The 72,089-nt window shown below is 37.9% G+C and overlaps 1 protein-coding gene, 1 long non-coding RNA gene and 1 pseudogene across 2 annotated transcripts; 1 reads left to right on the forward strand and 2 right to left on the reverse strand.

The window, feature by feature from the left end:
- Positions 1 to 26,762: 26,762 nt before the first annotated feature.
- On the reverse strand, positions 26,763 to 44,631 carry LOC139706093 (zinc finger protein 420-like). The gene is made up of 4 exons (XM_071613765.1): positions 44,593 to 44,631; positions 43,184 to 43,253; positions 32,804 to 32,930; positions 26,763 to 27,973 (listed from the first exon to the last, which is right to left on the reverse strand). Exons 2-4 carry the CDS (start codon positions 43,184 to 43,186, stop codon positions 26,868 to 26,870), a joined length of 1,236 nt encoding a protein of 411 aa, XP_071469866.1. The 5' UTR covers positions 43,187 to 43,253; positions 44,593 to 44,631; the 3' UTR covers positions 26,763 to 26,867.
- A 4,048-nt stretch (positions 44,632 to 48,679) lies between these two features.
- LOC139706095 (B-cell CLL/lymphoma 7 protein family member A pseudogene) lies at positions 48,680 to 49,490 on the forward strand (annotated as a pseudogene).
- Positions 49,491 to 51,258: 1,768 nt separating this feature from the next.
- Positions 51,259 to 52,567, reverse strand: LOC114082448 (uncharacterized). The gene is made up of 3 exons (XR_003580978.2): positions 52,417 to 52,567; positions 51,871 to 51,967; positions 51,259 to 51,480 (listed from the first exon to the last, which is right to left on the reverse strand). It is a non-coding gene; the product is annotated as an uncharacterized lncRNA (long non-coding RNA).
- Positions 52,568 to 72,089: the final 19,522 nt, after the last annotated feature.

The raw sequence follows: 72,089 nt of genomic DNA on the forward strand, positions 1-72,089 counted from the left end.
AGGTGGAAGTCTCTATGATTCTGTGCCAGCCAATGAGATATCAGTGGAAGTCATTGGGCCTCTAGCTCTTTGGTTTTTTTCTTCCCTGTCCCCTGATAGCTGTATCAAAAGGATGGCAGAATGAAAAACGGAAAGGGTTCTGGGGCACGATGGCATGACTGGATAGCCATAGAAGCTCAGACTACCAACCACTGGACTTTTTGATTTTCAAGTAAAAGGAAATTTTTTCAGTATTTGATGGGTATATTTTTCTAGTAGTGGAAAGACAGATGCATTGATTTTCCTCCTTGTTCTACTTTCTATTCATTGTCCTCAGGTTCAGGAACAATGTAGTTCAAGAGAACCAGCCATCTGTCACTAATTCTATTTCAGGTCTCGGGGGATGGGATGGAAGTACAACACAAAACCTCTACAGTTGGGCTTGGGACATGGCTCAAGCGGTAGCGCGCTCACCTGGCATGCCTGCTGCCCGGGTTTGATCCTCAGCACCACATACAAAGATGTTGTGCCCGCCGATAACTAATAAAAATAAATATTAAAATTCAAAAAAAAAAAAAAAAAACCCTCTACAGTACCTAATCTGAGCCCTTGGGGCAGAATTAGGCCTGAGTCATCTCCAGGATCCCTCACCTGCCCTGGAATGTTCATAGAGCGTGAGTATCTTTCCTCTTGATGCCAACACTCAAGTTCAAAATCTCAGGGCTCCCATGGCTATCCTGAGAACTGTCTCCACAACAGGCTGACACTGGTCCCCATCTCAATTCCTGCACTGATGGGCCATTGGAAAAGTGACTTTTAGCAAGCCTTATTGTTCCCAATTTTGAAGTGGGTCTGCTCCAAAAAATACTTGAATCTAAATGAGCACAGAAGGAAGAAGCCCGGGTACAAGGGCTGACGATGAACCCTGCCTTCAGATAAATTTAAGATTTGACAAAATTTCCAATTAAAGTGAGGTGGCAGGTAAAGTATAGACCTTTACATAATAAAACAATAGCCTGGCAGCAAAATGTCAGGTATGGGCATGGACATATGTGTGAGAGACTGAATTTTCACAGCCTCCACAACAGGTAAAAATGAATGCTAAAATTGTAATAAGTAATATAAAAAAACCCACAATTTTCTTTATTTTTTTATTTCTTTTTTCTTTTCTTTCTTTTTTTTTTTTTTTACAATGGTTTTAATTTAGGGGCACATAACTATTAGACCAGGACACAAGAAAAGACCACTGACTCCAATTAAAATCAAATTAAAGCAAGCTTATTATTTCAACCAGCCAAGCTGCCTCTCCCACCCAAAACCTCGGGAACAAGACAGCAGCAGCAGCTTTCTTGTAGCCCAGTTTTATAGCCCAGAAAGTTACACAAAGGGGGGTTACAGATAACAGAACTCTGATGAGCATCACACAAATGGTAGTTTACATTTTTTGCTGGCCCCAACATCAGAATTTATGAGGACCATTAGGTCCTCAGAGAGGATCATTATCTGGCCAGGGAAGGCCAAGTTTTGTGAGGCATCACTAAAGTCTCAGAGAGGGCTGCTATCTGGTCAGAGAGCCAGGCATGGGTGAGTTCAAGGCACGGGCAGGCATTCCAAGCAGGTTCAGAATTTGCAGTAATTTATAGTAAAGCCAAAATTATCTTTTCATGGCTTTGTGGTGAGATGGCTCCCAATTTTAAGAAAAGATCAGGTTGGGTCTATCATTCCCCCCTTTTCTTATGTGTCCCTTTCAATTATTTGATAGGGTAGGGGAAGAGCACTGAGGGAATCTTAATCCCTCAGTTAATAGTCTCCAACTTTTTTGAACACACCCAAAACCAGTCTCCCTGATTTGACCTGACAATTAATTATTTATATTGACAGTTTATTTATTTTTGGCTCCATTGTTATAAGAAGAGGGATATCGCTCATTTTGGCTTCTTCTGTGCTGAGAGGGGGTGACATGAGGGGGCATAGCGTGAGGGATGTGAGTTTCCTTTTAGAAGTCAGTTCGGTTTGGAGTCTGGTTGGGGAAGAAAAGGTTGTAAAGTCATCTGGGGATGGGTGCTTCTATGAGAGAAACAAAAACAATGAGTACTGAATAAATGTTGCAGCAGCTAGAACATGTCACTGTATAGAAGTTCCCTCACCAGGCTTTAACATCCCCAGTTATCAGGACTGTAAGCATAACATTTAACTTTTAGTGTTATAGTTGTCCCTCCCCATAAGATACAGTTTAATAATTTAATCTCATATGATCTTGTAAAATCCTTTTACTAGTATGACCTCTGTGTCTAATAGAGAAACCTTTAATTCTGTTACTAAGGGCTGGATAATCATACTAGCAACATCAAGTCTACCTGTGTAGGTTAGGAATATCTGTAGGCCTTAAACTAAAAACTTCTGTCTCTGGCAACTCCTCTTGATAGTCTCCTTTTATAGTTACCAGGCATTTCTGTCTGAGAATCCTTCTTTATAATCTCCAGTCTTACTTATTTTGGGAAGCTAACATGAAGTGTATACCTTAAATTATTATTATTATTATTATTATTATTATTATTATTATTTAAAATGCCCAGGGATGGCTGTGTTTTGGTTTTAATGTCTTTGCTAAATGTTTAAGATGAAGCAGTCAAACTGACTTTTGTTTCTATCTATTGTTAACAGTCAGCTGAGCTTTTATGGGAGTCATTCCTGGGGAAACTTGAGAGCAGCTTCTCAGTTCTGCTGGTGCCATTTGCGCTAGGATGGGTCCAGGTCTTGCTTGACCATGTGGCTTCCCTTGGAAGCATCAGGGATGTCTCCCTTCTCTGATGACCCTCCTCTTCATAGCAAATGCACTGATTGGCTTTCTGTTCTTCAGTGGTCTTATTAATCTCCCCGATCAGGAGGTTATGTGGCCCAGAGTTGCAAAGCTCTTTAGAGAAGTCCCCTGTTCCCTGGATTCAGACCGACTCTGAGGGCAAGAGCCAAATATTGGTTTTTCTGGTCTTTTTAATTTAACTTTAATTTTAACACTTAATCTTAAATATCCAGCAAATAAATTTTAACAGCCTTATATTAAGAGAATTGGGCTTTAATATCTATAACTTTACAATTATATATCTTTTTTATTAATTGGGATCTGTATTATCTTATCTGTCTTGTAGATTATGCCTTAATATCTTAAATTAACCCAGTTTGTGCTCTTAAAGCAACACTTCTGTAAACATGAACAGGGAATCTTTAGATCACTTATAAGGGAATTACAAAATAAAATTAACAAGAGTAAAAACATTTAGTTCATGTAATAGCTACCCTGAATTTGGTATACATTATATCCCCTGTTTGAGATACTAGTAATCTTGACAAAAAACAAAAAAAACTTTTGAACATAACTTTAAATGAACTAATATCTGGCCTATGGCTTTCGTAGTCATTCTCACATGTAGTAAGATGGGACACAGAGCCTTATCTCAGGTAAGGCAGGGCTCTTTATAAATCTTAAGTGTTCTAGTTCTAAAGCTGATCTTTGCCTTTTAAATATCATTTTACAAAGTTTACATAAATTGTTTCAGGTCACATGAACACTAGCTAACACCATATGATATCACATTTAAAACATGAATTAAAGAAAGGCTGAAAGTTTTTAACCTTTTGTGAAAAGGTAGCAAAATACTTTGTGCTTTACAATATTAACCTTTACATAGATTAGGCTCTCATCAACTTAAAAATACATTTAAATTGTTCCCCAATGTAAAAAGTAACATAAAACTTTACATATCTTATTGATAACAGGTAAATAAATCCCCAATATATTTTTTTACCATACAACTTTAGAACACCAGCTTGATATAATGATCTTTTAAAGCTTCTACCTTACAGACTTGTATACCTGGAAGATATGAGCACATTAATAGCATCACAATTACATTGATGTTTTTATATTAACCAAGTTTAGCTTTTAAAGAAATGACAGTACAATGCTGTAAAATAACAATTCTTATTTAACCAGTTGTTTAATTTTTATGTTTGCTTACTCTAGAAAAAAAATAAAACTTAATAAACACAATGTTATGAGTAAACTTACGTTTTAAGAAATTTTTGTCTTTTTAACACATGACTCATTGTAAAAACAAAGTTATACAGACCTTAGTAAATCAATCAGATATCTAACAAAAGTACTCAAGAATGAGTAATCCGATTTTAAATTTACTTTACTTATTTTATCAAAATATTAGACAAGTGTATTGAACAGTGCTAGCCATTTTTTTGTTGTTGAAGGAAAAGTCCTAGAACCAAGACATATTAGACATTTTATAGACATTAATATTTTATTAGTTTTTTTGAACACCTAGAAAAATTTATAAGCTTAAATGTAAAGACATTTATTTTTATCTGTTTATCCAATTTGAATTGAACCATTTAAATCACATGAATTAAAGATCTTTGGATCTATGTTTTAAAAATTTGTCATCAGAAGAGATCTCCCTTAACTGGATACCAGATGTTATAAGGGCGCCACTTACCTATGGAGGCCTCCTCCACCAGGTGCTTGCTGATAGTTTTAGTGTGGCAGTTCACTGCAGGGCTCTGGGGACCAAGGCTCACTCTGAGGCCTTGGAACGTCTCAAGGTGCGCACCCCCTAGAGTGGCTCTCCAGCCGGGAGCCCTAGAGCGAAGACCGGCTTCAGAATTTCCAGCAGTCTGCTCTTGTGGTCTGGTCTGGCAGGGTCATCTCGCTGGGAAACTCCAAAATGTTAGACCAGGATGCAAGAAAAGACCACAGACTCCAATTAAAATCAAATTAAAGCAAGCTTATTATTTCGACCGGCCGGGCTGCCTCTCCCTCCCAAAACCACGGGAACAAGACAGCCACCCCTGCTTTCCTGCAGCCCAGCTTTATAGTCCAGAAAGTTACACAAAGGGGGGTTACAGATAACACAACTCTGACGAGCATCACACAAATGGTAGTTTACATTTACATTTTTGCTGGCCTTGACATCAGAATTTATGAAGGTCATTAGAGCCTCAGAGAGGGTCGTTGTCTGGCCAGAGAAGGCCAATATTTATGAGGTGTCACTAAAGTTTGAGAGAGGGCTTCTATCTGGTCAGAGAGCCAGGCATGGGTGAGTTCAAGGCATGGGCAGGCATTCCAAGCAGGTTCAGAATTTGCAGTAATTTATAGTAAAGCCAAAATTAGCTTTTCATGGCTTTGTGGCGAGATGGCTCCCAATTTTGAGAGAAAATCAGGTTGGGTCTATCAAATTCACAGCAAACAATTCAGATTAATCAATCACAGAAAAAAATTCTAGATTATTTTGTAGTTTTATTCTAGGAACTGAAAAACACACTTAATGATGACAGGCTAGTGACAGACATTCCCTCTGCATGCTAAGTTCAAAAGTCTCAAGCCTTAGGCTTTATGTCCAGCAGATGCACACTTACTCAAACTACAGTAATCAGGTTCAGAACCAAGGCAGATTTTTCCTGGCATGGAGTGGATGACCTGTTGAGGAGAGGGTCATAGAAAGAAGTTGAGGCTCTCACTGTCCAGATGAGGTTATAGAGTTTGAGAGTGAGGAGGATCTCACAGAGCATCAGGAGAATGATGACAAGTAATGAGATGTCAGTCCAGTTCCTCACCAGGCTTTCCAGCCTGAGTGCATCCTTGTTTCAGTTGGCTGAATCCCTGTTCATTAGCTCTATTTTTCACACTAAATTTTGGGGCTTTATGACCCCCCCCCCTTGAAATCCTTATCAGCTAACACCAGACTTCTCCAGGACATCATTTACCCTGGGGTCAGAAACATCTGGTCTGGTGGTCTCCCCCTTTATCTTCTCACTTTATCTTCTTATCAGGAGAGTGCAGCCTGCCAGAGGCTTCACTCTGTTTATCAGAGTAAAGGGAAGTAATTGTCTGAGGTCATCTGGAGGGATCTGTGGGGTTTGCCTGGTGAGACTGCAGGTTTCAAACTGGTGTTTTTAAAATGGAGTTGCTTAGGCTCAGGCCTAAGGCCATTCTCACCATTCACCCACCTGATTCACATTGTACATCCTGGGGAAGGGGTGCCTAAGCTTGGCACTGTGAATCATCTATTCCATTGGCCAAAGGCTGGACTTCACATATGTCCAAAAGTCACTTCTCATTGTGGTTTGTTGCATTGTTCCATAACCACCAATAGTGACCGTAGTTGAATTACATCTGGTTAAGACCAAAGTGTTTGCAATGTACCCAGGGATATTAAAATTACAATATAGTCAAAATAAAGTGGTATGATATGATTGAGACATGTATAAATTTGTCTTGCATGTAAGTCCCAATGGACAAATTCTATTACTAATTCTGTCCCAGTTGATGCTAATAGTCACTGTAAGGCTCTCAAATGCTCTGAGATATATTGAATCTAAATATTGACTAAAATACAAGAATGAGGGTGGTTCCTCTAATTATTTATACATAGGTATTGCAATTCCAACTTCCATCATTCTGTGTTTATTAAAAGCAGGACTCTGTCCTCAAGTCACCTCCTGGGCAAGATGTGGGCAGAAAAACAAAAGATGGAGTTCTCACTGTTCCATTATAAGCTCAGGATTTAGATCTTCAATGACTATTTGTGCTGAAAAAATACTGTGACTTTCCAGTTTTGTAGCCTCTGAGTGACGCTTGCAGGCTTTCTGAAACTGGGAGAACATGGGTCTGTTTTTCAGTCCAGCCACATATGCACCCCACAGCCTTGGCTAATTGCTCCAGCAACACCCCTGCTCATTCTACAGCTTCAAATTGGGACTTATGCAGTTTTGGATCCTAGGGTGGTTTTGAGGATCAAAGAACAGGCTGTGGGGATGAGTGGGAGACCCCACATAGCTGGAAGCCTTGTAAAAACCAAGGTATGCTCGGGAGCCATGGGGCTGCACTTTGGAACTGAGAGACATTAGTATGCAATGTGTGGCCCGATTGGCTTCTGGGGGAATTTAGCAGGGAACCTACTCTGCATTTAGCATGCTTGTTTTGGTGCCAATGAACTCATAGACACACAAAGGGGCAAGAAAAATGATTAGGCCGTGGTACTCACCCAGATCACATGTGCTTAGCAAGGTTAACTTCTTTACGCTGATTCCTTATTAATCAATGGGAAGAATAGGACTCACCTCATGGAATTTTCAGGAAGACTGAGAGATATGGGTGGACAAAGCATCGAGCCCCACGTCTGGCACACAGTAAGCTCTGTAAATTTTATCTGTGTTTTAGAAGACAATTTAAAAATTTTCTTCCTCCATAGACAGTAACATCCTGATATCTTCTCTGTCTGCTTTTAGAAGAGTGGACTCACTCTGACCGTCCCTAACCCAGCTCTAACAGGAGCCATAAAGGTTCCCGAAGAGGAGTGACTGCAAGATGAACCTGGGAAAGGAAGACAAGGAGAGGAGGCCATGGTAGGAGGCTCAGGAAAGGCAGTATTTTAATCACCCCCAAGGGCAGGCATGTGAAGGGCCTTGAGAGATCACAGGGATGGAGTGCAGGCTCAGGCAAGGACAGAAGGACCAGGCCAAGAACACAGGACTTGTTGTTATATATCCACGGCCCACTCTGCTCGGGGCTTTATCCTGGGCCAAGGACGGCAGCATGACCAAGTTATTGCAGTCTTTTCCACTGAGTGAGCATGTAAGGGTCACTGCCTTTGACTGACACTTGGCACCACCCATGTTCTCTCTCTAGAGGAGATAGGTTCCAGAAGGAAAGACCATGGCTTTTCCAGGAGTGGGAGATAAAAAAGAGAAAGAGAGGGAATGGAGTGAGAAATCTCAAGATGGAAAGACCAGATACTCTGAATTCCATGTTCAGAAAAGAAACCTGGCCTCTGATCTAAGCACACAGGATAGAATGGAGCAATATCAGGTGAGGAGCAGACAGATTTAGGCCAGTCTCCAAAGAATCATGTTAACTGTGTTAGCCAATGGTCCATTCCTGTAACAAAATACCTGAGATGATCAACTTACAAAGAGGAAAGGTTTAGTTTAGCATAGAGTTTTGGAGGTTTTAGTCAGCTGTTGGTTGGACCTTTTGCTTATAGATCTCTAGCAGGTGACAGCACATCATGGCAGGAACATGGCAGAGAAGATCTTTTCAACTCCTGGGTAACCACAAGGGAGAAACACGGCAGGGCCCCACAGTCTTTTGGGGGGCATGCCCCATTGACCTAAAGCCTCTCATCAGCCCCAGCTTTAACCGGCTCTACCCCCCTCCCAGATCCCCCTACACTAGGATGAAGCTGTCAACACATGGGCCTTGGAGATACATTCAAGATCCAAACACAGCAATTCCAAATATTTCTTGAACCCTTCTTCTGTGGCAGGCACACTGTGAGCCACATCCATGACCTTTCTCATTTAATCCTGACTGCACTATTGTGATGTTAGCCACGGCACAACCCCAGCCTGTGAACAGGAGAATGAGCCAAAGGCAGCCACGATACTCAGTGATGGAGGTGAGGCAGGTAGGATGGCCAAGCCCAGCACTGCCCACACAGAGCCTTCTGAACACATGAAAGACACAGTTAGCACATAAGCACCCCGTGAATTAAAAATGCATGGACTTAATAGTCACTTATTTTCAAACACAGAGTTTTATGGCCATCAAAATTGAGGAGGAGCGGAACCACTTCTTTTGGCCTCCTAGCAGGGGGAAGCACATGAACCAAGCACCAAAACTCTAGGACATCCTTGTCTGAAAGAGAAAGTGAACCCCCTGCTTGTGTCCAACAGAGAACCGGTTGCAGGCGCCACAACGAACACTTATTTATTTGATGACAACATCCGCTTTCCCATTGCCTGCTGCTGGTTGACATGTGGTGAGAACAACAGTCGATGCCTGTGTTTGTGTGAGCTTGTGCATGTGTGTGCAGGCGGGCAGGCATGCGGGCGTACAGGCGAGTGTGCATGCATGCGTGTAAACATTTTGGTGGCTTTTCCAAATAGCTAGAAACTGCACCAAATGACCATCTCCCAGGAAGCAGCTGAGCAAGGGCTTAGAAGGGTCTGGGTTGTTGTGTCACATTCCTTTGATTCATTCTTTTCTTTTTGCTTTTGAGTGTCAGTCTAATGAACCAACTAGTGCAGCTCCAGTTAAGAAACTAAAAAGGGAGGAAAAAACATCAGAGGATTTTGTAATCAGATGTGATTTCTTAATAGATGGAGGTGTCAGATGTCCAAAATAAATACCGTGTGGGGTAGTCACACCCCTACCCCTGTTAAATGAGATTATTTACTGATAGATGGCAGTTTTCAAAAGCAACTCATTCCTATTCAATGGCACACACGTTCACATAAATGTTTGTTTATTATACCATGTGTGTCTTTTGGGATTTTTTTTTTTTTTTTTTTTTTTTTTTGCTTTGAGTTTCTTATCAACATCAACTGTAATCAGTCACTTGTAGAAAAAGGTGGAAGGACCTAATTTATCTCCTGTTAGAGTCTGTAAACAAGTCAAAATAACACCTGGCATTTTGCCAGGGGAATGTTAGAGTTCATAAACAAGTCTGGATGGTGCCTGGCAAAATGCCAGAGGGAGTGGTTTGTGAAGTAACACCAGCAAGCCATTAAGTGTGGAGATTCCTGATTGGTTGACTGATGTATCTAGTTTATGTTAATTAGATAAGCTGTGTGGAATATATAAATACTGCTCCTGTCCTGCAATAAATGGCTCCCACTCCTGCTGTATCAATCTACACAAGTTGTTCGTCACCCCCCCAGTTATTTTGCTGCAGCCGGACTGTGGCAATCTCCAAAGACACACAGTTGAGAAAATCCTTTCTGTTTAGAAGTCAATGAAACTTCTGTGTCAGTTTTCTGTGAAGCCAGAAAGGACTCCTGGGATAGGATTTTTTCCTTAGCCCCTTTTCCAAAATACTTTAACTCTTAGAAATAATACTGGCTAGCCAATGGAAACACTTCTTTAATAAAGACTAAAGATTTAAGATAAAAAAACAGCTGGGCAGGTTTACACACACACACACACACACACACACACACACACACGCGGAAACAACTAACTACACAGACAATATCGTTTAAACCCAAATAGATGTGGTTTAATCTTGCTTTTGATCCTCTTGTGATTTTCCTAAAAATTGCCACGTATGCATAGACATGATGACTCTCAGATGTTGGGACCTAACTTATTTCTGTTAGAACAGCATCTTGGTGCATAGATCATGTAAACCCCAGGCTCCAAGGCTTTTATCAAGGACAGCAGGTTACCAGGGAGAATACATGATGGACTTTTGGTTTGGGGCAGTAATCCAGTAAGTAACTAAAAAGGGAGGGAATAAGCAAGGGTTTCTATGTCATGTCACATATATCCCCTGTGGTGTCAGTAAATCATGGCAGAGCCTCAGCTCCTCACACTTGGAAATGCTCCTAAGACAAACTGTATCATGATGCTCTTATAGAACCATGCACAGGGGATTCCTACAGCTGTCTGTGTCCCTGCTCTTTATCATCAAGATTTCCCAATATGATGGCTGGAGAAGAAACCCCTGGAGCCAAATTCATTCAAAACACAAAATGGCATTGTCAGTCACCCTGGAGTGGGACCTGCTGAAACACACTGACTTTACTTTCAACCTCAAGGTGGTGAGAACAGCCACCTCAGGCCTTAGAAGGCAAAGACTCAGACAGATACAAACCTTGTAAGGTTCCCTTGTCCTTCTCCCTGCTTCCCTACTTGAATGACTCTCATGGTGAAACAGGGAAGCTGTAAGTGAAATGTGGAGGTCTTGTCTCCAATTGGATCCCCAAGAAAAAGAACTCAGGGGGAAGAGGATGCTGGGTAACTAACACCTAGCACCATCAAAGGACCTGGGGAAATCCATGAGCAGCCCTGTTCCAACTGGCTCTCTCTTCTCGGTGTCTCCTTCTTAGTGGCATTTCCTACATGGTCATAACCCTTGAGAAGACTGAAGAGGCCAAAACCAGAGGAGAAGGAAAGAAAATGCTTGTGTTTGTTGTGTGCGATTTTGTGTGTTTGCACACACATGCATACGTGTGTGGGTGGCATGTGGCAGTTGTGAATGGGGGGAGTGAGGTGGATGGTGGTGGCCTTGGTGGATTTGTGCTTGAAGGACTGGGAAAGTGGTCCAATGGCCCCAGTTTAAACACAAAAGCAGAATCCAGTTCATCAGTGGTCAGACATTTTCTAGAACTCCGCTGGCTCTCCAGCAACACACTGTTGCTCTGTATTATGTCTTGCCCTGTGAGAAGCCTCTTCTGGGAAACTCTGTGATATGAGGCCATTCCTAGCCACACTCTAATCTACCACAATCTAATCTACCACAATCATCTACCATCTACCATGTGAATGCTGATTATTTTAAAAATGCACTTGTGTTTACATGGCTGGAGTCTCAGAGTCCTCCTCCTATCCCACTTGGGCTGTCTGTCTGGATGTGTCTCCTGGTCTCTGATGAAGTTGCCCCTGCTCAACCCCACTCCAAAAGAAAATAGGAGACTCCCGTGGCCTGTGTTGTCCTGATTCCCATGACAGGGGCTTCCAGGGTGATGTTCCCTACCAAGCATGATGGTGGCTGCTGGAGGATGGGAAAGAGGGACACAGGTTCCTTGACAGAGCAGTGGGGCAGTTCCTGCAGGCCATGAGGAAATCTAGTCACTCCTGGGGAAGCACTGGGGTGGAGACTGAGGCGGGGCCAGAGTGGAGGACAGCACTGCCTTCCTCAGAGGATGCGTGGGTCCTACCCTCAGAGTAGGGGGACTGAAGGACACAGTCCTCTTCTCTGGCTTTAGGAGCAGGAAAAGAAAACAGGAGAATGGCAGTGTGACTTTGGAGACTTGGAAGGCAGCTGAGTAAGGGTCAGAAAAGTCACTGGACCAGAGGGCCACACTGCTGGGTTTTAGTCCTGGAGCTTTTTAACTGCGTGCTAGAGACTGGCCACCTCTGCTTTCCTTACAGACCCGGTGCAAAACAGGAAGGTTGGATAGGAGGGCTTTAAAGATTCTTCCAGCTGGGGAACAATCTGAGCAGGACAGTCTCATGTCACTGCTATGACTCCACAAACACAAGCACTTTAACCACATGTGTGGTAGAAAGAGTAGGGAGGGTGGAGAGGGACACACCAGGCAGAATGAGCACAAGTGAAGCCACCATGGCCACTGGGCTTGACATCTACGAGAGCACACCAACCAAGGTGCCTTAGAAGACACAGACTGCTCATCTCCCACGTTGGGTCCAAGACCACATTTTGCCCAACTGAGATCCATTCTGATACTTACACAATAACCATGATAATGGCTTCAACTATTGTCACCACTTTTGGTACATCCGTGTCCCTAACACAGGCCTACTGCTCCATCTGTTACTCAACAGAAGAACCACCAGTCTCTTAATATGGAGGAACACCTGGGCTGGTACTAGAGAAAATTATCAGGTGAGTCTTCAGTAAGTTCTTCTTAAAGACGCTTCAAGCGTGACTGATTTGGTTTTCTGTGGCTGTAACTGAATACCACAGATTGAGCACTTTATAGAGAACAGTAGTTGATTTATCTCAGAGTTCCAGGGGCCAGAAATTCCCAGGTGTGGTATCTGGTGCATCTCTGGCTGCAACACAACATGGCAGATGGCTTCCCAGGCAAGACAGGTGCTGGAGAGAGCTCACTCCAAGGCTAACCCATTAAACCATTAATTCGGGAATGGTTTTATCCACTAATTAAGGAATGGATTAATCCATGCATGAGGGCTCTGTTTCTCAAAGGCCACAACTCTGAACATTGTGAAAATGGTCACCAAGTTCCCTATACATGAAACTTGGGGAACACATTGGAACCACAGGAATTTGTAATTCAAACTGTGTTTGGTTTTCCACTTCTTGTGCTGATCTTAGAAATACTGAGACTACACCCACGGCAAATGCATTGGGTGGTGTGTGCATCTCTGCTGTAACCTGGGAGGCATCCTACAGAGCTAAGATTTGAGTGGAGTCACCAGCTCAGTCTTTCCCTGGGAGTCTGATGACAGCAATACAAATAGCTAATTTGTATGGAGGATCTGCACAGGCCTGGTACCCTGTGAAATCCTTGACAGACACATCTCCCCCTGTTTTTCACAACAATCTCATAATTCATTAAGCAGCTCACTTATTTTTATTGCCCACGTACTGCATGCCAGAAACTCTCTTGGGCTCCAGGCAGACAGCAACAAGTAAAATCAATCCAAGTCTCTGCTGATATGGGGTTGCATCCTAGTAAAGGAGAGAGACGATAGATGCATATACATGATGGCAGGTGTTTATGAGGCCTGTGGGTAGAAACCAAGAAGGCCAGGGAAGTGAGAATTTCAGAAGGAAAGGTGGGGACTCTAGGGTATTCAGAGAGACCTCTGGTGAGAACAAAGAGCAAGAGACTGAGTCCCAGGTCCAGGCAGAGAGAGCAGCAGATGGCCCCTTTTATGGAGGGATACCCAGCAGCTCCAGTGTCTCTTGTTTAATGAGAGGTGATGATCCCACTACATGCCAACATGGCATCTGCTTCCCAGACCAAAGAGATATGGGTGGGGGACAGCTGGGACCACATGGGGCCAGCAGCTCTGCTTGCAACCCCACACATTAGGCCAGTCTGTTAATGCCAGTACCCTGCCTGGAGACTGCCCAGGGTGGCTGAGCTCTTCTGCTCTCTGGGGACAATGGAGTAAGAGCCAGACACACTGACAGGACAGAGAGGACCTGCACAATTTTCTGGTTGTTTTTTCTCTTTATCCTACTCCAGAGTCTCAGGCCAAGCAAAGAGACACTGGAGTGTGATTGTCAGACAGTACTCAAAGAGTGACCAGGGACTTCACAAAAAGACATAGGGACTTTTGCCACAGGTGACAGGGAGCTCAGTGACTGGAGCTCCAGGCTGCTCTCCAGGGCACCAGGACCTGTGTCTGCCCCACAAGGACTTTGTAAATGAGATTTTGGGGATTGGCACCACGTTTCACCAAGAGTGAAAGTGGAGGCTCTCCCTGTGAAGAGTAAACAGAGACATTTGAGGGCAGGGACTTAGCTCAGGTAGGACACTGGTCCAGTATTCCCAAGGCTCTGGCTTCTGTCCCTAGCACCATTACACAAATTGATGATGATAATAATAATAATAATAATAATAATAATAATAATAAAGTAGAACTTAGAAATTGACTTTAAATGTAAAGTTTCTGAAAATGTTCCCAATGAAAATTAAAGCCTCCAGGGGCAGCTTTAAAGGTAGATGGTGGGCACAGCATTCTTCGGCATGAGGATGCCTCTGTTCCAGGCACTCTAGGCAATTCTGATCCAAGGTTTCAAGGGGCCATGGGGGCAAGATTACCAGGCAGCCACACCCTTTTCTCTCTCCCCTCTGCCCTGATGGATATGATGATGGGTGTTATGATTTGGATGTGAGGTGTCTCCCCAAAGCTCCTGGGTTAATGCAGAAATATTCAGAGGTGAAGAGATTGGATTGTGAGAGCTGGAACCGAATCAGTCCATCCCAGTTGGAATGGATAGGCTGAGTGGTAGCTGTTGGCCGGTGGGGCATGGCTGAAGGAGCTGGGTCTTCCTGCTGCCTCTTCCCCTCCCTCTGTCTCTGTGCTACCTGATCCCACCATAAACTGAGCAGATTTCTTCTCCAGGATCCTTCCCCCATGATATCCTCCAGTCTCACCTCAGGCCTGGAGAAATGAAGTCAGCCATCTATGGACTGGGACCTCTGAAACCATGAGCCCCTGATAAACTTCCCCTCCTTTAAGTTGTTCTCATTGAGTAATTTGGTCACAGTGATGCAAAGGCCCACGAAAACACTGGGTATGGCACAGCACATCCATGAAGGTATACACATGTACACACACACACACACACACACACACACAGGTTTTTATTCATGACATGAAGTTTAGTTCTTTTTTTCAAGGTTTAGTGCTTTGAAATCAAAATTCGGTGTAGAAGGATTTCTTCTACTGTGTAGACTTCAGAAAGCATATAATTTCTACACTAACAAAACAAGAAGTCTTATTGGCCAGGTGGATAAGTAAAAGGAAGGACCTTAAAGAGATGCTAAAAGCCAGAGTTTGGTGTCTAACCAACAGCTGAGAGGGAGATAATTTCCCCTTGATTTCACTGGTGGTCTCTGTTTAAAAGGGGGTCTAGGGCATATCCAGGTTTTCAGGCATCTCTGGCATAGCTCAGGTGGTGCTGAGGTGTGCACCTGTGGTCCCCAAAGAGAAATACCATGGAGTCTCCCAGCCCTCTCTTAATGGCCCAGGGAGCAGTGAACAGTCACTGATCTCCAGTGAACATTGGCTTTTTCCTCCTTTTGGTGATGACAATTTCCTACTTTGGGGGACCACATGGCTGCCAGTTAGAATTGCTTCACCTAGCCCACTGAGGCCATGGGACAAGCCATCACTGTGGGGCAAGCACTGGCAAGAAGTGCTTCTGAGTGGCCTCCTCAGATGTACCTCCCCTCTTTTTCCTCCTGGGAGTGGTGATGTGGGTGAGCAGTGTGAGCCACATGCATGCACTGGCAGGAACCTTGCTAGAGGGCCAGAGAGCAGCAGGGAGCAGCAGGAGGAGTATGGGGGCTTGGCACAATACTTGGAGGGCAGCTACTGACACCCTGGACAATGTGCCTACGTCTGGCATATTCCAGAAAGAGAAGCCTACTTCTGGTCTGTTTCAGCTACTTCTCTAGTTGCTATTGTGTTCCTACTTTCTTTGTTTAGCAATTTATTTTCTACCCTGACCATAACCTGTTGAGTTGATAAGACACTGAAGTTCAACTTGGACCCAGAATGTTGCAGTTTTGCATCCCTCTGTGCCTTCCTTGAGTGCACAGGCTGATGGTCTGGACTGGGGTCTTCACTGCTGGCTCTGCAGCTCTCAGGCCTCTGATCCACACCACCTGCCATCAAGCCTCCAGCTTGACCGTGGCTCTTCTCAGACTGCATATTTTTGTGACCAGTGCTTCATGCTGTCTCTCCTCCCTTCTCACATCCCCTAGAACTTCTCCTCCTTCGTTCTCCTCTTTCTCCCTCACCCTCACATCGATTCTGATTCTTTGGGGAATTCTGACTCATGTGTGCACCACCACCATGCACGTACACATACACAAAATCTGCATGATAAGGCCCTAAAGGCTCAGGGAAATTCACTGTCTCTTGGCATAAAACTTAATTTATGCTAAAGCTCTATGATTTGATGGATTTCTTTTGAGTCCCTGTAAAGTCCCATTCTAAAACACAGGGCATCTAATGTAATGATTTTGTTGGTAAGATAAGTCAGTTCCAGGACACATGCAAATAGATAGGGAGGAAGAAGGTGGAAGCCCCCAAGCAAGAGACATCTGGCCCAACATCTGAAGCAGCACGATGTGGGCCACTGATGAAAAGATACACTTTATGCATATAAATATAAAAAATAGATATTAAATATATTATGATATATTTTATGTATAAATGTGTAAATGAAATGATATAATTAGCATCAATATAAAATATATAGATAGATATGTATTTATTATGGAGATCTATATACACACATGCATATACATACATGCACATGCACACACATATGCCTACTAAATCCATACATATATGTAGTCATTAGATCAAGTTTTTCTTGGTTCCAAGGAAACATATATAAATAAAACAAGCAAAACTAATAACTTGCTAGACTGTTACAACTTTGGATTGTGGGAAGACTGGAGACAAAGGAAGAAAGACTCTGGAACCTTAATGGTACTGATGAAAAGACTCAACTCTCTGACACCGTCTTGGGCACCTTTGCTGGGGTTCTGTGCCCTCAGTTAGTGAGAGGTCAGTGGCTCTGACTGGTCAGCTGTGGCACTGTGCACACACCCCTGAATCAGGATGCAGCCAGGAGTAGAACAGGAAAAAAACATGGAGAAGCAGGCACCATGGCCGACCCTGGCAGAGCAGGACAGGGAAAGTTCCACAAGCAAAATCCGTGGTGTGTCTTCTGAAAGTAGGAAAGAGAATTCCTGGCTAGGCTAAAGCAATAGCTATTTATGATGATACTAGCTTCCAGCTGGGGATTTCCTTCCAGCATTTCTTGGGAAAATGATATAGGTGTATTTTTTGAATCCCACATCCTAAGAAATTGAGCTTGGGAAGTGAGAGAAATAGGAAAAAGGATTACAGTTTTCCACTGAGAACAAAAGAGCACCATTCCATACAGAGATGTTGCTCCTCAAAGGGACCCAGTTGTGCAAGAAGAAAAGACAGCAGGGGGCGCCAACAGGCAGAACTGAAGGTCAGTGTCCTGGTTCCAGCCAGGGCAGGAGAGAAGGGGCCACCATGCTTGCTCTTTTGGGGGTTGTGGGCAGCCATGACCACATGATAAACACATGCCCTTGGCCCTGTCTGCTGCTAAGGGTAACATCTTCCAAAGTCAGCGCTGTGCTAATCACACACCACTCTTTCCTCCACTCCATGGTGGTGCTCCAAGAAATAACTTGCTCTGAAGCAAAACAAGCCCTTCCCTGACATTTCTACATGGGGTTCTGTGCAGAGTTAGTCCTGCTAAAAGATTAGACCTTACATTAGTTAAAAACCACCCAGCAATACCTGCAGGTGTGTTCCTATGTTTGCATATTCAACCCAGGCTACAGCTCTCTGTGAATAGTACCAAACATACCTGTGTATCGTACTAATTACACAATTTTACTGTCTCTCATAACAAGTTAAGCACACGAAGAGTGTCAGAAGCGTTTTAACAGCAATTGGTGATTTAGGTGGGTATTTAGGGGTGCCAATTCTGGTCTTTTGTTTCTAAATCCCTAACATCAATATCAGTCTGGAATTTGAATACCAACAATCACAGGAAGTGGCATCATTCAGAGAGCAAACAGGGAGATGCAGAGTATCCTTCTCAAGATGGGACATGTCTTCCCCATTCAGTGCAGGAGACTCTAAGGAAGGAAGCCAGGGAAGGCAGGGCAGTTTTGTCAGGAAGGTTGAGCCAGAGACACTGTGTGTTTGTGTGAGGCAGAGCTGTAAGGAAGGAAGGAAGGAAGGAGGGAAGGAAGGAAGGAAAAAGGGAAGGAAGAAAGGAAGGAAGGAAGAAGAGAAGGAAGGAAGGAAGGAAGGAAGGAAGGAAGGAAGGAAGGAAGGAAGGAAGGAAGGAAGGAAGAAGGGAAGGAAGGAAGGAGAAGGGCATGAACTCTCTCCAGGGAACAAGGAAACCCTTTAGAAATTCAACTTTTTTTTCCTTTGAGTGTTTAGGATTACATAACTGCCCTAACATAGCTCTCTTTTCTTAAATGTAAGAATTGTTCACATTAAATAAAAATTTGCCTTGGAGACTACATTTAAAATATGCTAGAAAATTAATCTTATGGACAACATTATATTCTTAGTAGGAGATATTACCTAGCAGATTACTCTCCTGGATAAGACAGGAGTATTAACAATTATTACACCATACAAGGCATTTTCCCTGAAATATGACATTGGCATACACTGGTCATACACATTCAATTAGTATGTACAGTCCCAAACTGTGAGTTGTGGTTAAATGGTATGTAATAGGCAAAGTGCCTACTTTTCATATGACTATTTTCATGTTTTACCACAGACAAAACTTAAGTGAAAACATGCAGTATAGAACATAGGCTTAAAACACCGGTTTTCAATTAAGAATACATCCTAGAAGATTTTTTTTAATATAAATTTATAAATGCTAAATTCTTATTTGGCCATTCATCTTCTTTCCTTGGGTATTTCATAGAATATTCAAGGAACATACAGTCTGAAATGTTGTGCTTTCATGTTGACCATCTTGAATGTCAAGATAAGTTTCAACATATTTTAACATTATGAACCATATAGATTTATTGACTATCAACTGTGGAAAAACTCTAAGGCTAGACCCTGGGATGAGGAGTTCTTTAAGCCACTGTGCATTTTCTAGCTTGCATGGTGACTGCTCTTTAATTTAGAAACTGTATGATTACCAACAATTTCTAAAAAAATATTCTATAATTTGAAAGAGGCAAATAACTGCAAAGTACACATATAAGCTTATATTACATTAATACATCTGAATAAATAAAGCACGTGAGATCACAAAACAAAAACATGGACCTAAAACTCCTCACACAGCTATGAAAATTGCTGTAATTACAAAGAAAAATTATTGTCTTTTAGGTCCAAAGCATGTGGTTTCAAAGTCTTGTAGCTAATAAATGTCTGTACCTTCTTTATTCCAAATTTATTGTTGTGCATGCATTATTATACTTTGTTTGAAAGATTGTGTTGATCTAGTGTTTCATTTCAAACAACTGTCTTAAAAGTACTAAGAATTTTTCTTGTAACATTCAACACTAATTGTATTAGTCCCATAGTGAAATGGTGAATTTTGAGCCTACAGGAGAAGTTTATTTAAAATTTTAAAATTCTGTGTCACTGAAAAGGTAGAAGATATATTAAAGCTGACCTTATTGTCTAGGAAATAGAAATATTTGAAAGAAATTATTTTCAGGTATTTGGTCATTTGAGGTACTGACCTGTGTATAATAAGTAAAATTTGTATTCGCAGATTTATGGAACTATGCTTCAAAATAAATGTGCCTTGAGAGAGAATATTAGTGTATTTAGCTTCCACATCTATGTGTAGACAATTTACATAATATAAAAATTACATGATCTGTGTAGAAATACTATTCACTGTATCTTTATTGTATTTGGGGGAGATTCATGGATTTGGTATTTTTGCTTCAAATATATTTTGTTAAAAATAAACAGAACTTGGTCATAAAGCTTTTTGTTTTATATTATATCATCAATTTATAGTAACATTATTATTCTCTTTCAAGCACAACTATATATAGAAAATAGTGATTCTTTTTCTTGGTGCCATGTTATCTTCCAAAATTCTTATCCTTTGTGAAAAACAATGATAAGTTTGTAGTGTAGAATTACATCCTTATAAAGCCTATTTTATTTCCTCTAATTTTAGTCATGGATCTAAACTCATATTAAAATGTATTGGACATTTTTGATTGTGTGTTATCAGCCCATGAACTAAGCTAACTATTTTAGAGATCTGGATCTTCAAATATACAAGGCTATCTTACCCACAGTCAATTAAAGAAACAGTCAAAGAGAAGCATAGAATGAGATAAACATCCACATAAAAAGAGGAGGTGATCTCCAGTGACAAAAGACTTCAAAGAACTTCTGGAAAACAGAAAGTATGGAAGTAGATGAAGGACACATTTGAGTTCTAATTAGGGCTTCCCAGGAGGTAGATTAAGACCATGACTAGCCATCTTGGAAGTCTATAAGTGAGTGTGCTTCAAATCAGCACAATGGAAATAAAGGGAAGGAGGGGCTGGGGATGTGGCTCAAGCGGTTAAGTGCTCGCCTGGCATGCACAGGGCACTGTGTTCGATTCCCAGTACCACATAAAAATAAAATAAAGATGTTGTGTCCACCGAAAACTGAAAAAAAGTAAGTATTAAAAATTTCTCTCTCTCTCTTAGAAAATATATATTAAGAAAAAAGAAATAAAGGGAAGGAAGCACGTTTGGGCACACAGAATTTGGGGTTGCAGTATAATCTCAAAAAAGGCTACGGCTTACTGAAAGTGAAATTTTGGAGCTGTCTTGCACTCTCATATTTGTTCCTACTTGAGACAAGGAGTGTGATTTACATGCATTTCAAATGTCTTGGGTGTATGAAGCCTTGAATGGTCATAGCCAGAAACACTCTCTTCCAGTGATGAAAAAATTTTGAAAAGGCCACTTTCAGAAATTGTCTGGGAAATGAATCCTTTGGTCCTAATGGTACCATAAAGCACAGTTCCCTATAGTTACACCACAAAAATTCACTTTTCAGTCTAAGTTCTGTACTTAGTTTACGGTACTGGTGAGACTCTCTTCCTGAAGAAAACATACAAGAAGGGAAAATAGTGCAATTCATTACAGTTTTGACAGCTCTGTAGACTGAATGTCAAATTAATGGTCACCTTGTGTCTCTTCTGCTGTTCATTTGTGATCCCCTAAATGTACTTCTTTTGGTCTCTACAGCTTAGCTGATGGAGTGAAATTCATACTCATCCCCAAATCATTTGAGCCTCCTCACCATAACTTTCTCAAGACACAACTACTGTACTGGTCCTTTTACAATTCCTGCAGGGCAAGTGAGTACTAAAAAGTAGAGAATTGGATCATCTGTTTGCAAATTGAATCATCTGATTTTTATCTCCATTGCATCATGGAATCAATGTCCTTCTGGTAACAAGAGTGAATTGACCTAGCTAGGATTGTAATTTCTCCTCTTACTTTCCATTTTTTTTTTTTTTTTTTTGTACAGAGAATTTAATTTAGAGTCCTCATGTGCAGTTTAAATTTTAGTTGGAATCTTGTTAGACATCCTGTTGGAAAAGTGTCCTCTTAAATAATTAGGATTTCTGAAACTGGAGGATGCAGAGGCATGGCATAAACAATATAATTGCAAAATGGGTTAATGAGAGTGATAGTGAGTGAAGACTCTTCAACTTTGACACTCTAGCTCCTGGATTTATGTAGTCTATCTCTTGGTAGCACAACCTGATATACTGATGTGAAATTTAAGAAGTGTCAGCAACACCATCACCTGTTCCAGAATTCTACCAGGCCAGCAGCTTTTTGTTTCTTTTGTAGGTGATAATACAGTGAATACCATGGTCATAGACCCATAGTAGTATCTTTATTTTTGTTAAGTGTGGTCTGATTCAATTTTAGGCATGATCTATTGGCACTTTATTAGTGGTGCTTGCTTAGGATTTATTGTCTGTAAAAGCAAAATTAAAAAAAAAAATTCTTGGGTTTTTCTGGTTAAAATTATTTCTGGGTTAAAAGAGGTCCACTTGTCAATTTAATATGAGAGAATGATGAAAAGAATGATGCTGTCCCAAGACCTAGAGATAGACCTCTCCTCCTAGCTGGCTGGATATTTGGAAGAAGCATTGGATAGATAAAATGTGGTGACTGGAAACCACTATGGTACTCAGTCCTCATTCATCCTGTGCATCATCCGAGGCTGGATAAAAACAACTAGCCAAGTTGTCAACTTGGTTGTCTTGGACAATGTCCATGATGTATGTGCTTTGCTATTTGATAGCATGAAATCCCATGATATTTACACTGCATTGTTTCTCTCAGAGATCCATCCTGCTTACTGTACCCCCAAATTTTATAGTCTTCAAAAGTTCCTTCTAGACCCTTGACAAGTCTTGATTTCTTCCTATTGGTTTATGTACCTTCTTACCTGAGGTAACTTCTTTTTCCACGTGTAATTAAGGATGAAGTGTGCTGCCAAGTATTCTCTCTTTGGAAAGAGCTTTTTCATTTTTTTATTTTTCAAGGCTAACCCTGAAAGATACTGTACAATGGTGCTATTTTATTTCCGTTTACTTTTAAATGAAGCTAACTCATATTTATTTCTAGTAACATCTTGATACAGGTTGGCCAATTTCCCCTCTATCTGATTCACAAAGGGACCTTTTCCCAAAGAAGAAATGAATAGGTGTTGTATCAATTCTTTGGTCTGAAATTGATTGGGGTTTTCTGAGAAAGAGTGTAACTTCGTGACAATCTTCTTGGTTAGTTATTTGCTTAGTTATTGGTCATACTCTAAATGTGTGATCTCAGGTGAAATGCCAAGGATGATGGAGAATAAAATAAGTAGAAGCTATCAATTGATTATACTTTTGTAACTGAAATAAGGTTTTTGAAGTACTATATGACTTGCATATCTCTCTGCCTTCCATTTAAAATCAAAATATAAAATTCATCTATATTTTTATGTATCACAAACTTCTAAAAATAAAATTTACACCTATTTTTTATAATCCTGTTCATGATTTCTCTATTTTCTTGATTATATGAATTTTTTATAACTGATACTAACATGATAATCTGTGTCATTTCCTGGTTTACAAACACTTATTGATTTTTGTCTCTTTTTAGTTATAGTTGGCCTCCAGTGAGTAAGGGAAAGACCCCTTCCTGTCTGCTCCTCCCAGCCCTGCTCCAGACTGTCAGCTTCCCAGACCCCCATGCAGTTGGTTATAAATTTTTCCAGAAGCTATTTAACTGTCTACTTTTCAGGACTAAAAAAAAACAAAATCAAAACTTTAAAAAGCAAAATGTGGAGAGAGAAAGCAGCACATTTTTTTTTTTTTTTTTTGTAATTAGGCATTTTAATTTTTTTTTTTTTTAACATTTGTCTGTTTTTAATGTGGGTCAGTCACTGATACTTCATCATAATAACAGTTTCTTTGTCAAGTTTACGTGACCAAAGAATAGCCACACCATCAGAACAAAACAACACACACACACACATACAAAAAACAACAACAACAACAAAAACCAGAATCATCTTTAACCTAACTTTTTATACGATGTCTCAGATCCCCATAACTTTGCACACAAGCTTCTGTGTTCAGTTGAATTGTAACTGCTTTTTGTATTTGGAGAGAGTGTGACTATTGAACTTGAAACCTTTTATTCTGGGCGCCTTGGTGGTTTCTGGTGAGATTAAGCAAGTGAGAGGGTGAAGGAATGTGGGGAGTTCTTTCCTATTATGACATGAAGTTTCCCCCACAGTCTGCTCTCAGCTGCCAGACCTCAAGTTTTTCTCACAGTGGTATACTTTCATTATTTGTACTTCCCTTTTACCCATAATTTTTAACAGCTGTTTATCAAACTGCACTTATTAAAAACAATTTTTAAAATAAAGTTATAGTTCACCTCACCAGTCTGCATTTATTGCTTATGGTTTCACTCACCTGCTATGCCTGTTTTTGGTGTCTTAAAAACAGACATATTATTTTCCATATTATATCCAGTTACTTCATGTATATACTGGAAAGAAAATTAAATTTTAATATGCTAAATATATCTACAGAATTTCTCAAGTAGCTATGCTTAAAACAAAGAGAATATCCTGGAAAAAAAAAATAAAAACTATGGTCAGCTTCAATAAAGCAAGAATAGAACCCAAGTATTTATCATTAATGATGGTTTATGGATGATACATACAGAATAACTTCAACATTTAAAGGAAAAATAGTATTCAACCTGGTATTCTTAACTGAAGCAGACTGTCCTTCAATGATAAATAAAAATAGATTTTCATAAATGATAAAATTCAAAAAAGCAATTTTCTATGCCTCATTTCAAAGAGAGTTACTCAATACAGAAGAAAAATAAAACAAAGGGAGCAGAGTTTGTGGACAGAAACAGTGGCTCTAACTACAGAGCTCAATAAAGTTCTGCTGATTCTGCAGTAGACCTTGAAAATAGTTGTGTTAGCATAACTCAGTCCTACCTTTAAAATGATGGTTTAATAGTAATATTAGCTAGTAAGTAGTCAAGTGATTGAATGTAGCAAAAGTTAGCAGATTCTAGTGATCTATTTTCCTCACCACACACAAAAAATGAATATTAGAAAATACAGGAAAAACAAAGTGATGAAAAAGAAAGTAAAAACCCATTGAACACAAAAAGTTAAAAGTCAAGTTCTGCATATGAAACACAGTATAATGTGCAATTTTTGTAACATTTAATGAGATATAAGAAAGTGGTATTGATTGTTCTTGGTGGTAAGAACATCCCTCCATGAGCAGCATTCATGTTCTGATATTGGATGTCAGAAAGGCTAATAAATTAGAGAAAGAAATCATTCTTACTTCTGGTGTGTGTTTTGCGATGAAAACTATTTTAAAGTCAAGTTTGTGAAAATGCTTACTGGTTTTTAACCTTCATAAATTTTCTGTAGACAAAAAATGCAACACATAATTATTTTTAAAAGAGAATAATAACTGATGAAGCATGAACACAGGGACTTGAACTATTAAAAAATAGAGTGAGGTGTGGTGGTCTCTACAGATGCTGATACTCAGAAATAATAAAGTGTCCAATGTAGATTAAGCAGGAAATCACAGAACACATATCATTATGATTACATAAATGATAATCAATTAAACACTAAAGCCTATTAATATTTGATTCATTAGGCCTGAAGAGAAAGAAGTGGCCCCATAAGCTAAATTCGTTTTTCTCCCATTGCAATTGGAAAAAAAAAAATAATGGGAACACCTAATACATTTTGAAGGGTCTTCTATGTACATATTTCAAGATTATGGTCAATATCAGACAACTAGTAGTAGGTATGGCTAAATTTAGTTTCCTTTTAGAACTTTACATAGTTGTAGACCGAGTGGAGGCTGCTGATTTGGGTCTAAATTTTAGAAACTACTGTTTTATATGGTACTGGGGATTGAAACCAGGGGTGCTTTATCACTCATATATATTCACATTTCTTCAATATTCATTTTGAGACCTGGTCTCACTTAGTTGCTTAGGCTGGCCTTGAAGTTGTGATTCTTCTGCCTCCGCCTCTATGATTTTTGAAATTACAGATATGTACCATCACATCAGGCCTGGACACTGCCTTTTCATTTTTTACACACATCTAATAATCAAAACTATTTTAAATATTCCTGTCTTTTCTTTGATATAAAATATTCAATACTAACGTTCCAAATTGGTTTTCACCCTAATATTCTTTTCTTGAAAAGGCCAATCTTCATGTTGAGTAGTTATACTTTTTTTTTTGACCATATCATAATATACTCATTAGATTCTATTCTGAGTTAGCAAGTCAATTTTATATATGTTTTAGAAAAACAAATTGCCACATATTGTTCTGGTTATGCTCTTATTGGAAGTACCTTCCTCTTCGTCATCATCAAAAGAAAGATAGGAGGACATTTAGTAAAGTCAAAAGCTAAAATCCAACAGTTGGCCACTTCTCTTTTCAACCAGATGTTTATGATTTGATTGATTTTTAAAATTTCTTCTTCTGATTGCTCTGATGGCCTTTCCTATGATATTTAATAGTCAGCTCCATTTAAAAGCACTACTTTATGTGAAAAGTGGATATTAAGGAAAATAAATATCTGGAACATACTAATAGTACTCAATATGTTTCTCATGATTATATACAGCTTCCTCCCACCATTCTGGGATTGCAAATCATAGAGCTTTCAATGACTTCCATTCCTCCCTATATTTCACTAATCAGCTAATGCAGAATTAATTTCTCAACAAATTTGTATTAAATAAGTAGCAATTTAGACAAAACCAGATATAATTTACACCTGTGAAATTAAAACAATATATGTGGCAGTTTGCCAAAGAATACTTGGCATATTCAAAGAATAAAATGAAGAAGTTTACCAGAATTGTTGCTTTCCTTTATGTGATAGGGGAAAGTTTATTGTCATGTTGTTTCAAAATGACATCGACAGGTTCCTTATGAAAAAAAAAAAAAGTTGTTATTCTGTAACGTGGATTTTTTTTTTTACCCATTTTTCTTGCACACTGAACACAAACACAGTGAGATACTGATCAATCAATTGTATTTTCAACTAATGGTGTAAAATGCATCTCTGACACATTTGCAATTGTTTTCATTTTATATAAAAGCCTCTTGCACATTCAGCATGAGAAGAGGTTGCTCATTAATTTTGGTATCAATACTGGGTTAGGTACATTGAAAAAATGTTGAGAAAATTACACCTATAATGATGGAATCTCCCAATTCTTCATTCTCATCTTTCCCATGGTGCTTCTGCTATTCATATTAGTATGTTAACTTTAATTTGCATTGTCCATACAGTTTCTTAAAACACAAGACACTTAGAATTGAGGAAATCACATATAGCATGTTTATTTCATAAACTGATATAAGATTCAATAAAAGACTTCAGCATTATTAATGTATATTTTATTAAAATTCTATTAAATCACAATGTGACATAGAGTATTAAAATTTTATATAGCTAAAGATTTTTTAACAATGAATGATGGGCACCCTAAGCAAGTGTGTAGTTTTGACTGAAAGCTTTGCCATATTCTTTACATTTGTAGGGCTTCTCTCCAGTGTGAGTTCTACTGTGGCACATAAGGCCTACTTTACGACTGAAAGTTTTGCCACAATCTTTACATTTGTAGGGCTTCTCTCCAGTGTGAGTTCTCCTGTGGTAAATAAGGCCTACTTTTTGACTGAAAGCTTTGCTACATTCTTTACATTTGTAGGGCTTCTCTCCAGTATGAGTTCTGCTGTGGCGAATAAGGCCTACTTTTTGACTGAAAGCTTTGCCACATTCTTTACATTTGTAGGGCTTCTCTCCAGTATGAGTTCTGCTGTGGCAAATAAGGTGTGATTTTCGACTGAAAGCTTTGCCACATTCTTTACATTTGTAGGGCTTCTCTCCAGTATGAGTTCTGCTGTGGCGAATAAGGTGTGATTTTACACGGAAAGTTTTGCCACATTCTTTACATTTGTAGGGCTTCTCCCCAGTGTGACTTGTCCTGTGGTAAATAAGGCCTGCTTTCTGACTGAAAGCTTTGTCACATTCTTTACATTTGTAGGGCTTCTCTCCAGTGTGAGTTCTCCTGTGGCAAATAAGGGGTGACTTTACACTGAAAGCTTTGCCACATTCTTTACATTTGTAGGGCTTCTCTCCAGTATGAGTTCTGCTGTGGCGAATAAGTTGTGATTTTACACTGAAAGCTTTGCTACAATCTTTACATTTGTAGGGCTTCTCTCCAGTATGAGTTCTTCTGTGCCTAAAAAGGTCTGTTTTTTGACTAAAAGCTTTGCCACATTCTTTACATTCGTAGGGCTTCTCTCCAGTGTGAGTTCTACTGTGGCGAATAAGGTCTGTTTTTAGAGTAAAAGCTTTGCCACATTCTTTGCATTTGTAGGGCTTCTCTCCAGTGTGAATTCTCTGGTGGTGAACAAGGCCTGATTTTTTATATGATTTCTGGTGTTCACACTCACTTGTAGTTTTCCATATTTTCTTTTGTTGTAAATAGTCAAGATCACAACTTTTATATTTCCCACTTATCACTTTGTGAAATATATGTTTTATGCCCTTTTCTGATGAATATTCTTGGGTATCATGAAGAGTCATGGCTGAAATAAACAAAAATAAAAAAAAAAACAATATCTATTAGACAGGGATAAATATATTTTGCAGACATAACATGAAATTAAGATAAATACATCAGGAGTAAGTCCAAATCATCATAAAGAAAAAAAAAATCAGTTTAATAAAAATGTACAGACAAAATTACCGTGAGAATATTACCCCAATTCTTGTACAGACCACAGTATCCAAGGTGAGTACATCATTAAGAAAAGTAATAAAGAGAAGGTAAGTATGTTACTTTTATCATCCACAGCCTTTTGTCCTCCATAAGATAGTATTGTGTATTTAGGAAATATCTACCAACTACCTTCATTCTCAGTAGAATAAGAAAAATGTAAAACATATACAAACATTTGTGGCTTTTTCAAAGAGTGTCCAAAAACGGGTTTTGGTCTACCATGACATACAGACATGAAAATAACTAGTATATTTTAAGTGATAATACCACAAATATTCAACAAGGGTAAAGAGGCTGTGGACTCTTAAAAGGAAATATGAACAAAAAATTTACTAAGAAATATACACATGTCTATAAAATTTTCCATAAAAAACATTTTAAAAGACTATAAAAACCTTGCATAGCTTATGGCTATAATACTTGAAGTCAACACATAACAATCAAGTATAATAAATTGATTTTTATATTTCTAAATTTGTGTGATATGATGATTTCTTCCATTGACAAATACACCTTTGTTTATTTCCTAAATATATCATGTATTTTATACTATATGTAGAAGGTAAAATGACTAAATAGAACGAAATAATGCACAAAAAAAGAATGAATTAACATAATCATTTTTTCATATAATTATCAGTTTGGTTCTTACAAGGTATTGTATTCCTTCTAATAGTATTTATAAAGAACATAATACACTCACCATGTGGTAAAACAAAACTCTTGAGCCTCTTATATGCAATAAAATTTAAAAAAAATATGAGACTTTGACTATAATATCAACCCTACACAAAACACAGTACCTGGTGAGCAAAATTTTACTCACTAAATTTCTGATTTCCACACTTCCACATGTGAATCAAATGCTCCTGCAACTTAATCTCTGCATGCCACATTTCACTTAATGCAAAGTCCTGCATATATTTCTTATAACATTTTAAAAGATAAAATATTTTTACAACTGAATAATAATAGTATATAAGTACAATATTTTTACTCATTTAATCATTGATGGGCACATAAATTGAGTCCCTAGCTTTAAATGAAAACAATATGTGCACTAAACACAAAAGCAGAGGTATCTCTTCAATTTTCTGATTTAAATTTTCATGGATACATATTTAGCACTGGCATTTCTGGATCTTTAGGTCATCCAACTTTTAATTCTTCATGTGTAGTGCTTGAGATTAACCCTCCAAATTCTATATCACTGAACTACAACACAAGCCTTTTAAAAATTATTTTGAGTCATGCTGTTTCTAAATTTCTATGACCTCCCTAAAACATGAAGTACTTTTGCATGGCCTCCCAATTAGCAAATATTACAAGGATGTAGCACTGTTCCTGCCTATTTTTATTTATTTACAAGTTTTTTATACTTTTTTCCCATAATGGGCTATATAACCTATGGTTGGCTCCTTTAATGAACAAATAAAAATAATACAGCAAATATAAACAAGGAGAAACATGGCTCAATCCAAGTGACAAAAAAGGATACTGCCTGTTATGAATTACTCAAAGAAGACTAAATAATGGGGCTGGGGATGTGACTCAAGCGGTAGCGCGCTCGCCTGGCATGCGTGGGGCACTGGGTTCAATCCTCAGCACCACATAAAATAAAAAAAAGATGTTGTGTCCACCGAAAACTAAAAAATAAATATTAAAAAAAAAACATTAAAAAACTATTTAAAGAAAGTTTAAAGAGTGAAATTGAGACCAAAAACATTAATATAAATAAGCACAAATTGTATATGTGAATAATTCTTTAGGAAAAAATGAGAGAAGCATTCCTAGTGTGCAAAGGTGAAATTTTACCAATATGGGAGAGGCTTATCAAGGAGAACCAAGTTTAAGACAAGTCTAAGCAACTTGTGAAATAGTGTAAAAATTAAAAACCTAAAGGATATATAAAAAGTAGTGGGATATATATATATGAAAAGAATCCAAGCATGCCACAATAAAAAGCAATGATCCAGAAATTAAATCATTAATGAAAATAGAAAATAATAAGAAATATAGAAAACAACTTACAAAGTAGAAGTATAATGAATTTTTCACTTCAAAATATTTATGATTATCAATGCAATATTGCAAAACACAAAACAAAAGAAAAAAAATTTACTAACAGAACTGAATCTAAAGAAAGAAACTGCCAAGTCAGTTCTAGCAGAGAGCATGGAAAGAAACCAAGCATGATCTGCTCCTAGAGGCCCTATTTGTTTAAAGGTGGATAATGCCCCTCCCTTTACATCTCATCCTTTTGCACAATTTTGAATCAATAAGACACAGTTTTAAATAATGAAATTTCTCATAATCCTTTTGGACAAGCTTCTGTTGAGTGGTATCCTAATACTTGCCTTTTAAAACAGAAACAAAGATCTAGCCTCTCTCCTATTAATATGCATTAAATATTGTTTTATTTACAGTTAATGTGCTCAATATACAACATAAAGTTAAATACTCAAAATTGGTCATCTGCAGTGAATAGACATTTTATTCACAAACATCCATTACCAAAAAAATTAGGTAATATATAAGACTCCACCTGACCCAGCATGACATGATCCTATGCCTTTGATCACATGGGGCAAAGCATAGACTGCTACACTTATGCCAACATCTCCTGTTTGGACTCTAGCTTGATGCATGAAATATAGCAATTATAAATGTGCATCAGGGACTTCACAAGCTGATTCCTAAGTTTCATTTAACCCTGGAAGAGAAGAGTCCCTCCAAACAAGAGAATAATCATTCTCCTCAAAAGAGGAGAAATGTTAAAAGAGGAACCCAAGATACTATAATTTCAGTTACTTGGGGTGATATAAAACCATTAGCAACCTCAGCTCAACAGGTGTTGGCTAAAATGAGGTTAGAATGTGCTCTAGATAACTTTCTTACTGCTTTGGTTGGTAAACTCACACAAAACTCTGTAAATGCTTTGGTCTTAGTAACAATGTTGCTCCGTTTTTGTACACCAGCTGTGGGAAATTCAGTACTGTCAGATCCTGGACTTGTACAACCCATTACAATATCTTGACTCACTTGGATGAAATTGTTACATACCTGCAAAAACGTCTCATGGTATTCATTGTTGTCTTAGCAGAATAACTGTGTCCTTACCATCCACATAGTATTTCATAGGTCACCATCCTGCACAATTTATTCATAAAATGTCTATTCCTCTTGATAAAAACTCTGATGATTCAGTGAATCTTCTCTCTAAGGCAGAATTTGTTGCTTTGACATTCTCCTTAATGGGTTCCCCTGGATTAGCTCAACGGGCTTACAAAACTACTATGAAACTCACCTATGCTACCATAAAAAGTATTAGTCATGCCTCCATGGCTGTTTAAATGTTTCATGAAGAACAAAAACATTGTCAAGCCATACTTGACAATCATGCTGCAATTGATTGTCTGTTATTGCTACATCATAAAAGATATCAGAAGTTTAATAAAATGTGTTCCTTCAAGTTAAGTGATAATAGTAATTTTATTTCAAAAGAGTTAGATTAACTTAAATATATCATTAGTAAGGTCCAACAAGATGATGGATGTTTAGACTTGTTGGAATGGCTAACGTCATGTTTACTCAATTTCATCTGGGTCAAAAAATATTCATAGGTGAATGTTTACTAATGTTGGCACTTGCTGTTGTTTATGCCTGCCCAAATTTGCCCCCACCAGCATTAAGGAGATAAGTAATATTATTTATTCAAAAGGCCTTAAAAAAGGATGTGGGGCTGTAGGTATTCTTACCTTGGAAATAGACAGGGTGATGGTAACTGGCACCCTGAGTCCCACAATGTTAATGCCCAGCAGTTTCTCCCTGAAGCTATTAAGACAACTCTACAGGTGCACAATCTAGTTTCTGTGGTAATGTCCTTAGGGAGAAGGGGCTCTATGCTTGTATTAACTGTACCTTATCTTGGTTAGCTAGCACTTGGGGTTAAAATAAGGCTGGGTTACAATGTATGAATGGTAACAGAAGCTATGTGATTTTGGGGTATACTATGTGCAGCCAAGAAGAGGAGTGGCCAGTTTTTTCTTTTCAATGTGTGTGTGTGTCTCTCTTCTGTTTGTTTCTTTACAGGTTTCCTCACAAGAAGATTTGTAAGAGACCATGCTGGCCCTCACAACAAAAGGTAAGTTTTGGTGGTTAATAAGAATAAACTGGGACATCAGTAAAGAAGAAAACAGAGGACTACAAAGAATTTGAAAATGTAATAAATATAGGGCAGTATGTGTTCAATGATTACAATAAAAAGAAATAAACATAAGCTTCTGAAATTTCTTTCTGCTGAATAACTATTCTGTCAACATTTTTTAGTTTGGTTTTCTCCTTTTGAACATCTCAACTGTGTCCCCTGCTATGTCTAGGCTACAATAGTTTACATCACTAAATTATGTTAGGTACTACTTATCTAAAGTGAAGGATGTATAACACACCAAGAAAGAGAGAGATTAAAGAATAAAATAATATATATTAAAGAGTAAAATATCTGTACTAAAAATGTCCTTTTTCTTTGAAACACAAATCTGAAACTCATTCTTACAGAGAAGTTCCCAGAAGACACAAGAGGAGTAAATTAAATAATAATTAGTAATTAAAATATTTAAAAGGAAATTAAACTTACCCAGGAAGGCAAAGTTTCTATAGTTCTCTAACATCACATCTTTATATAAGTTTTTCTGAGCAGGTTGAAGGCATTCCCACTCCTCTTCAGTAAAATCAATGGCTATATCCCTGAATGTTAACAGTATCTGAAATAAGAATAGGTAAATAAATAAACACATTGACCACATGAACATTTGCACAGTCTGTAATGTCATTGAAGTTGAAATGAGAGTTAGTAGACTATCATGTAGGTGGTGTTTAGGAACACAAAGATACCATTATCTACTTCTGCAGAAAAAGTGATTTAAGTTCAAAAAAGTATATATACTCCACACTTATGAAACACAATATAAAACTCAGGCATTACCACAAAAATATATATTTTATAATTTTTGTATCATGATCTAAGTTATACATACTGTTCAGATAAGAAAATTATGGTAATTAAGAAAGGGAATCCTCAAATTCTAATTGTACAACCACTAATCAGACATTTACTAAAGTGTAAAATCTTATTTGTTATTTCTCTGATAAAGCTGGCTGTTCTTAATATGCAGTGAGATCTCTAATAATTTCAATACCAATGATATAAGAAAATTTTTGAAATGTAACAAGGTAGACAGACCACTTAATGGAAATATTTAATAGTGAATTTAAGTTCAAACATTTTATGGTATTTGTGTATGTTATTAATATACAAAATAGCAATAACAATCCTGTTTGGATTTTCCTTTTTATAATTTTAACATTTTTTCACATTCTCTCTCTCTCTCTCTCTCTCTCTCTCTCTCTCTCTATATATATATATATATATATATATATATATATATATATGCAAACTTTGATTGATGTATATATTGTATGATGTTTATAATAGAATATACATATAGCTCTTCAAACAAATATAATATTTTTTTAATATTTTATTGGTTCTTTCTAGTTCTACCTGATAGTAAAATCAATTTTTAGGGTATGAAGCAAGCAGGGAATATATCTTATCCTAATTAAAATCCTGTTCTTGTTGGTGGCTATGATGGTAGGATTCACTGAGGTATATATCTATCCTTAATATTTTTATCCCCTTCCCTTTTATTTATTTATTTAATCATTATTTATTTATTCATTTTTTTTTTTTTACCATCGTGCAATCTACTGATCTTCTTTTCTTACCCTTCTTCATTTTATGAACTTTAGATTTTACATATCAGCAATAACTTTCAACCTTTGGTTTTAAAGAAATGGTTTGCTTTTTTTAGCATAAAATCTCCAGATTCATACATTTCCTAGCAAATATCATAAAGTAGTTCTTTTTATGGCTGATTAATAGTTTATTGTATACATAAGTAACAGTTTTTTATCCTGTCATCATTGAATGGATCCTTTAATTATTGAATGGTTGGTTTTATAGCTTAGCTATTGTGAATTGTGTTGCTATAAACATTAATGTGGGTGTGTCAATGTAGTATGCTGATTTTATATCCTTTGGGTATATACAGTGCAGTCAAAAAACTGAGTTAAATTGTGGTTTCATTACTTTAACAATATCTGTATAGGTTATTATCTTTCACTTAGACCTTCATACAGCTGCAATAATTGGAATTCATCTAAACCTGAGGTTGAAAATAAAACATACAGGGAAAAAAATAGTAAGCCATAAAATGATTAAGAATTTATTATCAGGTCATCCATCCCAATGAAAAGTAAATTTTATAAACTAAAAGTAAAGAAAATATTAAGCAAAAGAGCAAAATTAGAAGCTATTGAAGATGAACATAACACAGAGAGAGTTACCAATATCAATGTTGGTGCTTTTAAAAAGCAAATGGGCCAAGTCTAGTGATGGACAACTGTAGTTCCAGGGACTGAGGAGGATAAGAAAAAAGGATATTAATTCTAAGACAATATTATATATAATATTGTCTTATATATATTGTATTGAGCAACTTATTGAGGCACTTAGCAACTCAGCAAGACTGTCTCTAAATAAACTATATTTAAAAAAAAAAGACTGAGGATGTGGCTTCATGTTAAGCACCCCTGGGTTCAATCTTCAGTACAAATTTTCAAAAAAAGCAGATACCATTAAAAAAACACTAGCAAATTTGAAAATTCAACAAATAAAAATTATGTCAATTATATAATACATAATTGCAAATATATGCATATATAATTATTTCTCACTTGATGGAAATACACTCTGAAAAATTTATCCAAAGAATATTCTGCAATTGTTCAATTCTCTGAGTGTAATGACAAGAATCTAGATAGTATAGACTAGTACATGGCTAAGACATTTGCTATATCCACTGTTGTACATAAAGTCTACTGCTGACCAAAATACCATGATGCCACATGATTGATGTTATGAAGTTAAATCAATCAGGGTAGACCTCATAATAAAATAATTGGTGGAATTACAGAAAACAACAACAGCAATAAAACTCTTGGTAAGTCTCTTGTTATTTAGGCAGTGATACATAATGAAAATTACAGTGCAGGGAAGAGGAAAAATGGCATTCATTCCAAAGAAAGATGCTAGGATATTGGGAAAACAGTGTGATAATAAAATGCTATTTTATCCCTTCACTCATAAAACATAACAACTTATTTTGACACATTAAATGCTGAATATGTTATTAATAAATAATACAGACATATATAAGAAAGTACAAAGCTCAAAAGTTTATATACAAAAGATAGGGTGCATATGGTGTTTCACACCTGAAATATCTTCTATTCTGGAGCCTAAGGCATGAAATTCAAAATTTAAGGCCAACTAGAGAAATTGAGCAAACCCCATCTGAAAATAAAATTTAAAAGAGAGCTGAGGATATGCTCAGCAATAGGACACTTTGGTTGAATCCCTAATATCACAAAAGAAAAAAAAAATAGTTTTCTGTTTTCAAAATTATACAATATAATATGTTTAAACTTATGAATTACAAAATATTAATATAAAAAATCTATTCATCAAATGATTACATTAAAAGGTGCAAAAGTGACAAGGTAAAAAAAAAAAACTAATTTCCTCACATATAATCAAACACTTATAAGAAGAAAAAATAAAACATTGCAAAATAAAAGCAGAATAAATTCTTTTAATATTTATTTATTTTTTTTTAGTTTTCAGCGGACACAACATCTTTGTATGTGGTGCTGAGGATCGAACCCGGGCCGCATGCATGCCAGGCAAGCGCGCTACCACTTGAGCCACATCCCCAGCCCCAGAATAAATTCTTGAAGAGCCACTTTAAGAAGGATATATCTAAGTGTTCAATAATCATTAAAACTCAAAAACTTTATAAATTAGGTAACATTGAATAAAATCACATCATATAGATGAATTAAATAGTATTGATGAATATGTGGAATTAATGCATTCACAAAAGAGGAAAATAAAAATTTAAGCTTTTATTATCCATTTGTAGAAACTGTTTTGTAATCAAATGTATATGATACACCCACACAAGAAACAGAGACTAAAATTACAGCGACTGTACATATGAGAATACAGCCATATTCTTCCAGAGTTGAAACAAAGGGGCATGGTTAAAGAGGAAGAAATAATTATTACATTTTATAAATATTAAATTCTAGAAGCTAGAATTTTTGTTGAAGTATTATATCCAGTTTGACAAATAGTATAAAATACCATGTATGTTTTATGCTGATGTCACATGAATATTGCATTTCATATGCAAGTATATTTAAAAAAGGAATATGCAGTATTTGAGAAAATAAAAATACAGAAAAAGCACATAAAAGACTCAAATATTCAACATATTTACAAAGAAAACTATTATAAAAATGACCATTTTCCCTAATTTAACCTATAATAATAACTGGTCAAAATTTTACCATGATTTACTTTTTGTTAAAGAAGAAATCAAAACAAAAACTTCTAAAATTCTCCTGGAAATTTAAATGTATATAAAATTAGCCAAGAACTCTCTCATATATAAGAGCAAATGTACTAGTGATCATTACCTGACACTAATACATGTTATAATATTACAATAGTGTAGTAATTTTAAGATAAAGAAATCACAATACAGAAAACTACATAGGGTAATTCATATGTATGCAAATATCATTTTTATTGTTAAGTCTTGTAAGTATATATATCAAAACATATCAATAAAAGTATTTAATGTGAATGAATGCTACAATCCAACCTCAGTAGATGTTAGAACAAGAGACACAGATCACAAGTAGGGACTTGTGTGCAGAATGTGTGTAATACTGGAATTATACACAAGCATTCACCAAACAGCAGATATAAAGAAAGATAATTTGTAAAAAGATAAAATAAAAATAAAAGCAGAATACAAACCTCCCTCCATTTATGGATACACCAAATAAATATATACTCCTGTTTTGAGTCCTTCTTAAAACTGTAAAGGAATTAGAGGCACACACATTGGAAAACTGAAAAGAAAAAAAAAATCTACCAAGAGATGAGTAGAATGCACTTGAGCATCATCCTGATTTGAGCAATAAGCCATATTACTAGAACAAAATGCCCAAATCCAGTGTTAATAGGAATAAAGGAAGACTGATTTGGGTTTGAAATACAGCATATTTAACTCTAAATTTCCTATAGTCTAGCACAGTGTTTCCTTCTTCCATATCCATAATTGGAGTACTACTTACTCTTCCACTTTCTGAGAGTAGCCATTCTAACAGCTGTGCTCAAGCTGCAGAAGATCTTATAGTTGGCTGGTGTACTAAAATTCTGATGCAAGCTTTTTAGATTCCAGGTTTGAATGCTAATTTATCTGTACACACAGAGGAAGGAATAAGATGTATACGAGTATCAACTCCAGGGGGAAAAAATGTAAGTGGTTTTCTAAGGCCATGCAAGATCCATGAGCTTTTTTCCATTAGACCAGAGTGGAAGAGGTGTTAAATCTTAAGGGAACCTTTAATCCTTTAGAGGGATTTGCCAACATTCTCTAAAAATGCAAAGAGCTGTTGCTGACAGTTGAACGTTTATCTAGACAGTACCAAAAACTTAACAGGGAAATACAGACCACCACTAAAATCCAAAGTGGCAGTTTAGCACTTCCTGAGCTCTCTCACCCAGCTCACTTCAGTAATAACACCAGACCTAACCAATTCTTTCTGTAAGTAATTTGTCCCGATATTAACTTTTTACATTCAATGGACTACATCTGAAACCTCAAAGCATTGAAAGCACTGGCAACTGTGCAGGTGCAAATCTCTCTAGATCAAAAAGGAGTGGTTTCACATTGGTGTACAAACATTGTAATGAGCTAAAATCTCTAATATTAGTGAAGAAAAATTATTAGAATCACAGATCCCTCTTTATTTCTAAAATAGGTGTACATCAATTTTTTTTCCAGTGAGCATAAGGCACCCTGGAATCTAAAAAGCTTGGATCCGAATTTTAATGCACCAGCCAACTATAAGATCTTCTGCAGCTTGAGAACAGCTGTTAGAATGGCTACTCTGAAAAAGTGGAATAGTAAGTAGTACTCCAATTATATGAATATGGAAGAAAGAAACACTGTGCTAGACTATAAAATTAGTGAAGACATTTTAAAAAAAATGGAAATTAAGAGTTCTCTCAGTTACTTCTTTGACAAACTAATCCCTCTACATTTATACTGCTCTTGAACAAGAAAAGCCCCAAGTACTGGTCTGGACTTATGGGAGGCATTAGATGTACCAGCTATGGGATCCTCATATTACATAGTTCTGAAACATAGTTCCAGGAAAATACTAGAGTAGGGAATGAGAATGCTCTCATATACATTCCACAAAAGGAAATCAGAGCATAAAAACACTCTGAAAGGTGGTCTGCCCTTGGAGACACAAAGGAAGAATAGAAACACATGATTTTGCCAAGATCAAGGGATTCTTCTTTACTTTTCAATCATGTAAAATGCTCATAAACAACAACAACAAAAAATTTGCTTTTGCTTTTTTTTTTTCTATGGTACTGGAGATTTGAAACAGGAGCATGTTAATTCTGGGCTACATACCCGGCCATGTTTTAAAATTTTGAGACAGGTTTTTCTAATTGTCTAAATTATGGATGTTTACCTTGAAATTACAATCTTACTGGCTTAGCCACTTCAGTCTCTATAATTAATATGCATGTATCATTGTACCCAGAGAGAAAAAGAATACATTAAAAGTCTCATCTAGTTTTGTTACAACAATTGAAAATACCGTGTTCATTTGAAACATAATATGGGTAAAGTAACTGAAATACTGCAAAACAGTAACTGATAATACTGGGAAAGGGGGAATTGGTTATTGAAAAGGAAGTGTATCAAGAACCTAGGAATTAAACCAGAGACTCTGTGTCTAATAGAGTAAAATGCAGGCTTTAATCTTCATCATGTGGAATTAGGCCCCAATTTCCTTAATAAGACACCTATATCACAAGAATTAAAACAGATAATCAATAATTGGGATGGAATCAAACTAAAAAGTTTATTCTCAGCAAAAGAAACAATCTGTAAGGTGAAGAGATAGCCTACATCCTAGGATGAATTTTTTACCCCTCACACATCAGACAGAGCACTAATCTCTAGGGTACATAAAGAACTCAAAAAGCTAAGCAAATAATAATAATAATAATAATAATAATAATAATAATAATAATAATAACAACAACAACCCAATCAAGAAGTGGGCCAAGGATCTTAACAGAGAATTCTTAGAAGAGAATATACAATCAATCAACATTTTTTCTATATATCTGATTGGTTATGGTGCTCCCTTTACAGGGCCAAGCATAGTTCTGGTTCAGTTTCTAAGGAAGGGAGACACGAGCAAGAAGTATTCTCAACTCTCCTTTATAAATTATCAAATACAATTTTCTATGTCATTTTCTAAACATAGCTGGACATGGGAAATATAGGCTTGGAGCAGAGAACATTTTTTATTAGAAACACTGTGTAAAAGAAAGACAATATATATATATATATTTGCATCACATTGAACTATAAGAGAAATGGAACCTGGAATTCAGAAAAGAAAGATTCAAACTTTTATACTTGGGAATGTGGATGACATGGATGCCTACAGTGAAAAGGTTATTACAAGCTTTTGAAAGAAAATTCATGTGAGTAGCAGATAATTGTTAACCAATTAGAATCTGCACAGTGTCTCCCAGGGGCTTTGTCAGCTGTGTACCACAGAACATACAGGTATTCATAGCCTCCATGGAGAGCATTATTCATCTGTGCCCTCTAAAATTATTCCCATAGTAGAGATGAAAAAACATGGGTATCTGGATACTAACTGGCAATTCAGCAGCCCACAGAAAACTACCCAGAGACAGAACTGTAGAAATTTCTTCAAAGACCATCAATGTATTGTTAGCTCCTGACACAGGGATGTCAGTCTGGGGAAATATTATTTTCTCTCCATTTTGAAGAGAGTGCATTGAGAATACATTTCAGGGCAACATAAATACTTTTTTTTTTTTCATGTTAAGAAACTTTTCAGAAACAGAGCTCACAAGACAGATTTCTTAGAAGGGTAAATGCCTGGAGATTACAAAATGAAAAACACACATCAGTGGCCCTGAGTGACTCAGTAAGGAAATAAATCTAAAAGGCTTATTAGAAACTGAAAAGAAAAAAAAAAGTATCTATTTCTAAAAATAAATATGTTCATTAGTTGCTATCTCCACAACATATCATTAAGTAAACAACAAATTATGTATGAATATTTCTAGGATTGGCCAAATTGTATTCCATATGATTTTATATTAAACCCCAAAATCCAGAAATAGAATTCATGATTCACTGCCAAAAATATTACAGAAAAAAATTTTTTTAAGGAGTGGATGTTTAGTAAATATGACATTTAATAATTTTATTACCATATGATTTTAAAGAAATTTATTCATTTTCCTGCAGCCATAGTGTAGATCAATTTCTTATTTAATTTTCCCATAGTAATTAACAAAGATAAGCCCTAGAATCCACTTTAAATAACCTACCCTTACAATCATACAAGAAACTTATAATAAATGATGAGTAAAAAAAAAGTCAATTTAAAAAAATAATTTAAACCTTTTTCTTTTTCCTGAAATCAATCTCTAGCTGCATTTTTGGATCATTTTCTCATCTTTTAAGCCAAAAAGATATAAAGGACAGAAGTTTGAACTGCAAATTTATACATGAGATATGTTTATTAACTATAAAAATTCAAAATCTTTAGAAATTTAATAAATCCAAAATAAAAACCCATCATGGGAAAAATTAAGTAATATTGATGAACATTTAAAACAAATTAATAATCATTAACTCAAAAGGAGTTTAAATTAGTATCTATTTGTGGAAACTATTTTGATATTGAATATACATGATACTCCCCATCACAGAGATTTACTGAAATTAGAGCATATGTGATCATGATAACATATAAGTATGCAATGGTACTCACCCAAACACTTGAAGCCCAAGGGCATGGCACAATACAATATACATCTTGGAAGAGATAAATAATAATCTGTAGGAAAAATGGTCACTAGGGCCAGTCTCATTTCATAATATATCCAGTTTAAAAAAGAGCATAAAACACTATGTATAATTTTTACATAGGTGCCTGATGCAAGTGGTATTTCACATGTGTACATTTTTAGAAACAAAATATGTAGAACTTATGAGAAAATAAAAGTCACAAAAAGCACATAAAACACCGAATTATACATCCCATGTATAGATGATAAAACTAATCATTATACAGGTGATAATTTTCCTTCAAATTAACCCACAATATATCTCACCAAAATTGCTATGTACAAATATGAATATATCACAGTGAAATCTACTTTTATTTGTATTCTATAAAGCAATAATTAAAATAAAACTATAAATAAATATATGATAGAAGAAGTAGGAGAATAAGGAAAGGGGAACTACTGGATATTGAAGGGGAGCAAATTATATTCCATGTATTATGGTTATGTCAAAATAAACCTGACTATTAAATACAACAATGATGAAATAATAATGAAGAAAAACAAAAAAAACCAAGCTTTACTTTAAATGAAATAAGAAACCACAGCATAAATTTTCAAAATTCATCTACAAAGTTATATGTAACTTAGCCAAAAACCTTTTCAATTATAAGAGCAACAAAAGAACTCACCATGACCTACTACTATTCATATATATTGTGAAATTATAATATTACAATAATCATCAAAGCATCACAATATAAATAAGATCCCCATATGAATGCATATGTATGTAAAAACAGTATGTTTTATTGTAATAGCAAATTCTAGATAAATCAAACCATAACAAAAATAATCTCAGCAACTTAGATAGGACCTTTCTCAAAATAAATTTATACCTCTTAGGGCTCTTTACTGGTGAATAGTCCTTGCTTCCCCAATGCTGAAGTATAACACCAGAGAAGTGCGCCGAGGCAAGTTTAGAGTGGAAAGTAGAAGCTTTATTAAAGGACAGTAGAAAAGACTTCTCCCCAGAGGAAAAAGGGGACCCAAGAGGTGGAATCCATGAAAGGGATTTTTTTTTTTTTAACTAAGGTCTTTTTAGCTTTTTTTATAGCTAAGGTCTTCCTTCAGCTATCCTGCATTCCTGTCACATTGCTGTCCTTTGTTCTGTTATCTTGCAGTGATGGAATGTAGGTGGGAAGGCCCAAAGTGTGGGGGACAGGTGGGCTGAAGGAGTTATCTGGGCAGAAAGGGCTTTTGGATTAGCATCTCCATGTTTGGTGTGAGCTGCTTCATTAAAATTTCCTTGGGATTGGCTCAGGGCCTTGGGACATTTTCAATTCCCCTTTTCCTGGACTCCATTCTCAATATGGTGTTCATTCTTGATTTTATTGAATATTAGACCCAATTTACCTAACTACACTAACTACCTATCTGTAAATCTGGCTTCACTACCAAGGATATGGCCAAGTAGTACAGTATCCCTCAGTTCACCTAACTTTAACAAAATAATAACAATGAAGAAAGTAAAAATAAAAGAAAGTCAAAATGAAAATTACCTGGCTCAAGAGGAAATTAGGTACCCGAAAATGACAGCTCCTCTCCTGCAAAAAAATGGCCCTTGGAGATTTGATTTTGATAATTATTCCACCTGTCAATCTCCAGCATCTGGGCTGCAGGAATACACCTGCCACATAGTATTTTATGCAGGTGCTGAGGATGCCCTTTGAGCATAAGGAAGACAGCAAAGGGTCTCTGCCATTGACATGTTCCCCACCTGGTTGGCCAGAAGGACTGAGGACATAGTGGCCCAGTGGAGGACTTAAGTCTGCAGACTCCAGAGACTGCCCAGAGTCCCAATCTGCTAGCTCCTGTTTTCAACACAGCCAGTCTTGTGGTTCCAATAGTCTTTCTGCCCCAGCCTCCCTTGCTAGGCCAATGCACACTCACCATTGCCTGGTTCTCAGGAGTAGGGCTACTTGGGATCCTCAGTTCCTGCACAGCAGAACAACCTGTGACTCTGAAGTGTGAGATTCAAGTGGAAAAAATGGAGGACTCCGGAGATAAGAAGTGAAAGCCCACCCTCCTCCTCCCTGATGACACACAGGATTGGACAGTTCCCACAAAATGCTCTTGATTGGAAGGAGCTTCAGATCATGAACATTGAATGTGAGAGAAGTGAGCCCTTTTTTTGAGTGACAGGGAATATTATCCAATTCAGGCATGAATAAGGGCTAGAATCTCAGGTCGTTGAGTGCTGCTTTTTTTTTTTTTTTTTTTAATCTGAGAAATGTACCCCAGGCTGCTGTTATTTTAAGGCAAGGTTTTTTTCCATAAGTGGGAACTAACCCAACCAACAGAACATTTTCAATTAAACTTACATATAAGGTCATTTCAGTTTATGGATTATATATGCTTGTATATTATTCAGGAATTAATATAAAATAATGACAATAACTATCAAATTTTATTTAAATTTTTTTTATCTCTGTTCTTTTTAGGTGACAGATTGAACTTTGAAATGGGAAGAAACCCCCTAAAGTAAAAATGCCCAATAAAAACAACACATAAGGGGCTGGATTGTGGCTCAGCAGTAGAGTGCTCACCTCTCATGTGCAAGACCCTGGGTTCAATCCTCAGTACCACATAAAAATAAATGAGTGAAATAAAGGTATTGTGTCCAGCTACAGGTAAAAAAAAAAAAAAGAAAAGAAATACATAAAAAAAAAAAAAAAAAAAAACATAAGGTACAAGGTGAGAAACCAACCTCTACCTCAGAGCAAAGACTGTCCAAGGAAGGGGGCATGACTCTTGTCCTTGCAAAGACCCACAGAGCACTCCTAGGCTCATACCCACCCTGCTGAGTTGTTTATCTACAAATAACAGGAGAGATCTGCTGTGTCAGGTGTCCCTGACTCAGTCAGGCTAGGTGGGGACCCATAGCAACCCACTAGCAGCCTCCAATCAGCATGAGACAGGGAAAATTCCTGGGATTCCAAATGACCCTTCCAGTAGTTTATGGTGGTTGATAACATTTTGGGAAACCATATAGCTCAGCACATACTCTCCTCATGGCCTAAGCCAATCAGTTCAAATGAATCCCCATCTTGTACTAACCAATCACCCTTACCCAACTTGTTCCCACCAGTGAATGTGCTAATCATATTTTAGAGTTCTTTATGATTTTCCCAAGGTGTGTGATGATTTGCTAAGAGATGCTATGATGTATGTGGGGTACCTGCCTTCCCCAAAGAGTTATAAAACTGCTGCAAACCCTGGGCTCAGGGCCTCTAAGCCACCAGTTGCTGTGTGTGTAGAGGACTGAGCTAGCTTGCAATAAAAACCTCTTTGGTACTTACATCAATCTTGGTCTCTGGTGGTCTTTTGGGGGTCCCACATTTGAGCATAACAGTCTCTCCTGAAACCCAAGGGAAAAGAAGACAGCACTCCAGTTCTCTAGGACTGCAGTTTCATAGCACAAAAAGTTGCAAAAGCGGGGTGACTTGAGAACTTACACGGATAACAGGGTTTTGACAAGCATAATACAAAGGCATGTAGTAGGTTAATGGTCTAAATGGTTTAGCACTTAGGTAGTAAATTTAGATCACAACATCAGAATGTATGATGCACCACTAAAGTTTCAGAGTGAGTTGTTATTTGGTCAGGGAAAGCCAGAATTTATGAGTCATCACTAAAGTTTCAGGGAGGGTTGTTATCTCATCAGGGAAAACCAGACATGGGTGAGTTCAAGGCACTGGTAGGCATTTCAAGCAAGTTTACAAATCATGGTAATTTATAATGAAGCAGAAATTAACTTTCCATGCCTTTGTGATGAGATGGCTTCCAATCTTAAAAGGAAATTAGGCTGTATTTTTCACTTGCTATAGCCATAGCTTTCAAAGTATATGTTTCATACTTTAACAAGTATGAGAATTAAATTATTAATATTAATTGCTACTAATTTTCTGCAGCCTATGCAGTACTGTTGGAATGACTATTATAAAAATCTAAAATTGTTATGTATGGTGGCATATGCCTGAAATTCTAGAAGCTATGAAAAATGACACAGGAGAATTATTAGTTCAAAGACAGCCTCATTAACATAACAAGGCTACAATCAACTTAATGAGAGCCTGTCTCAAAATATAACATAAAAAAGAATGTGGATGTATCTCAGTGGTATGCACCCCTGGGTTCAATACTCAGCACCAAACCATACAAAACCAAGCAAATATCTCATAATTAATAGGGATTCGTTGGTGACAATATAAATTTAATAAATATATTTTTATAAAAGTGTTAAGGTTCTTTAAAAGGCCAAAATAAAAATGCCACATAATCCACTAGTAATAATTTGGGGTAGCAGTGCAAGGTCGTACATGCCTGTATTCCCAGTGGCTTAGGAGGATAAGAGGTAGAAAACTAGAGGTTTATTCTCAAGTTAAAGACCAGCCTCAAGAACTTGGCAAGGTCTTAAGAAACTCAGTAAAACCCTCTCTCAAAAATACATAAATAAATAAAAGTGTTGGAGACTGGCTATGTAGCACACTGGTAAAGTGCCCTGGGGTTAATCTCCAGTATTTAAATAAATAAAAAGATATAAATAATAATTCTTGGTAAAAAAAAAATGCCATACAATCCAGTAATAATAACTCTGGGTATATATGTAAAAAATTTGAAATCCTTTTGCTAAAGATATTGCCACATGTCTATTTTTATTGTATCTTTATTCACAGTATCTAATAAAAGGAAACAAATAAAGTACCTTTTAGATAGAAAGTATATCAGAAAATGCCTTCCAGCTGCAAAGCATCCAATTAGTCCATCCCTTCAGAAGCTGCACTCTTAAAATTCAAACTGGTCCCTAGAAGGCAAGACTCAGAGAGTGGTGTTTTCTAAATACTCCAAAAAATTTGGAATCTCTGGGAACCTTGTTTCAGATATTCTAAAACTCAGAACTAGGTCATATGGGAGGTCAGAATGAGAACACAAGACATAGTAAATTCTTTAATGGGGAATCTTAACTCAGACACTGTCATAACCAAAAGCAGTGTTGGAGATAAAAAATAGATTCTGTTTCACTGATTTCTGGGTTATGGATTCAAATCCAATATATATTAGAGAAAAAGTAAAGGCTAGTGGTTAAAATCTACGTAAAACAGGTATTAAAAATGTACCAGGGGCTGGGTGTGTTGGTGCAAGCCTGTAATCCCAGTTGCTGAAGAGGCTGAGGAAGAAGTATCAAAAGTTCAAAGCCAGCCTTAGCAGAAGCGAGGTGCTAAGAAACTCAGTGAGATCCTGTCTCTAAATAAAGTAAAAAAAAAAAAAAAAAAAAAATCCTGGGGATTTGACTTAGTAGTCAAGTGTTCGTGAGTTCAATCTCCAATATCCCCCATAAAAAATGTACCAGGGGGCTGGGGCTCAGTGGAGCTCACTTGTCTGGCACATGTGAGGCACTGGAATCAATTCTCAGCTCCACATATAAGTAAATAAAATATAAGGTCTATCAACAACTTTATATATATAGTACCAAGATACTGACATGGACTTTGATCTAATTTGCTGTGTACTTTAGCCCTTACGATTGAAGTTGGCCAGGCATGGTGGTGCATGCCTGTAATATCAGCTGTTTACAAGACTGAGACATAAGGATCATGAATTCAAAACCAGTCTCATCAATGGTGAGGCACTAAGCAACTCAGTGAAACCCTATCTCTAAGTAAAATACAAAATAGGGGTAGGGATGGGGCTCAGTGGTAGAGTGCCCCTGACTTCAATCGCTGGTCTCCCACCCCCCCCCCCCAAAAAAATGGGGCTGAGTAAATAGCTCAGCTTGTAGAGTGCTTGCCTTCTAAGCATGAGGCCCTAGAGTCAGTCCCCAATACAGAGAGAGAGAGAGAGAGAGAGAGAGAGAGAGAGAGAGAGAGAGAGAGATTGAACTTGCATGTAATTTAAATTCAAGTTAGTCCCACTTTTATTTTTTCCTGCCACACCAGAAGAAAAGAGTTTCATGAAATGTTTGGCATGTTTCTGTGGGTTACTTATTTATTTATTTTTATTTACTTATTTTTATGTGGTGTTGAAGATCAAACTGAGGACCCTGCACGTGCTAGGTGAGTGCTCTATCACTGAGCCACAACCCCAGCCCCTTCTGTGGGTTATTTTAATAAAATGGTCTGACCATAAATAAATAAACAAACAAATTAATTAATAAATAAATAAACCCTCATTGATGACCCATTACAGTTTTTAAAAATCCTTAAATGGGACACATAAACCTCATTTAGGAGAGATTCATTCTTTTTAATGTCACCTAATTTTATTCTGCTTTCTTCTCATGTGAAAATCTCAGAATGAGAAATTAAAATATTTTAAAAATGCCCTCCAATTCTTGAAGAAAAACATTAAGAATGATGCATACATTTGAAATAAAACATGGGAAAATAATGATTAATAATGCTGAAAGTGGAGTTTTGAGATGAACCAAAATTTCTCAGTTTGCCAATTGAATCTGGGTGCTTGTCTCATGAATTTTGAAGAAAAAAAAAATCTATTTAAGCAAGAAGAAATAGAGCGCCCAACATGTGGTATGAAGAATGATATCAGAAAAAAAAATTCATTTTTGTGTGCCATCTTAGAAGTTTACTCATGGTTTTGGGCAGAACACCAGTTAGCCACCAGGTGTGTTTGAGTGAGGCCCATTATCCACATTACATGGTCATTATACTATCTATTCTATTTTATGCTTTTTCTCTGTGAACAGAGAACCCTAGTTTTGGATATGTGAACAGAGAGCTAGAAAACTAGGAGTTTATTCTGAGACCTATGGAGAGCTAAACTGAAGTTCTGGATTTCAGATGTCTGTTCTGGATTTGAGATACTGCTTCCCCTACATTTAAAAATCTCAGGACTCATGAAGAGAATGAGTTAAAAGCCAGCATCATCAAATTGTGAGGCCCTAAGAAATTCAAAGGGACCCTGTCTCTAAATAAAAATATTTTTTTAAAAAAAGGGGTGGGAATGTGAATCAGTGGATGAACACCTCTGAGTTGAATTTCTGGTACCAAAAAGAAAACAACACACACACACACACACACAATAAATAAATAAATAAATAAACAAACAAACAAACCCTCATGAGTAACAAGCCTTAAAATCAGCAGCCTCTCTCATGCATGAGTACAACAAATGGATTTGGGGTTCTCCTGATGACCATCTCAGTCTTCACTATGCAATCTGGAGTCATGCTGGACTCCTGGGACGTGGAAGCTCACAAAGGGCTTTAGGAAGAAGCTGAAGGCACTGGGCCCCAGTGCGCGGTGGCATCAGGCTTTGTGTGTGTGTGTGTGTATGTGAGTGTCTGTGTGTGAATGAGTGAGCAGGCAGGCGCGAGTGTGGTCGCAGGACCTGGCGGGCGCTCCCCCAGCCTCTCTCCCCGCCAGAACCATGTCGGGCAGGTCGGTTCCAGCCGAGACCAGGAGCCGGGCCAAAGATGATGTCAAGACGGTCATGGCGGCTATCGAGAAACTGCGCAAATGGGAGAAGTGGGTGACTGTGGGTGACACGTCCCTACGAATCTACAAATGGGTCCCTGTGACGGAGCCAAAAGTTGATGATAAAAACAAGAATAAGAAAAAAAGGCCAAGACGAGAAGTGTGGCTCCGAGGTCACCACCCCAGAGAACAGCACCTCCCCGGGATGATAACAGCCACCAGAGCTCCCTAGCAGATGCCTCCCCCATCCAACAGGAGAACAGCAGCAACTCCAGCCCTGCACCAGAGCCCAACTCCACCATGCCCAGCGGCGGCACGGAAGCCAAAGTGGAGGAGGGGAAGGAGCACCCTGGGGCCGATGCCGCTTCTGATGAGCAGAACTCAGTCTTGGATGGAAAACTCCATGAACAGTTCAGAGAAAGTAGAACGGCAGCCCTGCAGAGTAGGGGCTGGTGGCAGAGATGTCCACGATCTCTCAGGATTTGGAAGGAGTGCCACCCTCTAAACAGATGAAGCTGGAGCCTCTCAACAGAACTCGGAAGAGACGTAGACAGGGAGCTTGCTCCTCCGGCTCACCCTAGAAAGCGCTGTGAGCGCCATTCCTCTTGGGCCCGAACAGGACTCCTAATGTTTCAAGTTTACCAAGTGCAAATCCAAGAAAACCCAGAACGGCGAACTTCTCAGACACTGAAGAACTCTGCTGTGAAGCGAAACACCCGAACCCCGAAGCGGCTGTCCTGGGAGGCGGGCTGACCGCTCAGGAGGGTCCACACTGTCTCGGAAGCCAAGGTCACATTGGTGTTGCTGCTGTTTCCCCCCCACTTCTCTATTTATCCATATCAGCTATTGGAGGGTGGTACCCATCAGGAATTCGCTTTTCTGTCTGGGGCTGTTCACTGTTCTACCAATTCCTTCCACTTTCTTTTTTTGTGCCTTGTGCCCTTGAGGTGACCTCTGGCATTTCCTGGTTGTTTTGCATCTCCCTTTACAAAGTGCCCTCTCAGTCCGGATGAGGCAGCAGCCACAACCTTCCTCGTCCTGCTCCTTCCTGCCCAGGACTGCTGTGGAGTGGGCAGGCTGGAGCTGCAGGACAGTAGACACTCCTCAGCTGGCCCAGTTTTGGAAGGGGGGACTTGGGCCCCCTCTGAGCCCTGGGTGGGGTGGGCACCAGCCTCCAGGACTCCAGGAATTATAGGTGCCAGGGCCCAGTCCTCAAGGGCTGGCCTCCTCGGGTCCAGGCCATGCCCTTACCTCCTCAGGGCCTTGGGGGCTGGGTATTTCCAAGTTCCCAGCAGCCCAGATGGACATGCAAAGCCCTTAGATTTTTCTGGCACTTCCACCCTCTTGCCCCTACTGTCACCACCACCTCCGTCACTGCTTCCTCCTGGACCTCCGAAGACCAACTGGCTTCTCTGGCTGACTGCGTGTTTGTCTCCTTAAGAGGATAGCAGGGCCAGGAGGTGGGAGCAGGCAGCAGGAGCAGCTGGTGCTGAACTTTCTCACGGGATGTTGCTTGGATTTCAAATCCACAGAAACCTGCTGCCCTCTTACCAGCCCCCCACCCCATCCTTGGCCTCCCCCAGCCCCAGAGGCAAGATTGCAATCGGAGGAAACCCACTCACTTCTGCAAAATGTTCTGACTCCCAGAGCCGACAGTTGGATGGAATCTCATTCCCAGGACATTTATGCCACCAGGGATCAGGCCTTGATGGTTGGGCCTTAAAGGCCAGAATCAAGGCACCAAGGAATTGGAAAGATTTGCACACCATCCAGAAAGGAGCGACTGAATTCCCCTCCCTGTGAGCGGCCTGCGCTGGGATGGTCCTCTCAAAGCAGAGATGCCCCCTTGGATGAACTGCCTAGCTACTGAGTTTTGAGGCCTGGTTTGCTCTTAATTAACATACGGACTCCTCAGACCGTAAACCTTTTCCTCAGCTTTCTTTACTGCACTGGAGTTCTGACTCCCTTTGAGTTGTGTGTTACTGGGGGTTGGAAGGGGGTCTTTGGGTTTTGTTGGGGGTTTTTGTTTTTGTTTGTGTTTGGGCTAATTGGTGCCTATTCAGGTACCACTGTGACATGTGCATCTTTCTCCCGACCACCATGGGAATGGTCTGCCAGGTTCCAATTTCTAAGAGTTTCAGAGGGTGAAGCTCCTATTGTTTTTTGTTGTTGTTGTTTTTGTTTTTTTAAGGGAGTGTATACATTTCCTGCACTTCAAGAAGAATCAAAATGTTCCTGAATTTCAAATACCTCATGCAAAATGTCTCCTGAAATAAGGGAAGGAAAAAAAAAAAAAACACTTTGAAAAATCTTAATGTTGAAGTGAGCAATGCCGAAAGGTTCTGTTTAAAAAAAAAAAAAATCCTTGTACTTATCACTTTTGCCCCTCAGGCGGTCAGTTCTGCTGAGAACTGTGTTCTGCGCCTCAGCGTGGAAGTGACGCAGGTGCCACCTCTCAACGTATCTCAAGGCGGCTTTACCTTCAGATCCTGTAGAGTTAGGGTAACGTTTTTTCTTTGCAGCAAAGCTCCATTTTGATGAAAGATGAATCTGGATATTTACTTCTGTTTTGGAAAACCGGAGAGGTTACAACCCAGACAGCTGAAGGAGACTCCAACAGCATCCATGGAGACAGGAAGGCAGCCAGGCCTCCTCTGCTCACGTGGCCTCTCTGGACAGGCGAGGGGACCCGGCCCGGTGGAGGATGAAGATGTCCACGGTACCAAGGCTGTCATTAGTTTTTCTCTGAAGGGCCTGAAGGTAGGAATGGGCCAGCAGTTGGGACCAGCTGGGCCCTGCCAAGGCCACGCCACGCAGAGCGCCAGCGGCCCTACACTCCACGCTGGCTGGAAAGGCCTTCCCTGTGGCATGGTTAGACTGCAGAAATCCAATGTGCTTCCTTCCCCAGGCAGTCTGCTCCTCGGAGCTGCTGCTCCCCACCCACCCTGCACCCCTCGCCCTCGTCCCCACCACGGAATCTAAGACCTTTTAGCCGGCGGAGCCAGGGGTGGGGATCCTAAGCGATTGCCTGAAATGGACATCAGGCCCCGTGGCCTAATGGGCTCCCAGGGCAAACTTAACTCCCCCACAAAACTTGAAGGTGGGGGAGCTGGGCTACACATTCCACAAAGTGCTGGCACTTACACCCATAACCCGGAAGGCTGATGACGGATTCATACGGGTGGTGACCTCCCATCATCAAAAGGTGTCATGGTTTGGAATGTTCATGATGGCCGAGGACCTGGTTAGAGGTATAAAGAGCCTTTTTTCACCGTTACCTAATTTTCCCCCCTCTTAAATGATTTTCTTCTTTGGTGTGTGGTACAGCAGTATAATTTTTCACTTATTTATTCCATCAGTAGATGGTTTGTACAATGTACAATGGTTCCATTTCAGAAAGTAAAAAAAAAAAAAAAAAAAAAAAAAATTTCAAAAAAAAAAAAAGAGAGAAGCTGAAAACACCATACAATAATGAAACAACATGCCCAGGTTTTCAACTGCTGATCTAAGCCTCACTAGACTAGTAAGAGGGAGGTGAAGGCTAAGCTGCTACAGAGAGACTCTCTGGCCACAAGACTCTGGAGAGGACCAGGAGGAGTCCCTAGCCACAACTGCCAGTTTCCACCATTGCCACTCCTGTCAGCCTTAAGCCACCTTCCTACTCAGTCTCAAGATGACAAGCACACTTACCATTTCCTGGCTTTCAGGGTTCTCAGCGGTCTCCCTGTGGTTTGTTTTCAGCTTCTCCATAGCACAGAAACCTGGGCTCCGGATCCAGGACAGAAAGCCTAAAAAAGTTTGAAAAACTGGCTGGCTCCAGACGCGAAGGGAACGGAAGTTCGTGGAAGCCCGCCCCCTCATCACCGGCTGCGTGAGCATTGGACAGTTCTCGCCTAAGAGACTGATTGGCCAAGGCTTCAGGCACTGCCTCCAACCTGAGCCAAGTGGCCACAAATCAGTCTGAATGACAGGCTGCTCCATTGTCACTGATAAAAGACTGCAAAGCAGTCGCTGGGGTTGTGGCTCAAGCGGTAGCCCGCTCACCTGGCATTCGTGAGGCCCGGGTTCGATCCTCACCATGACCTGCAAATAAAGGTGCTGTGTCTGCAGAAATGCAATCTCTTTTTTTTTAAATCTTTTTAAAAAAGATTACAGATCAGGGCTGAGGATATAGCTTAGTCAGTAGAGTGCTTGTTTTGCTTATATAGGCCATGGATTCAATGCCCTGCACTACACATATACACTCCCGCCAAAAAAAACAAATGAATTAAGTAAAGGATTTGGGGGCTTAGGGTTATGGTTCAGTGGTAGAGTGCTTCCCTAGCATGTGTGCGGTACTGGGTTGAACACCCAGCACCACATTAAAAAGCCAACCAACAAACAAACTACTAATGGTAGTGTGTCTATCTACAACAAAAACTATTCAAGAAACAATAAAGACTGTGTATTGGACTTGTGCACCCTGACTACAGAACCCATAAACACTTTTTATAAATAATATTTACATATATGTCTTCAGACAGTGTTTAAAATTCTCCTGTGATGGCTTTTCAAGTAACTTATATTACAGGTATGCTTCACAACCCTGAAATCCGCCACACCTCACTTATTATTATTATTATTATTATTATTATTATTATTATTATTATTTGATGGCCTGTTAATTGCATTAAATGCCTCTGTATGGGGTTATTTTAAGGCAAAGTTTTCTTCCAATAATAGTACCTAACCCAGAGAGAATTGCATTAACACTTAAAACTGATTATAAGGTTAAAGCAATTTGTGAATAAATATGTATATATTTTATTTATTAAAATGATATCACAATTACTTTGATATTTTTTTAACTTTTCTGTTCTTTGTCTCATAAAAAAAAAAAAAACAGTTTGAGCTTTAAACTCATTAACAATGTCCTTATATCCCTTCCCCCCAAAAAAGTGACTCACAGGTATAATTCAAATTATTGAGACTCATAAATTTTGGATCCTTTATTTTAACTAGTGAAGTCTAAAGATTTTCTTTTTATTTTCACCTTTAAATGAAGCCCACTTTTTATAGCTTTTTTGTTGTGTAACTGACCTTTAATATTCTGCATATTTTACCCCCATTCTGATCACTTTGGACTTGACGTTTTGATGGAGGGGATCTCAAAGTGGTCATGCACGAGGTAGGAAATGGATACAGTAAAATATAAGACTAGTCATTGCTGAGTACGTAGATTTTGCTATACAAAATATGTATTGGTGGACGATATGGGGGTAGGTTGAAAAAGAGCAATGAAAAAAAGAAGAAAAACTTGAACAGTAGACGGGTTCAGATGCTACAAGTCTACAATGATAGCGTGAATATAGAGGGTAGTGTTCTTGGAAGCAGCAATAAAGTTTGAGGGGAAAGAAAAAGGTAATTTTTTGCACAGTTCCCAAGTGAGAGAGCCAGGTGAATGGGTTCTGTGTTCAACTCTTCCCACCTAGGAGTGGAATTTATAGTTCATAGGGTATGTCTCAGTAAGTAGTAAAACACAATTTCTATGTACCTTTACACTTTTTCGTGGCTACAAGCTGACTTTGACAATACCAGTCACATTACATCTTTATACTTGTTAGTTATTCATTAATTAATTCATTCATTACATTATTTATTTGTTTTTTATTAATTCACTTTTTCTTTAGTTGTCATTGTTTTTACATTACTGGTGATTACATAATTGCATAAATATTCTGAATGTTAACTTTTTGATAAATATTGTTTTATGTGTTTATTCATACATTTACTTTTCATTGAAATGTTTTTCCTTAGCCAAGCCTGATTTATATTAGACCTCAATCTTTGTTTATGAAGACTAGATAAAATCACATTATTCCAAATAACTCAAGGATTTATCATCTTGGCAGAACCCTAATCACCCACTAAAGTTGACCCAGTCTGGGTCAACTAAAAGCTGTGTCAAAATTCCTTTTTTTTTTTCTTATACACACCTTAATAAACAATTCCTCTCTCACTTTTAAAAGTTGGAGAGCAGACTGACTTTCCAAAGCAGCAGTTAATAACCTAGATTTGTTTTCCAACTAGCTCACTATTACTTTTAAATTATTTACATCCTTGACACTAAGAGTGTCACTGATTATTTTTTTTTTATTTTTGCAAGATCTCTCTCTCTCTCTCATATTACAAATTGAAATCAGATATGTTTTTATGCTAAGAAACACTCTCAGTTTTTAATAAAATTTTCTATAAAATAAAAGGGTTTTGTTGATTTTCTTACAGCCTCACGAAGTTGCTGAGGCTGGCTGACTTTAATGTTTTAGAATATAATGTTATAGAAGTGAGCATTATATACATAATGTTGGACGATATGGGGGTAGGGAGAAAAAGAGCAATGAAAAAAAAAAAAAGAAGAAAAACTTGAACAGTAGACGGGTTCAGATGCTACAAATCTACAATGATAGCATGAATATATATATACAATTATGTGTGTGTGTGTGTATGTATCATTGAATACTCACCAGGGGAACATACAAAATAACAGTAAAGCAAAAGTGAATGAAAAAAATGGAATGAATGAATGAATAAATAAATAAATAAATAAATAAATAAAGTAGATGAAAAAGTACAAAGATTTTATGTGACTGGAATTTTCAAATGTTGATTGTGGCCACACAAATTTGTAAAGCTACTTGGAAATGGTTTAATACTACTTACTTAAACATACTCTGTGAATTATCAATTCCACTCCAAGGTGGGAAGAAATAAACACATAATCCATTCATCTGACTCTTTCTTTTGGGGACTGTGACAGAGTTACCTTCTTCTTTTGCTTCTACCTTATTTCTGCCTCCAAAGAAACTACCCCTTACCCTCATGCTACCATTGATCCACCACTAGACTTATTAGATCTGAACCCTTGAGCTTGTCATTCTTTCCTTCTTTCCTTCTCAGCACTTTTGTTCTCTTTCCCTATCTACTCCACCAATACCTTTTCATGAATATTCACTACTACATACTGAGCATCCACCAATCTCACATCCTGACCCATCCCTATCCTGCCTTTTCCATGGATCACTTTGAGATCCCCTCCACTCAGATATCAATAGTCCAGAGTAAGGTCAGGTTAGGGTGTTATAGATGCAGGTTTTTACAAGTCATTTACATAACAATAAGCCTATAAAAAGTGGGATGTATTTTAGCTGAGGTTAAAAAGAAAATCTACACACTGCACTGTTAAACGGAAGTGCCTAAAATTCACTAATCTCAATAATTTGGAAAAAGAAATTCTACAAACAGGAGAGTAAAGAAAAGAACATAATACATAAAGTGACAAATTTGAAGACACACCAAGTATATATATCCAAAGAGTGTCATATATTGGTGCTTTCAAAAGACAAATTAATTTGAAATAAATGTGGTTAATATGAGATGTAGTAATCATTTATTAATTATATATAATGGTAGTATATATGTATATGTACCAAATGCATCTCATATAATTATGAGTACATGTTGCAAGAAATGAACTCTACAGTAATTTTTTAAATTTTTCTGAAACACTATAAATACCTAAATCTGGGTTTATGTATTACCAAATATTCAGGATACATTTTATACTTTATAAAATTTATCACTGAACAATAGACCTTTTTTTCAATTTTTAAAGGAGTAGTATTTATTTCCAATTAGAACATAATGCCATCTTTTATTTTTTATTTTTAATTACTTTTTAATTATATATGACATCAGAATTCATTACAATTCTTATTAAACATATAGAGCACAATTTTTCATTTGTCTGGTTTATAAAAAGTATATTTACACAAATTCACTTCTTTATACATGTACTTTATATAATATACATCATTTTCCACAATCATTTATTTTTTTAATAAAGTTTTTTTTAGAGAGAGAGAGAGAATCTTTTTTTCTAGATGGACACAACACAATGCCTTTATTTTTTTGTGGTGCTGAGAACTGAACCCAAGTCCCACCCATGCTAAGTGAGCACTCTACCAGTAAGCCACAATCCCAGCCCTCCACTATCATTTCTAACCCTATGAGCCCTTCCCTTCCCTCCCAACCCTCAACAGGTCATTTTGACACACACTGAAGTATGCTATGAAGTTATAGAAAAGAGTATATACCTTATAATAATATGAACAGATAAACTTTTGTAACTAATACATAGCATACTACTACTACTAGTAATAATAATAATAATAATAATAATAATAATAATAATAATAATAAACTTTGCATTTAGAAAACAATAATGTATACATCTGGTACTACTGATATCTTCCCCCCCCCAAAAAAAAAATGACATCTTTTCCCAAAAAGGGGGGGTTATTTGTGGGAAAAAATGATATTCTATGCTTTCTTAATATCAAGAATAAATTATTTTCAGAAGTAATATATATTTCAATATAAAAATAAATAGAACAAGGCTCCATGACACACACCTCTAATCCCATTGGATTGGGAGGCTAAAGCAAGATATTCCTGAGTTCAAAACCAGCCTCAGAAATTTACAAAGCCCTAAGCATCTATGTGTGACCCGTCTCTGTGTGCCCCTGATTTAAATTTCCAGTAAGAAACAACAACAACCAAAAGAATACAGAGTATTGATGAGGACACAAAACAAATTCTCATGAAGAAAGATGGAGTAGAAATTGCTGTTATTTCATCATGAAAACTGTTTATGTATATATGAAGTACTCCTCACCAAGCAGCATAGACCTGTAGAAATTATAGTATATGTGTACCATAACAGTGTACAGTTACAAAATAGCATAAGGTTAGAGCTATACTTATCAACACAGTGGAAATCTATGGCCTAGGAGGAAAGAGGAGGTACATTCAAAAAAAAAAAATAAAAAATAAAAATAATAAAGTTTGAGAAAAATTGGTTTCTAGAGCCCAGAAAGATTCTTGGTTTAATTAGAGTACAAAATACCCCATAAGTTTTATATTGAAGTTACATCTGTCAAATACATTACATGTATAATGGCTTTCGAGGAAAATATGTAGAACTTATCAAAAACTAAATAAAAATTTACAAAAACACATAAAATACCATGTGTGTAAATAAAACTAATCATTACAAAGACAACTATTTTAACTATATTTAATATATAATATTTTTCCATCAAAATTTTAGCATGTTTTTCTTTAAATACAAGAAGAGAGCTGGATGTGCTGGTGCACAATTGTAATCCCAGCACCTTGGGAGGCTGAGACAGGTTTATTGTGAACTCAAAGCCAGCATCAGCAAAAGTGAGGCCCTAAGAAACTCAGTGAGACACTATCTCTGAACGTCATACAAAATAGTTCTGGGGATGTGGCTCAATGGCTATGTTCCCCTGAGTTTAATTCCCAGTACCAAATAAAAGAAAAGGAAAGAAGGGACCAAAAAATCATCTTGGAAATAAAATATGTAAAATACCACAAAACCTTTAATAAAAAAACAATTAATATAGTTATTGTTATGTGACACATTTAACTATATTGCAATAATACAGAAGAATAAATCATAAGATGAATCAAATCTGAAACCATATGTATGTCAATAGTATTGTTAAGAGTAATAGAAAGGCATATGTAAAACCAACCATATGAAAAATAACATTAGATTGAATGACTGAATCTATCCAACCTAAAGTTAGAATTGGGACCTAGTGGCAAAGTTCACTGTAAGAGTGTGTGTGCAGAATGTGCAAGGTAGTCAGTTCCAACCTTAGCAACACTATAAAAGGCAAATGTTAAGAGGGAGTGATGTTGAAAATAAAGCAGAATATTAAAATGAGACACTCTCTCTCCATCTATAGATACATTTAAGAAAAAAACTACTATGAGTGTCTCTTTGGCAAAATTATAATGAGTAGAGAGATTTAGATACAGTGGATATTAGTCCTGTCTTGAGCAATGTACCACATTTGAGACAAAATACCCAATTACCATCATCACCTCTAGTGAACAGAAATGTGAGATAGGGGCTGAGGATGTAGCTCAGTTTTTAGAGTGCTTGACTTGTATGCACAAGGCCCTGGGTTCAATCTCTAGCACCACAAAAAAAAAAAAAAAGAAAAAAAAAAAAATATATATATATATATATATATATATATATATATATATATATATATATATATATATGAAGTGATACAAAACAATTGTGGTGATATCCAGGAGCCATAAAAGCCTTTTCAAGTGTTTCATCAGCTGTGATCAAGACACATAAATACCCAATTATCAAAGCTGTCAATTTATCTCAAAAAAACATTTGTCAGCATATTTTACCAACTGCTGATGCTGACAGATGAAGTTCACATTAGCTTGTATTTTAGGGGAAATAGGGAGGAATCCAGTAATCTACTTTTAGCTTGAGTGAGATTTTAGCACTTCCTGAATCCTGTCCCAATCCTGACACACTAGGAATAATGCCAGAACTACCAATTTCTCCTAGAAAAAGTTGTGCGTGCATGTGTGTGTATGTGTGTACTGAATGTCTCAACTTTAACATATTGTGTTTACATTACTATGTCCTGAAGTTCCAAGCTCTGGGACTAAAGGTGACTGAGTACCACAGACTGAGCACTTTATAGAGAACAGTAGTTGATTTACCTCAGAGTTCCAGGGGCCAGAAATTCCCAGGTGTGGTATCTGGTGCATCTCTGGCTGCAACACAACATGGCAGATGGCTTCCCAGGCAAGACAGGTGCTAGAGAGAGCTCACTCCAAGGCTAACCCATTAAACCATTAATTCAGGAATGGTTTAATCCAATAATTCAGGAATGGATTAACCCATGCCTGAGGGCTCTGTTTCCCAAAGGCCACACCTCTGAACACTATGACAATGGTAAACAAGTTCCCTATACATGAAACTACAGAGCTAAGGTTTGAGAGGAGTCACCAGCTCAGTCTTTCCCTGGAAGTCTGATGACAGCAATACAAATAGCTATTTTTTGTGGAGGACCTGCCACAGGCCAGGTACCCTGTGAAATCCTTGACAGACACATCTCCCTCTCTTTTTTGAAACAATCTCATAATTCATTAAGCAGCTCATTTATTTTTATTGCCCACGTACTGCATGCCAGAAACTTTCCAGGGCTCCAGGCAGACAGCAACAATTGAAATCAATCCAAGTCTCTGTTGCCATGGGGTTGCATCCTAGTGGGGGAGAGAGATGATAGATGCATATACATGATGTCAGGTGTTTATGGGGCCTGTGGGTAGAAACCAAGAAGGCCAGGGAAGCAAGAATGGCGGAACAAAATGTGGGCACTATAGGGTATTCAGAGAGACCTCTGGTGAGGGCAAAGAGCAAGAGACTGAGTCCCAGGTCCAGGCAGAGAGAGCAGCAGATGGCCCCTTTTATGGAGGGATACCCAGCAGCTCCAGTGTCTCTTGTTTAATGAGAGGTGATGATCCCACTACATGCCAACATGGCATCTGCTTCCCAGACCAAAGAGATATGGGTGGGGGACAGCTGGGACCACATGGGGCCAGCAGCTCTGCTTGCAACCCCACACGTTAGGCCAGTCTCTTAATGCCAGGACCCTGCCTGGAGACTGCCCAGGGTGGCTGAGCTCTTCTGCTCTATGGGGACAATGGAGTAAGAGCCAGACACACAGACAGGACAGAGAGGACCTTCACAACTTTCGGGTGGTTTCATTCTCCTTATCCTACCCCAGAGCCTCAGGCCAAACAAAGAGACACTGGAGTGTGATTGTCAGACAGTACTCAAAGAGTGACCAGGGATTCTGCAAAAAGGCATAGAGATTTTTGGCACAGGTTACAGGGAGCTCAGTGGCTGGAGCTCCAGGCTGCTCTCCAGGACACCAGGACCTGTGTCTGCCCCACAAGGACTTTGTAAATGAGTTTCTGGGATTGGCACCGCGTTTCACCAAGAGTGAAAGTGGAGGCTCTCCCTGTGAAGAGATATTTGAGGGCAGGGATGTAGTTCAGGTGAGACACTGGTCCAGTATGCCTAAGACCCTGGCTTCTATCCCTAGCACCACTACACAAATTGATAATTAAAGTAATATAATAGAACTTAGAAATTGGCTTTAAATGTAAAGTTTTTGAAAATGTTCCCAATGAAAATTAAAGCCTCCAGGGGCAGCTTGAAAGTTAGATGGTGGGCACAGCATTATTCAGGATGAGGATGCCTCTGTTCCAGGCACTCTAGGCAACCCTGATCCAAGGTTTGCAGGGGCCAAGGGGGCAAGATCACCAGACAGCCACACCCTTTTCTCTCTCCCCTCTGCACTGATGGATATGATGATGGGTGTTATGGTTTGGATGTGAGGTGTCTCCCCAAAGCTCCTGGGTTAATGCAGAAATATTCAGAGGTGAAGTGATTGGACTGTGAGAGCTGGAACCTAATCAGTCCATCCCAGTTGGAATGGACAGGCTGGGTGGTAGCTGTTGGCACGTGGGATGTGGCTGAAGGAGCTGGGCCTTCCTGCAGCTTCTTCCCCTCCCTCTGTCTCTGTGCTTCCTGATCCCACCATAAACTGAGCAGATTTCTTCTCCAGGATCCTTCCCCCATGATATCCTCCAGTCTCACCTCAGGCCTGGAGAAATGAAGTCTGCCATCTATGGACAGGAACCTCTAAAACCATAAGCTCCTGATAAACTTCCCCTCCTTTAAGTTGTTCTCATTGGGTATTTTGGTCACAGTGATGCAAAATCCCACTAAAACACTGGGTATGGCAGAGCACATCCATGAAGGTGTACACATGTACACACACACACACACACACAGAGGATTTTATGCATGGCATGAAGTTTAGTTATTTTTTAAAAAGGTTTAGTGCTTTACAATCAAAATTGAGTGAGGAAGGATTTCTTCTACTGTGTAGACTTCAGAAAGCATATACTTCTACCCTAAGAAAACAAGAAGTCTTATTGATCAGGTGTATAAATAAAAGGAAGAACCTTAAAGAGATGCTAAAAGCCAGAGTTTGGTGTATAAACTACAGCTGAGAGGGAGATGATTTCCCCTCAATTTCATGTTGGAGTCTGTTTAAAAGGGGGTCTAGGGCATTTCCAGGTTTTCAGGCATCTCTGGCATAGCTCAGGTGGTGCTGGGTTGTGCACCTGTGGTCCCCGAAGAGAAATACTGTGAGTCTCCCAGCCCTCTCTTAATGGCCCAGGGTGCAGTGAACAGTCACTGATCTCCAATGAACATTGGCTTTTTCCTCCTTTTGGTGATGACAATTTCCTACTTTGGGGGATCACATGGCTGCCAGTTAGAATTGCTTCACCCAGCCCACTGAGGCCATGGGACAAGCCATCACTGTGGGGCAAGCACTGGCAAGAATGTGCTCCTGAGTGGCCTCCTCAGATATATCTCCCCTCCTTTTCCTCCTGGGAGTGGTGATGTGGGTGAGCAGTGTGAGCCACATGCATGCACTGGAGGGAACCTTGCTAGAGGGCCAGAGAGCAGCAGGGAGCCTACTACTGGTCTGTTTCAGCTACTTCTCTAGTTGCTATTTTGTTCCTACTTTTTTTTTGTTTAGCAATTTATTTTCTACCCTGATCATAACCTGTTGGGTTGATAAGACACTGAAGTTCAACTTGGACTCAGAATGCTACAGTTTTGCATCCCTCTGTGCCTTCCTTGAGTGCACAGGCTGAAGGTCTGGAATGGGGTCTTCACTGCTGGCTCTGCAGCTCTCAGGCCTCTGATCCACACCACCTGCCATCAAGCCTCCAGCTTGACCGTGGCTCTTCTCAGAGTGCATATTTATGTGACCAGTGCTTCATGCTGTCTCTCCTCCCTTCTCACCTCCCCTAGTCCTTCTCCTCCTTCATCCTCCTCTTTCTCCCCCACCCTCACATTGATTCTGATTCTTTGGGGAATTCTGACTCATGTGTGCACCACCACCATGCTCGTACACATACACAAAATCTGCATGATAAGGCCCTAAAGGCTCAGGCTCAGAAAATTTCTCTGTCTCTTGGAATGAAACTAATTTATGCCAAAGCTCTATGGTTTGATGGATGTTTTTGAGTCCCTGTGAAGTCCCATACTAAAACACAGGGCATCTAATGTAATGATTTTGTTGGTAAGATAAGTCAGTTCCAGGACACATGCAAATAGATAGGGAGGAAGAAGGTGGAAGCCCCCAAGCAAGAGACATCTGGCCCAACGTCTGAACCAGCACGATGTGGGCCACAGATGAAAAGACACACTTTATTCATATAAACATAAAAAATAGATATTAAATATATTAAGATATATTTATGTATAAATGTGTAAATGAAATGATATAATTAGCATCAATACAAAATATATAAATAGATATGTATTTATTATATAGGTCTATATACACACATGCATATACATACATGCACATGCACACATATGCATATATATATAGTCATTAGATCAGGTTTTGCTTGGTTCCAAGGAAACATAAATAAATAAAAGAAGCAAATCTAATAACTTGCTGGAATGTTACAACATTGGGTTGTGGGAAGACTGGAGACAAAGGAAGGAAGGCTCTGGAACCTTAATGTTACTCAACTCTCTGACTCCGTGTCTTGGGCACCTAAGCTGGGGTTTTGTGCCCTCAGTGAGAGGTCAGTGGCTCTGACTGGTCAGCTGTGGCACTGTGCACACACCCTTGAATCAGGATGCAGCCAGGAGTAGAACAGGAAAAAAAAACATGGAGAAGCAGGCACCATGGCCGACCCTGGCGGAGCAGGACAGGGAAAGTTCCACAAGCAAAATCTGTGGTAAGTCTTCTGAAAGTAGGAAAGATAATTCCTGGCGAGGCCAAAGCAATAGGTATTTATTATGATACTAGCTTCCACCTGGGGATTTCTTTCCGGCATTTCTTGGGAAAATGATATAGGTGCATTTTTCTGAATCCCACATTCTAAGAAATTGAGCTTGGGAAGTGAGAGAAATAGGAAAAAGGATTACAGTTTTCCACTGAGAACAAAAGAGCACCATTCCACACAGAGATGTTGCTCCTCAAAGGGACCCAGTTGTGCAAGAAGAAAGAGACAGCAGGGGGCGCCAACAGGCAGAAAGCAAGGTCAGCGTCCTGGTTCCAGCCAGGGCAGGAGAGAAGGGGCCAGCATGCTGGCTCTCTTTGGGGTTGTGGGCAGCCGTGACCACATGATAAACCCATGTCATAGGCCCTCTCTGCTGCTAAAGGTGACATCTTACAAAGTAAGCACATTAGTTAAAAACCACCCAGCAATACCTGCAGGTGTGTGCCTATGTTTGCATATTCAACCCAGGCTACAGCTCTCTGTGAATAGTACCAAACATACCTGTGTATCGTACTAATTACACAATTTTACTGTCTCTCATAACAAGTTAAGCACACGAAGAGTGTCAGAAGCGTTTTAACAGCAATTGGTGATTTAGGTGGGTATTTAGGGGTGCCAATTCTGGTCTTTTGTTTCTAAATCCCTAACATCAATATCAGTCTGGAATTTGAATACCAACAATCACAGGAAGTGGCATCATTCAGAGAGCAAACAGGGAGATGCAGAGTATCCTTCTCAAGATGGGACATGTCTTCCCCATTCAGTGCAGGAGACTCTAAGGAAGGAAGCCAGGGAAGGCAAGGCAGTTTTGGCAGGGAGGAGTGAGCCAGAGGCACTGTGTGTTTGTGTGAGGCAGAGCTGTAAGGAAGGAAGGAAGGAGGGAAGGAAGGACAGAAAGGGTGAAGGAAGAAAGGAAGGAATGAAGGAAGAAAGAAAGGATGAAGGGAAGGCAAGAAGGAAGGAGAAGGAGATTAACTCTCTCCAGGGAATAAGGAAACCCTTTAGAAATTCAACTCTTTTTTTTTTTTTTTAACTTTGAGTGTTTAGGATTACATAACTGCTCTAACATAGCTCTCTTTTTTAAAATGTAAGAATATTTCACATTAAATAAAAATTTGCCTTGGAGACTATATTTAAAATATGCTAGAAAATTAATCTTATGGACAACATTATATTCTTAGTTGGAGATATTATCTACCAGATTACTGTCCTGGAAAAGACAGGAGTATTAACAATTATTACACCATACAAGGCATTTTCCCTGAAATATGACATTGGCATACACTTGTCCATTCAATTAGTATGTGCAGTCTCAAAATGTGAGTTGTGGTTAAATGGTAAGTAATAGGCAAAGTGCCTACTTTCATATGACTATTTTCATGTTTTGCCACAGACAAAACTTAAGTAAAAACATTCAGTATAGAACATAGGCTTAAAACATCAGTTTTCAATTGAGAATACACACTAGAAGATTTTTTTTAAATATAAATCTATAAATGCTAAACTCTCATCTGGTCACTTCATCTTCTTTCCTTGAGTATTTCACATAATATTCAAAGAACATACAGTCTTAAACATTATGCTTTCACATTGACCATCTTGAATGTCAAGATAAGATTCAACAGATCTTAACTTTATGAACCATATAAATTTATTCACAATCAACTCTGTGAAAATGCTAAGGCTAGACTCTGGAATGAGGACTTCTTTTAGCCACTGTGTATTTTCTATCTTGCATGGTAATTGCTCTCTAATTTAGAAATTGTGTGATTACCAAGATTTTCTAAAACAATATTCTATAATTAGAAAGTTACATATAATTTCAAATTACTCATAAAAGCATATATTACATAAATACATCTGAATAAATGAAGCATGTGAGATCACAGAACAAAAACATGGACCTAAAACTCCTCACACAGCTATGAAAAGTGCTGTAATTACAAAGCAAAATAATTGTCTTTTAGGTCCAAAGCATATGTTCTGAAAGTCCTGTAGCTAACAAATATCTATACCTTCTTTATTCCAAATTTATTGCTTTGCATGCATTATTCTAATTTTTTGAAGGATCATGTGTTGATCTAGTGTTTCATTTCAAACAACTCCCTTAAAAGTACAAAGAATTTTTGTTGTAAAATCCATCACTAATTGTATTAGTACCATAGTTATATGGTGATTTTTGAGCCTACAGGAGAAATTTATTTAGAATTTTAAAATTCTGTGTCACTGAAAAGGAGAAAATATATTAAAGCTGACCTTATTGTGTAGGAAATAGAAATATTCAAAAGAAATTATTTCCAAGTATTTGGTCATTTGAGGTACTGATCTGTGTATAATAAGTAAAATTTAATTGTATTTGCAGATTTATGGAACTATGCTACAAAATAAATGTGCCTTGAGAGAGAATATTAGTATATTTAGCTTCTACATCTATGTCTAGAAAATTTACATAATATCATAAAATTACATGATTTGTGTAAAAATGCTATTCACTGTATATTTATACTATTTTGAGGAGATTCATGGATTTGGTATATTTGCTTCAAATATATTTTGTCAAAAATAAGCAGAACTTGGTCATAAAGCTTTTTGTTTTATATTATATCATTAATTTATGGTGACTTTATTATTCTCTTTCAAACATAACTATATATAAAAATGTGTTGTTTTTTTTTTTTTTTTTGGTGCCATGTTATCTTCCAAAATTCCTATCCTTTGTGAAAAACAATGATAACTTTGTAGTGCAGAATTACATCCTTTTAAAGCCTATTTTATTTTCTCCAATTTTAATCATGGATCTAAATTTATATTAAAATGCATTGAACATTTTTGACTGTGTATTATAAGCCCATAAACTAAACTAACTATTTTACTTAGAGATCTGGATCTTCAAATATATAAGTCTCTTTTACCCACAATGAATTAAAGAAACAGTCAAAGAGACACATAAAATGAGATAAACACCTACAATGAAAAGAAGAGGTGATCTCCAGTGACAAAAGACTTCAAAGAACTTCTGGAAAACAGAAAGTCTGGAAGTAAATGAAGGATGCATTTGAGTTCTAACTAGGGCTCCCCAGGAGGTAGATTAAGACCATGACTAGGCATCTTGGAAGTCTATAAGTGAGTGTGCTTCAGATCTGCACAATGGAAATAAAGGGAAGGAAGCGCGTTTGGGCACACAGAATCTGGGGTTGCAGTCTAATCTCAAAGGAGGCTTCTGCTTACTCAAACTGAAGTTTTGGAGCTGTCTTGCACTTTCTTTCTTTCTTTCTTGAGAGAGAGAGAAAATTTTTAATATTTATTTTTTAGTTCTTGGCGGACACAACATCTTTGTTTGTATGTGGTGCTGAGGATCAAACCCGGACAGAACGCATGCCAGGCAAGTGCGCTACCGGTTGAGCCACATCCCCAGCCCTGTCTTGTACTTTAATATTTGTTCCTACTTGAGACATGGAGTGTGATTTACATGAGTCTCAAACAGTCTTGAGTGTAGGAAGCCTTGAATGGTCATAGCCAGAAGAACTCTCTTCTAGTGATGAAAATATTTTGAAAAGACCACTTTCATCAATTGTCTGGAAAATGGATCCTTCAGTCCTAATGGTGCCATAAAGCACAGTTCCCTATAGTGACACCACAAAAATTCACTTTTCAGTCTAAGTTCTGTACTTAGTTTATGGTCTGGTGAGACTATTCCTGAAAAAAACTAATAAGAAGGGAAAACACTGCAATTAATTTCACTTTTGACAGCTGTGTAGACTGAATGTCAAATTAATGGTCATCTTGTGTCTCTTCTGCTGTTCATTTAAATCCCCTAAATGTACTTCTTTTGGTCTCTATAATTTAGCTAATTGAGTGAAACTCATACTCATCCCCAAATCATTTGAGCCTCCTCACTATAATTTTCTCAAGACACAGCTACTGTACTGGTCCTTTCACAATTCCTGTAGGGCAAGTGAGTACTAAAAATTAGAGAATTGGATCATCTGTTTTCAAATTGAATCATCTGATTTTTATCTCCAGTGCAACATTGAATCCATGTTCTTCTGGTAAAAAGAGTGAATTGGCCTAGCTAGGATTGTAATTTCTCCTCATGCTTCATGTTTTCTTAGAATTTAGAGTCCTCAGTTGCAGTTTAAATTTTAGTTGGAATCTTGTTAGACATCCTGTTGGAAAAGTGACCTCTTAAATACTTAAGATTTCTAAAACTGGAGGATGCAGAGGCATGGCGTAAGAAAATATAATTGCCAAGTGGGTTAATGGAAGTGATCATGAGTGAAGACTCTTCAAATTTGATACTCTGGTTCCTGGATCTATGTAGTTTATCTCTTGGTAGCAAAACCTGATATAATGATATGAAATTTAAGAAGTGTTAGCAACACCATCACCTGTTCCAGAATTCTACCAGGCCAGCAGCTTTTTATTTCTTTTGTAGATGATAACACAGTGGATACCATGGTCATAGACCAATAGTAATATCTTTATTTTTGGTAAGTGTGGTCTGATTCAATTTTAGGCATGATCCATTGGCACTTTATTAGTGGTGCTTGCTTAGCATTTATTGTCTGTAAAAGCAAAATGTAAAAAAAAAATGTTTGGGTTTTTCTGGTTAAAATTATTTCTGCATTAAAAGAGGTCCACTTGTTAATTTATTATGAGAGAATGATGAAAAGAATGATGCTGTCACAAGAACCAAGAGATAGACTTCTCCTCCTAGCTGGCTGGATATTTGGAAGAATCATTTGATAGATAAAATGCAGTGACTGGAAACCACTATGGTACTCAGTCCTCATTCATCCTGTGCATCATCCGAGGCTGGATAAAAACAACTAGTAAAGTCAAGTTGTCAATTTTGTTGTCTTGTACAATGTCCATGATGTTTGTGCTTTGGTATGTGATAGCATGAAATCCCATAATATTTACACTGCATTGTCTCTCTCAGAGACCAACCTGATTACTGTACCCCCCAAATTTTATACACTTCAAAATTTCCTTCTAGACCCTTGACCAGGTCTGGATCTTCCTATTAGTTTATATATCTTCTTACCTGAGGAAACTTCTTTTTCCATGTGAAATTAAGGAGGAAGTGTGCTGCCAAGTATTCTGCTCTTTGGAAAGAGTTTTTTTTTTTTTTTTTTTTTTTTTTTTTAATTTATTTATTTATTTATTTTTTATCTTTCAAGGTTAACCCTGAAAGATACTGTACAATGGTGTTATTTTATTTCAGTTTACTTCTAAATGAAGCTAACTCATATTTATTACTAGTAACATTTTGATAAAGGTTGCCCAATTTCCTCTTCTATCTGATTCACAAAAGGGACTTTTTCCAAAAGAAGGAAATGAATAGGTGTTGTATCACTTCTTTGCTCTGAAATTGATTGGTGTTTTCTGAGAAAGAGTGTAACTTCAGTGATTATCTTCTTGGTTAGTTATTTGCTTAGTTATTGGTCACATTCTACAAGTGTGACCTCAGGTGAAATGCCAAGGAAGATAGAGAGTAAAATAAGTAGAAGCTATCAATAGATTATACTTTTGTAACTGAAGTAAGGTTTTTGAAGTACTATATGACTTGCATATCTCTCTGCCTTCCATTTAAAATCAAAATATAAAATTCATCTTTATTTTTTATGTATCACCAATAAACTTCTAAAAATAAAATTTACATCAAGTTTTTTCTAATCCTGTTAATGATTTCTCTATTTTATTCATTGTATAATTTTTTATAACTGATTCTAACTTGATAATCTGTGTCATTTCCTGGTTTACAAACATTTATTGCTTTTTGATTCTTTTTAGTTATAGTTGGCCTCCAGTGACTAAGGGAAAGACCCCTTCCTGTTTGCTCCTCCCAGCCCTGCTCCAGACTCTCAGCTTCCCAGACCCTCATGCAAGTGGTTGTAAATTCTTCCAGAAGCTGTTTTACTGTCTACTTTTCAGGACTAAAAAAAATCAAAAATTAAAAGGCAAAATATGGAGGGAGAATGCAGCAAGATATTTTTTGATAATTAGGCTTTTAAATTTTTTTTTAACATTTGTCTGTTTTTAATTGTGAGTCAGCCACTGATAGTTCATCAAAATAACAGTTTCTTTGCTGAGCTCAGGTGACCAAGGGATAGCCACACCCTCAGAACAAAATAAAACACACACACAGACACACACACACAAAAGCACAGAATTATCTTTAACCTAACTTTTTATATGATGTCTCAGATCCCCATAACTCTGCACACAAGCTTCTGTGTTCACTTGAATTGTAACTGCTTTTTGTATTTGGAGAGAGTGTGACTATTGAACTTGAAACTTGAGAGTCTTGTTGGTTTCTTGTGAGGTTAAGTGGGTGAGAGTGTGAAAGGAAAGTGGGGGGTTCTTTATGATCATAACATGAAGTTTCCCCCATAGTCTGCTCTCAGGTGCCAGACCTCAAGTTTTTCTACAGTGGTATACTTTGATTATTCTTACTTCCCCTTTTCCCATAAGTTTTAACAGCATTTTATCAAACTGAACTTATTAAGAACAATTTTAAAAATAAAGTTATAGTTCCCCTCACCAGTCTGCCCTTATTGCTTATGGTTTCACTCCCCTGCTATGCCTGTTTTTGGTGTCTGAAAAACAGACATATTATTTTCCATATTTTATCCTGTTTCCTACATGTATATGCTGGAAAGAAAATCAGGTCTGGAAATATTCCATTTTGATTGAATGCTATAATCAAGAAAATAATATTTAAATATGATAAATATATATCCAGAATTTCTCAAGTAGCTATGCTTAAAACAAAGAGAATATTATGAAAAGAAAAACCACGGTCAGCTTCAAGAAAGCAAGAATAGAACCCAAGTACTTATCATTAATGATGGCTTATAGATGATAAATAAATAATAACCTCAAGATTTAAAGGAAAAATAGTATTCAACCTGTATTCTAAACTGAAGCAGACTGTCCATCAATGATAAATAAAAATAGATTTTCATAAATGGTAAAATTCTAAAAAGCTATTTTCTGTACCTCATTTCAAAGAGAGTTACTCAATATAGAAGAAACATAAAACAAAGGGAACAGAGTTTGTGGACAGAAACAATGGCTCTAACTTCAGAGCTCAATAAAGTTATGCTGATTCTGCAGTAGACCTTGAAAATAGTTGTGTTAGCATATCTCAGTCCTACCTTTAAAATGATGGTTTAATAGTAATATTAGCTAGTGAGTAGTCAAGTGATTGAATGTAGTAAAAGATAGAAGATTCTAGTGATCTATTTTCCTCACCACAAAAAAATTGAATATTAGAAAATACAGGAAAAACAAAGTGATGGAAAAGAAAGCAAAAACCCATTAAACACAAATAATGGAAAGTCAAGTTCTGCATATGAAACCCAGTAAAATGTGCACTTTTTGTAACATTTAATGAAATAGAAGAAAGTAGTATTGATTTTTCTTGATGGTAAGAACATCCCTCCATGAGCAGCATTCATGTCCTGATATTGGATGTCAGAAAGGCTAATAAATTAGAGGAAAAAAAATTATTCTTATTTCTGGTGTGTGTTTTGTGATGAAAACTATTTTAAAGTCAAATCTGTGAAAATGCTTACTGGTTTTTAACCTTCATAAATTTTCTGTTGACAAAGAATGCAACACATGATTATTTTTAAAAGAGAATAACTAACTGATGAAGCATGAATGCAGGGACTTGTAACTATTAAAAAATAGAGTGGGGTGTGGTGGTCTGTACAGATGCTGATACTCAGAAATAATAGTGTCCAATGTAGATTAAGCATGAAATCACAGAACACATATCATTATGATTACATAAATGATAATCAATTAAACACTAAAGCCTTTTAATATTTGATTCATTAGGCCTGAAGAGAAAGAACTGGCCCCATAAGCTAAATTGGTTTTCCTCCCTCTCTCATTATAATTGGAAAAAACAATGGGAACACCGAATACATTGTGAAGGGTCTTCTATGTATACATTTCAAGATTGTTAGAGTCTGTAAACAAGTCAGTATGGCGCCTGGAAAATGTTAGAGTCTGTAAACAAGTCTGGATGGTGCCTGGCAAAATGCCAGAGGGAGTGGTTTGAGAAGTAACAAAAGCGAGCCATTAAGTGTGGAGATTCCTGATTGGTTGACTGATGTATCTAGTTTATGCTAATTAAGATAACCTGTGTGGAATGTATAAATACCGCTCCTGTCCTACAATAAAGGGCTCCCTCTCCTGCTGTATCAACGTACACAAGTTATTCGTCACCCTCCCATTATTTTGCTGCAGCCGGACTGCGGCAAAGATTATGGTCAATATCAGACAACTAGTGGTAGTTATGGCTAAATTTAGTTGCCTATGAGAACTTTACATTGTTTCAGATAGAGTGGAGGTGGCTGATTTGTGTGTAAATTTTGGAAACTACTGTTTTATATGGTCCTGGGGATTGAACTCAGGGGTGCTTTATCACTCGTATATATTCACGGTTTTTTTATATTTTGAGAGCTCTTCTCACTTAGTTACCAAGGCTGGTCTTGGAGTTGTGATCCTTCTGCCTCAGCCTCTATGATTTTTGAGATTACAGGTATGTACCACCGTATCAGGCCTGG

This window comes from Marmota flaviventris, chromosome 6 (assembly GCF_047511675.1).
Source record: "Marmota flaviventris isolate mMarFla1 chromosome 6, mMarFla1.hap1, whole genome shotgun sequence".
Classification (NCBI taxonomy): Eukaryota; Metazoa; Chordata; class Mammalia; order Rodentia; family Sciuridae; genus Marmota; species Marmota flaviventris.

Bases quoted from the DNA above. Each gene is read 5' to 3' on its own strand.
- LOC139706093 (XM_071613765.1), bottom strand. The intron at 27,974-32,803 runs GTAAGTTTAATT...TGTTTATTTCAG, and splicing joins TAGAAACTTTGCCTTCCTGG to CCATGACTCTTCATGATACC.